Genomic DNA, 58,751 nt, shown 5'->3' with positions numbered 1-58,751 from the left:
CGAAATCAAGAGTCGCATGCTTTCCTGACCTGAGATAGCCAGGTACCCCATTAAGAGGTCCTTTTAAAAAGGATATTTAGGGGTGCCTAAGCGGCTCAGTTGGTCGAGCTCTCTCCCTCTCTCCCACTGCCCCTCTTCCTCATGCTCTCTATAAATAAATTAAATAAATAAATACAAACATACATAAAAAGGACATTTGGACATTTAAAATCCACAAATGTCCTAAAGAGTCTAAAATACCTTACAGTTCAATGTGGGAGGGAGACAGATCAAAAGGAAAAGAGAGTGACCAACCCAGGAACTTAGTCAAGCATACAGGTGATAACTAATTACCAAGAAGAGAGAATCAATGAGGAGACAGAATTAGATAGAATTCGGTTTTCTAAAAGAGCAAGCAACCTTGTACCATGAAGTAATGTAGACCCGGAGGTATTCTAATTTGATAATCACATTTATTATCACACGCTTGTCTCCTAACATATTAGTGCTTTCAAGAATTAAAGTCAAATTGGGGCGCCTGGGTGACGCAGTCGGTTGGGCGTCCGACTTCAGCCAGGTCACGATCTCGCGGGTCCGTGAGTTCGAGCCCCGCGTCGGGCTCTGGGCTGATGGCTCAGAGCCTGGAGCCTGTTTCCGATTCTGTGTCTCCCTCTCTCTCTGCCCCTCCCCTGTTCATGCTCTGTCTCTCTCTGTCCCAAAAATAAATAAACGTTGAAAAAAAAAAAAGAAAGTCAAACTGAAAAAAAAAAAAAAGGAATTAGAGTCAAAGTAATTTGGGGGAGGGTTGATAAGAACTCTGGATCATTTTCTTAGTTTTCCAGTTTACACTGCATGACAAATGCACTATGAGACTATTGTAAACGGAAGACAGGTAAGTTTGTAGTCTCAAATCTCGCACCTGTAATGAAAAAGGAGTAATTTTGTGTCCTGCGTTGATTCCATGCCCACATCACTGCCTGGTATTTGCTGACCAAATGAATAATCTAGTCATTGGAACATTTGTTTACTTTCTTTCTGTCTTTGGTAGTCACAGAATTTTAGAACAGAAGGGTTCTCAGGCATCATTCCAACTCCCTTGTTATATCCTGTGAAGACAGAGTTTCCAGGGGTTTAGGGATTCTCTCATGGTTAGACACAACAGCTAAGCTGAACCAGAGCAAGGGCACAGGCCCCATTGGACTTTCTGCAATGCCACTGGTCCTCAAACCTCAGTGTGCATCAGAATCACCTGGAAAGCTTGGTGAGAAATAAAGATTTCTGGGCCTCCCTCCCATAGTTTCTGATTCTGTGGGTCTAGAGTATGTCCAGAGAATTGCATTTACAGCAGGTCCTCAGGTGATGCTGGTGGTCTGAGGCACCACACTTGAGAATCAATACCCTATACCAACTGGAGGAGGGGAGGTAGTAGGGGGTTCGCCATTCTTTGTAGGGATTCCAGCCATCTGGCGTTGTTATTTGCATTCAACTTTACAGAGATGAGCCACAATAGCTTCACTAGTTTACAGTTATGTATTGAGGACTTCTATTTTTTAAATTTTTTTTTCAACGTTTTTTATATTTATTTTTGGGACAGAGAGAGACAGAGCATGAACGGGGGAGGGGCAGAGAGAGAGGGAGACACAGAATCGAAACAGGCTCCAGGCTCTGAGCCATCAGCCCAGAGCCCGACGCGGGGCTCGAACTCATGGACCGCGAGATCGTGACCTGGTGAAGTCGGACGCTTAACCGACTGCGCCACCCAGGCGCCCCTGTATTGAGGACTTCTAGATGCTAGGCACCCTACCACACCCTAGAAATAAAGTTAACAAGAGGCACCTGGGTGGTTCAGTCGGTTGAGCAACCAACTTTCGACTTTGGCTCAGGTCATGATCCCAGGGTTGTGGGATCGAGCCCTGCATTGGGCTCTATGCTGAGCATGGAGCCTGGTTGAGATGCTCTCTCTCTTCCCCACTGTCCCTCTCCCCTGCTCATGCTCACTTGCACTCTCTCTCAAAAAAATGACAGGAGGTAATCTCTGCCCTCAAGAACCTCACAATCTCTCTTTTTTAATGTTTTTATTTATTTTTGAGACAGAGAGAGACAGAGCATGAGCAGGGGAGGGGCAGAGAGAGAGGGAGACACAGAATCTGAAGCAGGCTCCAGGCTCTGAGTTGACAGCGGGGTTCGAACTCACAAACCGCAAGATCATGACCTGAGCTGAAGTCAGAAGCCCAACCGACTGAGTGACCCAGGTGCCCCTCAAAGCTGCAAGTCATTTCTAAGGCAGCATTTGCAAAAGTGAAATGCAGCTATTTTTGAGCTCATAGATCCTGCATTCTTTCTATTGTTCTATCCAACATACTTGTTACATCAGGTATTACATATATTTTAATTAAGTAGCACTCTCACAGGTTGTTTATAAATCCATGCACATTGGGAAAAATTGACTTTTTTGCTCTTTTTTAAAAAATAAAAAGGAAATACTTGGAGTTGCCTCTAGAATGTAGAGAAAATCAGATCGTAGCAATGGCTTGTCACTTTTCCTCTTAATTATTATTTTTTAATTGTACAAGTAATATCTGATGGGTTTAGGGAAAAGAGAAGATTCAAAAAATAACATCACTTAAAAATTTCTTCAATTAGAGAAAATCGTGTTAACATTCTAATACCTTACAAATTAAAAAAAATTTTTTTTTTCTTTTGTTTGAGAGAGATAGAGAGCGATCGAAAGAGGAGCAGAGAGAGAGGAAGACAAAATCTCAAGCAGGCTCCGAGATGTCAGCACAGAGCTGGATATGGGGATCAAACTCACTAAACATGAGATTATGACCTGAGCTAAAATTAAGAGTCAGACACTATTTACCTCTTTCCTTCCTTCCTTCCTTCCTTCCTTCCTTCCTTCCTTCCTTCCTTCCTTCCTTCCTTCTTTTTCTGAGGCATTTGCTGCTTTACTAGATGGCTTGTTTCTTTCTTGAGTTACAAGAAGAATGAGACCAAATAAGAACTCCTACATTTTAGGCGTACCTGGGTGGCTCAGTCGGTTGAACGTCCAACTTTGGCTCAGGTCATGATCTCACAGTTTGTGAGTTTGAGCCCCGCATCGGGCTCTGTGCTGACAGCTCAAAGCCTGGAGCCTGCTTCAGATTCTGTGTCTCCCTCTCTCTCTGCCCCTCCCATGCACATGCTCTGTCTCTCTTTGTCTCAAAAATAAATAAAAATGTAAAAAAAATTTTTTAAATAAAAAAAAGAACTCCTACATTTTAAATTATTGAACACATATAAAACCCAGCATATATTTATATTCACTAGAGCCTCAAAGTATTATGACTATCAGAAAATTCTCTAATTACAATTTAGATTCACTTCTCCCCTACTAATCTTATATTTATCAATATTCTAACTAAGCAGAATATAGTGACCTCACATTTGTTTCTAGAGATACTCTAAGCACCAGATATAGTTGGATATTCTGATAGTGAAATGTTTATACTTCCCAAGGAACCCAGTCAGATAAAGAAGTTCACTAGAAGCTCCCTCTCCCCTTCCCTGTCATCAATTTATTTTTTTTCAATATATGAAATTTATTGTCAAATTGGTTTCCATACAACACCCAGTGCTCATCCCAAAAGGTGCCCTCCTCAATGCCCATCACCCACCTTCCCCTCCCTCCCCCCCCACCCCCCCCACCCCCGTCATCAATTTAAACAGCATAGTATTGTCTGTATAGAATTGTATAGAAATAGTATTGTATAGAAATAACCTAATATATTTAACCAACCCTCTGCCTTGGGACTGTTAGGTTCCCCGCCCCCCCCAGTTTTTATCTGTAACAGTACTTCAATGAGAATATCCTCGTTCATACGCATTTACACATTGTCCAATTGTTTCCTAGAATTGCAAGATGGCCGATGCTTTTTTTAAAAACTTTTTATTTTGAAAAAGTTCAAACTCAACCCTTTAGTAAAAGTTAGGTTTATGGAGCTATAACTCACATACATAATTCTTGTTAGTGTAGAGTTCTATGTGTTTTGACCAATTCATACAGTCATGTAACCGTCATTTAGTCAAGATACAGAAGTTTATCACCCCCACCTCACCATAATTCTCTTGTGTCCTTTGTAGTCAGCTTCTCCTCCCACACTTATCCTTTGGTAACTACTGATCTGTTTTCTGATCCTGTAATTTTGCCTTTCCCTCCAGAATGTCTTATGTATTAAATTATACAGTATGTAGCCTTTGGAGTCTGGCTTCTTTCACTTAGCATTCATTCATGTTGTTGCATATCAGAAATTTGTTGCATTTTATTGCTGAGTTTTTCTACTTTGTTTACCCACTTACCAGTTGAAGACCATGTAGTCTGTTTCTAGTTTTTCACAGCCACAAATCAAACCACTATAAACATTTGAGTACACGTTTTTGAATGAACATATTTTTTCTTATTCTTCAGTGGGAGTAGTAGTGGGAATGAACACCCAGTGCTTGGTTGAATGGTAAGTGTATGTTCAACTTCGTGAGAAAAGGCCAAACTGTCTGTCTTGGTGCTTATTCTGTTTTTCATTCCTACCAGCAATGTGTGAAAACTCCACTTGCTCGTTTTATATGTATATATAAATTATATATATATTTATGTATATGTATATAATTTTTGTAAGTTTATTTATTTATTTGAGAGAGAAATAGAGAGGAGATAGAGAGAGAGCGGGGAGGGGCAGAGAGAGAGAGGAGAGAGAGAATTCCAAGCAGGTTCTATGCTTGTCAGCGCTGAGCCTAATGTGGGTCTCGAACTCATGAACTGTGAGATCATGACCTGAGCTGAAATCAAGAGTCGGATGGCTAACAGACAGCCACCCACACGCCCTGTGATATTTCATTTTAATTTGGGGTGTGTACCTTTAAAAATTTTTTTTAAAAATGTTTTAATGTTTATCTTTGAGAGAGAGAGAGAGAGACAGAGAGAGAGAGAGAGACAGAGTGCCAGTAGGGGAGGGGCAGAGAGGGAGACCAAATCTGAAGCAGGCTCCAGGCTTTGAGCTGTCAGCACAGAGCCCCACGCAGGGCTGGAACCCACAAACCGTGAGATCATGACCTGAGCCAAAGTCGGGCACTCAACTGACTGAGCCACCAGGCGCCCTGGGTTTTGTGTACCTTTTTAGTTTTTTTGCTATATTTATTGTAATATTGCCCTCCATAAAGGTCATACTCCTGCCATGGTATATACACGAGTTGCAGTATTTTTCTCTCCTTCAGGACCTTTTAACTATTACACAGATAAAATTAACTTGTATCATGGTTAAATTTTTGTACAATGAATCCCATCTTTTCGTGGATTTTCAGTATAAAGTGAGAAATATGTTCAATTGGAGCAAATTTTGGTTTAAAGGCTAGTAAAGTCTACATTAGTAGCAAGCTCTTCAAAGACGCACCAAAACAATGAATAAGAAACAAAAAAGGAATAAAAAAAGCAAAACAACAACAAAAAAAGACACATATTGAAAGTAAACCCATCATTTTGTTAGAAATCATGGCACCAAAATAATTTATAGTAATGCAAAATACTACTTTCAAAACAGCTCAAATAACCAAGCAGGAGAAAACCTGAATTAAATGGACCACGTTGTACCAGTCACCGAGCTTCTATCAAATTTCAATATATTTCAGTAGGATTGCATTAAACTTTTGGGTTACTAAGACTTTGCTTTTGGCATTTTGTGGAAGCTATTTATGTGATTGAACTAAAGTTAAATGGAAACACAAACACAGCCTTGGCAAAAATCTAAACTGTATTAAGAAATAAGTAGGGGGACACACTTATTAAAACATGAGGCAGAAGAGTATACCAAAATCCTGTCAACAGGCATTGGGCATTGAATAAGTAAGTTCTCTATCTTGTAACTGTACGTTTGGATTTGGCATGCTAAACTTCTCTGTAACAAAATATACCTACATTCTAATCTTTTACCACAGAATAAGAAAAGCATACGTTGGCTTAAAGATAGCTAAAACACTGAATACATTTTATTATCTTTGTAGGAGGTCCCCAAGTCAGTTGTTAGCTACTTCACATTATTTTTTAAACATTTATCTATTTCGAGAGAGAGACAGAGAATGAGAGAGAGAGCAGTGGAGGGGCAGAGAGAGAAGGAGAGGATCTCAAGCAGACTCTGCACTGTCAGGGCAGAGTCTCATGTGGGACTCGGAAGTCACAAACTGTGAGATCACGACCTGAACGGAAATCAAGAGTCACTGACTCAAGAGTTAACTGACTGAGTCACCCAGACGCCCCTACTTCATATTATTATTTTTTACTTCATATTATTTTTAAATTTAATTTTTTAATTGTATCAAAGTAGTACAGGTACATAGTTTAAAAAGTCAAATAGAGTGATAAAAGTCATAATATAACACTCTATTCTCCCCCCTCCCCCAACTTGTATTTCCTAAGACGATCACTGCAACTTTTTAGTGGTTTCTTTGAGGGTAAAACACCAAATTTTCAAAAACATGTTTTATACTGCTATTTCTTGATTTTTCAGTTACAGATATTATTATCTATTAACTTGCAACTACAAAAGAGGAGGATTTACCTCTTTGACACAGTATCCCTCCCCAACACATATTTCTACCCTTTCCTCCCAATAGTTATTATCTCATACTCTTTATTGATGTATAAATAACATACAGCATCACACACTAGTTGCAGGTGTACAATATAATGATTCAACAATTTTCTACATTACTCAGCGCTTGTCAAGGTAAGTGTGCTTCTCATTCCCCTCACCTATTTCACTCACCCCTCCACCCACCTCCCCTCTGGAAACCACCCGTTTGTCCTCTGTATTTAAAACTCTGGTTTTTTGGTGGGCTTTTTGCCTCTGCATAGTAGGCCTACCTCCCTTTCTGCCTCCTGCCACCTCGGTGCCTGTGGAAAAGCTTCCAGTGAAGGGGGACAAAAAAAAAAAAAAGCAAGTTCTGAAGTTTACCCTTGACGGCAACTACCCTGTAGAAGATGGAATCGGGGATGCTGCCAATTGTGAGAAGTTTCTTTAAGAGAGAATCAAAGTGGGGGTGCCTGGGTGGCTCAGTCTGTTAAACTCCAACCTCAGCTCAGGTCATGATCTCATGGCTCGTGAGCTCAAGCCCCGCATTGGGCTCTGTGCTGACAGCTCAGAGCCTGGAGCCTGTTTCAGATTCTGTGTCTCCTTCTCTCTTGCCTCTCCCCTGCTCACGCTCTCTCTCTCTCTCAAAAATAAACATTAAAAAAAATGTTTTAAAAATGAATTAAAGTATAAGGAGAAGGAAAAGAGGAGGAGTGTGAGGAGAGGAAAAGCTGTGAATCTCGGGTAGGGGTTATAACCATTGAAGGGAGCAAGAGCAAGATTACGATAATTTTTTTTATTAAAAAATTTTTTTAATGTTTATTTATTTTTGACAGAGAGAGAGAGAGAGAGAGAGACAGAGGAAGCATGAGTGGGGGAGGGGCAGAGAGAGAGGGAGACACAGAATCTGAAGCAGGCTCCAGGCTGCAAGCTGTCAGCACAGAGCACGATGTGGGACTTGAACTAGCGAACTGTGAGATCATGACCTGAGCAGAATCGGACGTTCAACCGACTGAGTCAACCAGGCACCCCATGTTCATTTGTTTTCTTAAATTCCTCATATGAATGAAATAAAATGGTGTTTATCCTTCTCTGACATTTCATTCAGCACTGTACCTTCCAGGTCCACCCATGTTGCTGTAGACGGCAAAATCTTATTCTTTTTTATGGATGAGTGTCATTCCATTGTGTTGTATGCCACATGTATGACATCTTCTTTATCCATGGATGGACACTTCGGTTCTTCCATATCTTGGCTGTTGCAAATAATGCTGCAGTAAACACACAGGTACATGTATCTTTTTGAATTAGTATTTTTGTTTTTTGGGTGGGGGGTGGGGGTAGACACCCAGTAGCGGCATTACTAGATAATATGGTAATTCGTGTTTTTATTTTTTGAGAAACCTCCACACTGTTTCCACAGTGTCTGCGCCAATTTGCATTCCCACCCACAGTGCATGAGGGTTCCTTTTCCTCCACATCCTCCCCAACACTTGTTATTTCTTGTCTTTTTGATTCTAGCCATCTAATAGGTATGAGGTGATATCTCATTGTGGTTTCGATTTGCATTTCCTTGGTGATTAGTTACTGAATCATAATTTTAGCTAAAGCAGCATTTAGATTATCATCAATATTTATTCACAGCTGAGCCAAGCAGTGTATATTTTCTTTCTTATACAACTTTTAACTTCCCTTGAATTGATAATAGCCTCCCCACCTTTTGCTTTAGTTTTCTACTTGCTTTATTTTTGTTTTTGGAAAAATTTTAACGTTTACTTATTTTTTACAGAGCATGAGTGGGGGAGGGGCAGACAGAGCGGGAGACAGAGAATCCGAAGCAGGATCCAGGCTCTGAGCTGTCAGGGCAGAGCCTGACGTGAGGTTCAAACCCATGAACCACAAGATCATGACCTGAGCCGAAACCAAGAGTTGGATGATTAACTGACTGAGCCACCCAGGTACCCTATAAACTTTTTTTTTTTTTAAAGAAATATTCCTCTTGGAACTCTCAGTTCTCCAGTTCTGAAGTTAGACTGACTTCTCTCTAGAAGCTTTTTAGTATATGTCCTTTACCTTAGATGTTCTATAATTTCATGATAATATATCTTGGTTTAGGTCTTTTTTATTTCTTGGAAGAGCATTCAGTGAGCTCATTTGCTTAAAAATTTATTTCCTTCAACTGTGGGATGTTTTCTCATATTTTTTCTTTGATAATTTTTTTTATATGTTCCCTTTTTCTGAAATTCCAGTTAATTTTATGTTGAAACTTCTGGAATGTTCTCTAATCCCAACTTTTTAGTTTTATTTTCCATCTTTTTGCTTGCTTGCTCGTTTGTGTGTTTATTTGTTTATTTATTTATTTATGTATATAATTTCTGCACCTAATGTGGGGCTCAAACTCATGACCCCAAGATCAAGAGTTGTATGCTCTACTAAGCCAGCCAGGCACCTCCATCTTTTTGCTTCTTATTCTTTCAGGGAGATTTCCTTAACTTTAACTATTGAATTATTAATTTCTGCATTCATATTTTTAATTTTCATAAGCTCTTTCTTCCATGAATGTTCTTTTTATAGCACTATTTTATTTTCACAAATACATTATCTTTTATAATGTTAACTTAGGCTTTCTTCTAAAAATTATCTTCTGCTTCTTGTTTCTGTTTCCTCTGAATTATTTTTCTTCAGTTAGGTTTTTGTTGTTGTTCTTTTTTGGTCTCTGCTTTTGTGTGAAAGGATTTTCTGAAATATTTGGCTATCTTTACCTATCCATTTACACTTAAGAGTGAGGCATTTAGGGGCACCTGGATGGCTCAGCCTGTTGAGCCTCTGACTCTTGATTCCAGTTCAGATCATGATCCCAGCGTTGTGGGATCAAACCCTGTGTCAAGCTCTGCACTGTGCATGGAGCCTGCTTAAGACTCTCTCCTTCTCCCTCTGCCCCTCCCCCACTCACACACTTGTGTGTGCTGGTGCTCTTTCTCTCTCTCTCAGGAAGAAAAAAGAGCAAGGCACTTAAAAGGTGTGTGTAACCATGTATGGAAGCTTGTTGACTGGTAGACTGTACAATGAGGGGGTGGGACAGGTATCTGGACATTTCCTACTGTTTTGTCAGTATCTCTGGACTTGTCTCTTCTGGTTAGTTTCTCCAGAGAGGAAACCTCTAACTTTTTACCTGAAGGTATACCCAATTGTATGATGAATGGAGGAGAGAAAGGGTTGGTTTGTTGGGGGAGAGTTCTCACTATTTGAAATATAGATTTTTCACTTTTCCTGCCAATTTTCATTACATTTAACTTGGTCTTAGTTATACCAGGTGTTTCTGAGTTTAGAATACCTTATTTTGACCTCTGTGATTCAGAGTTGGGAAGGAATTCAGTTGCTTTTAACATGAACTTCAAAAACAAAACCAAACAAACAAAAAACCGTGAACTTCAACCAAATCTGTTTTAGCCACACCCTTCCCCTCATCTTCAGGGGTTCTTAGTGCTTCCAAATTCAGAATTTTTGTGTGGTTCTAATGTAAATCAGTTTGTCTCTCAATCTCCTGCAAGCAGTTAAGTTTCAACTTCCCCCTCTCTTCTAAGATGATTGCCTCTAGTCTATAGGGATCTCTGAAGGGGATCCCAATAATGGCATTCATTCTTGGTGGAGGGGATCCCAATAATGGCATTCCTTCTTGGTGGAGTGGTCCTGAACAAGTTAAGAAATAAAGCAACAGGCAGATATGGAGGCAAACATATCACTTGTATTACTAAGTGATGGAGGCCAGATAGGAGATGTACTTTTTAGGATGAGAGTTAATGGGCCTGCTGCTAACTGTGCCCAGAACCAGGCAGTCTGGACTGAGGTGGACTTTGGTATGGACAAACCAAGCAGAATTATGTGCTTTGATGAACAGGCTCCCTCTCCCAAGAGCAAGGAGCAGAGTGGAACACTCCACTTAGGTTGGATGAACAAAGGGCTGAGAGAGGCCCAGTTATACTAACCAAGCTTTTTTCACAAGAGGTCAGACATCAGGAGTAAGGAAGCATTTCTGAAATAAATGGTACATCACTTTGCAGATGCTAAGATTTTGTTGAGCTCTCTCATCAGCTCTCTTCTCTTTGCTCAATCTCTGTCCTTTTGGGTTTAGGTCTTTAAAATTTCTTTTTATTGAGCTATATAATTGACATGTAACATTATAGTAATTTTAGGTTCCCAGCATAATGGTTGGATATTTGTATATATGGTGAAATGCTCACTGTATGTCTAGTTAACATCCATCACCACACAGAGTTACAAATTTGGGTTTAGATCTTATTCTTTTAAAGTTATTTTAGTAAGGTTTGGGAAGAAATGGAAGTAAATATGTATATTAAATTATCTTCCTTTTTTTTCTTTTTCCTTTTTTTTTTTTTAATGTTTATTTTTGAGAGACAGAGTGTGAGCAGGGAAGGGGCAGAGAGAGAGACACACACAGAGAGAATCAGAAGCAGGCTCCAGGCTGTTAGTACAGAACCTGACGCGGGGTTTGAACTCACAAACTGTGCTATCATGACCTGAGCTGAAGTCAGGTACCCAACCAACCGAGCCTCCCAGGCGCCCCTAAATTATCTTCCTTTTAACCAGAAGTTTGTTAGTCTTTTGAAAGTAATTTTAAAAAGCTTTTTAATGTTTATATTTATTTTTGAGACAGAGAGAGACAGAGCATGAGCAAGGGAGAGGCAGAGAGAGAAGGAAACAAAAGAATTCGAAGCAGGCTCCAGGCTCTGAGCTGTCAGCACAGAGCCCAACGTGGGGCTCAAACCCACTAACCATGAGATCATGACCTGAGCCGAATTCAGCTGCTCAACCGACTGAGCCACCCAAGGGCCCCAGAAAGTAATTTCGCTACCAAGGTTACAAATTTCTTTTAAGAAAACTATTGGGTCCCCTGGGTGGCTCAGTCGGTTGAGCATCTGACTTCGGCTCAGGTCATGATCTCACAGTTTGTGGGTTCGAGCCCTGCATCAGGCTTACCGCTTACCGCTTGCTCAGAGCCTGGAGCCTGCTTCAGATTCTGTGTCTCCTTCTCTCTCTGCCCCTCCCCCGCTCATGCTTTGTCTCACTCTGTTTCTCAAAAATAAATAAATGCAAAAAAAAAAAATTAAAAAAAGAAAACTATTTATTATTTATGCTACTGGGAGAATGCAATGATGCAATAATTCCTAGGTTACAGTCTCTCAATCATTTGTATTTCCCATTGCAATACGGATTTATTTGGGAGACTTACTCTTCTAATTTTGTTTGACTTTGGCTAATGTTAAAACCAGGTTGCACAATGTTAACATATAAAGAGGTGACTCAGACTGGAAAATCTCGGCCATGAATTAAAAATTTTTGCAGATATTCCACCAAATTTGGTTTTCACACAACAGTAATAAAAATTTTACCACAACAATGTGTATGCTTCCCACTTCAGTGTTTACTAACAACCCCTAAGGTGAAAAGGATCCCGAATTAAAGAAAGAATGGAATTGGAAAACACCTGGAAAATGCAGGGTAGTTCAATTATTTTATAATATTCATGGTGCCAATCAAACCCTTTTCTTAAAAAAAAAATCTAATAAATATCTTCAACTAAGTTTTAATAGAATAATCAAGTTTATTTATTAGTTCTCCTAGAGTTTTTGTATCTCAACAGGGGTCATAATATCGAATATCTATTTGTAGCATTCTGGGCATCAGTAGAGAGTAAGAATGATATTTCAGGGAGAAGAACATTTTGTGCATCTCAGAATTAAACAGGATTATAGGGGCGCCTGGTGGCTCAGTTGGTTAAGTGTCTGACTGGCTCAGGTCACGATCTCACTGTCAGTGAATTCGGGCTCCCGCATTCAAGCCCGCTTCGGATCCTCTGTCTCCCTCTCTCTGCCTCTCCCCCTCCTCTCAAATATAAAATAAATATTAAAAAAAGTAAACAGGATTATAATGGCCACCTTTGGAAAAATATCTTAATTTTGATCACAGGAATTGGATTTGAGATTCATCTTCACAATTTACTAAGCACAGGACCTTGGGTATATACCCTTGCTTAGTTATCCACTGTAACAAATCACCTCAAAACTGAATAGTTTAAAAGAACAACCATGCTTTATTTACTCAAGATTCAGGGGGAATAAGTCGCTCATTCCTGAGGGAAACTAATCGCTTCTCGGCCTTTTGGCTAAGATCAAGTGTAGTATCTGAAGGAAAATCTGGATGGTACATCACAGTGGTCACCACAGTTCTAACAGGATCTGTGGGTTTTGGTAAATAGACTCAGCTCTCTTATAACCTGCCACCGAGGAAGTTGAGGAATAAATACTCCAACCTCACAGTCCTCCAGACTTCCGATCTTCTGCCAGTGCCCTCTCCCATGTACCAAACTCAGGAAGTCACAGGACTCTGTGGGTTTTGAGTTACAGAGCAGGGTGGAGAAGGGTGAAGAGTGGATCTAGAGGGGCAACAGAAGATATTCGGCAGCAGAAGGTGAGTTTAGTTTTTGAACATTAAAGGCATGTTGAGCTAAATAATATCCTGATGTGTCCATCTTATTGGTGGATTAGAGGAGTGGTCCCAACCACCCTCTCATTCATTCAATTCCTTGCTCCTTTGCTTTCCTCCACCTTCTGATAACTTAACCTCATTTTTCATTCTGCCATTTAAAATAAACTCTGCTGTATTACTTCAGCTTAAAACGTGTCCTAGTTCATCAGTTTGGCTCTTCTCCTGACCCTATTTTATTTTTTCATCCTTCATTTAGCTCCATATACCCATCTACTAGCCTGGTAATGTTCTTCATCCAACCTCTTCCTGACACCTTTCCTTCTGTGCACCAATCCTCTGGAGATTCTTTCTTCGCCCAATTTCTTATCCTGGCTTCTTGATTAAGACTAGAAAGAGGTGAGGTAAGGCACATGAGAGATGACAGGTGGATGGGAATTATGGGATGGTGGGGGGGAAGGGAAGGCTCACTTTGGTGGATCCCTGTCTATGCTTACTACAGTGTATTTTCTGAAGCTATTATCCAATGGCAAAACGAATTCATGGCCTTTCCCCACATTGATTATTTCCAACATACTCTCCCATTCTGTGTTCTGATATAAAAGTCCTACCATTTAACCTCAATAATCATCTCTTCTTTGAAACGCTTTGGCTTCCATATATCGCCTGCCCTCAAATTCAACCTCATTTTTTTTTTAATGTTTATTTTTGAGAGAGAGAGACAAAGCGCAAGTGGGGGAAGAGCAGAGAGAGAGGGTGACACAGAATCCAAAGCAGGCTCCAGACTCTGAGCTGTCAGCACAGAGCCCGACAGGGGGCTCAAACCCACAGACCATGAGATCATGACCTGAGTGGAAGTCGGAGGCTCAACTGACTAAGCCACCCAGGTGCCCCTCAACTCATTCTTTTCTGCCTGTTCCTTAGTTTCTTTGATTATTTTGGTAGACAGTCCCTCTCTCCTTCCCCTCAATCATATTTTGCTCCCCTTTGCCGGATAGCCTTCCTCTTAAATATATTTTCTGTGGGCATCTTATTATTTTTTTCTCATAGTCTCAACTATTATTCATATGTGTATGGCTCCTAGATCTGAATCGCCTTCCCTGAACTCTTTGGGATGCCATTCCAGAGTTCCAAACCCTACTGTGGCTGGTGGGATGAGACCAACCATAGGTCTTCTACTCAAGCTGGTACTAAAATGTACTTTCAGGTTTCTTTTTAGCCCTTTTGTTCCACCACTCCTGCCCCCCACCCCCACTCCTTTTAAAACTCTTCCTTTAACTGTTCCTCAATCCATTTGGTTGTTTTCATATCATCCTGGCTTCCTTTAGCCTGTGTGAAAACAAAACAAGCTTAACTAACGCTGAATTGACTGCCCCACACCCCAAGTCATTTATACCAAAAGCTCTCCCTTTCCCTGTTTTCGTCTTCACAAAATTTCCTTTTCAAGATTTCAAAGGAAACACTGATTGAGAAGATAATCACTATTTTCTTTCCCCTTAAAGTACTTAACATGCAAAATACTAAATATTTACATTTAAAATGTAAGCCTAATTGAGGAGCGGTGTGTCTCTGCGTGGGAGAAGCAGAGGTGGTGGCAAAGTGGCGAGGAGTCTGTTTGAAACCCTTAAAGGTCTCTAACCCGAGAAACTGAAAAAATAGCCAACAAGCACTCCGCTGAGAGGAATTGGGACTAATTCATCCACTTTCTTCTCCAAATCATCTGGAATTTCTTTGGGTGTTTATCCTGAGAACGGTGTAAGGGAATAAGGACAACATTTAAGCAAGAACTGAGAAAAGTTAGACTGCTCAAGACAAAATTAAACAAACAAACAAACAAACAAACAAACAAACAAACAAAACTCATCCCGCTGGTTTATACTCGCATTCAGACTTTTAAAGGCACATTTTACCTACAGATATCCATTGAAACCAACCGAGGGGAAATTAGAAAGGAGAGGCATTGGGGTACCATTTCTATGCGAATCGACGTCTGATTTTCATTAGTCCAGCACTGTTTTTCCTTCAAGGACTTAGTGTTTATTACAGCAACAATTACCCCAGTAACAATTCCTTCAGGGTAGTTTTGTTTAAAGGTGCCTAACTTACATACTTCACCCAACTTCTTTCAAAATCGTTCAGTCCTTCAGGGTGGAAGTTAAAATACTATCTTTATCCCGGCTCTGGTTCTGCACCAGAAGACTGTCCCCAGTAGGGCAGTACCATGAAGGCACGCTTTTTAGATCATGTGCACGTTGCGGCGCACCTTGGCTGCAAGGTGCTTTAAAAAGGCCAAGAGCTCGTGCGTGCTGTGTACCAAATTATCAGTCCTGCAACCTGGGCACGTAAGATGCTTTCTCCCTCCCTTTCACACTAAAAACAAAAAACCCCAAACAAATCCAGCGGGCATCAAAACCGTCCGAAAGCCTAGGGAAAGCGCGCCAACCACACAAAGAAAAGGAGGGGGGCTACAGGGATTCAAAATCATTTCCCCAGGACGAACACCCTCCTGGACCTATCGGAGTTAACTGCGCGCTTGGTCGTAGCCAATAGACGCAGTACTTCTGGTTCAGGTCCACCCTGAAGACTGACGGACATTTGTGCAGTCCAATGAAACAGTGCGATGCTGAAGACTTGACCAATACATTCGGGAGGTGGGTGGAGTGTAGGCCAGGGGGTTGGCGGTGCCGTGTCATGGAGGCTCAGTCTCAGAGCAGCCATTGAAGGGGAAGGAACTGCGGGTGTGTGTGTGTGTGTGTGTGTATGTGTGTGTGTATGTGTGTGTGCGCGCGTGTGTGTGTGTGCGTGTGAGTGCGCGCGAGTGTGTGGACAAGGAGGTGGGGGCAGTCGAGTTAGAGTCCCAACTCCTTGGACTCCATTTGCTATTCTCTTCTTTCTTCCCCACACCTATCTGGTGGTGGTGGGCGTTTATATTTGCTTTTCTTTTCATTCATTTACAAATCTTTTAAAATTAAGGGTTGGGGGTAGTGGGAAAGGCAGGAAAGGGTGAGGGAAGGGAGTAGCCGCAGAAGAGCAGGAGGAGGACATGGAGATGAAGAAGAGGATTAACCTGGAGTTAAGGAACAGAGCCCCGGAGGAGGTGAGATGACTCAGCCCCCTCCCCTTCCCCACCGGACCTGTATTGGGAAGATCGGCTTTGTAGGGATCCGGGTGGGTGTCTGAGGAGGGGTATTGAGTTAACCCCGTAACCCTGAGGTTACGGTTTGGGGGAAATATTTAATTTTAAGTGTTAAATAATTAAAATCTTCTACTTAAAAATGGCGAAGGTTTAAGTTTCTAGGGGCGTTTTTGTGTGTACCCGGGGGCTTAGCCTCCTTCAGCCCTCTTCGAGTCGGGAGTCCTGTCCTGGTGGGGGCAGGAAGCGGAGTGTTGGGGGCCGCTCCGCCGCCTCGTTCCCTCCTCCTCCTTCTCCTGGGGGCCGGTGGCGTGGGGGCGACCCACCGGTCCCACTTGCCCCTGCTGCAGCCATCGTCGCCTGAGAAGTTAGTCCAACTTTTCTGCAACGCTGCCAACTCTTTTTTTCTTTTTTTCGGGGGATGCCCGCGGCCTCGAGGCCCTTGGGTGTCTGACGTCGCGCCGGGCGCGGGCTGGGGTCCCTGGCGGAGTCCGCGTACCGTCTGCCGCCGGCTGCGCCCACTCCCCCGGGAAGCGGCGCGCGCCGCCCGCCGCCCGCCGCCGGGCGGAATCTGGGTCAGCGGTCGGTTCCGCGGCCGCGGGTAAGTTTTGGGAGTCGTCGCCGAGACCGGAGGTGGGGAGGGGACGCGAGGCGTAATCCCCTCGGTCTCCCCGCGGTGTAATGCTACTCGGCGTGTCGTGTCGTAGTGGCCGTCACTCCGAATTTGATCCCGGGAGAAGGTTTCACAGAACTCAACAAATGGGCCGTAGTAGTTTTGTGCGTTAAAGCTGGGCTCGGCGAAACTAAATGATGCGCTCTTGCTGCCGTCGCCTCAGTTAAAGAGACGGGGTTGGGAGGGGCCACGTGAGGCGGGTCGCGGCCAACTTTTCGGGGGTCGGGCGGGAGGCGTTTCCGCCTCCTGTTTGAAGGCGCTTCCTCGGCTGCACCCAGCCCTCTCCGCCCGGGGCGGAGGTGCCGGACACGCGGGCGGGGAGGCGACCCCCTTTCCCTCGAGGAGTCCCCGCCCCGTCTGGGGTTCCGTGGGTCGGAGCTGCGGGTCGCGAGAGCGGGGCCCGTGGTCCGTGAGGAACCTCTCACTCCAGAACGCCGAGGAAAGCGTCGAGTCTTGTTAATTGCGGCCCTCTGAAATAAACACGAGAGGTGGAACATGAGGATACAGTTGTTTTCTGCAGGGGTGGGTGGGGGTGGTGCCTGCGCACACCAGCACAGGGGAGGAGTGGGCTCTGTTCGGTGGGCTGTGGTGGCGTGCAGAATGGGAACCCAAGGTCTTAGTGTGTGTGTGTGTGTGTGTGTGTGTGTATGTGTTTTAAGTCCTTTTTTCTCTGAAATTGGCAAAGGGCGGGGAGGAGGAAACAGTCGCTGCTATCACCCCAGAGAGAGATGGGAGTTTTCTAGGGCCTACTCTTTGGGGGCTTCAGGAAAAAAAAAAGCTACCTTACAGAAGCATGTCTTAGTTTGGAAAAGTGAATGTATGTCTTAGTTTGGAAAAGTGAATTTGCTCCTCCATACCCCCCTTTCATTTACCTACCCTGTCCGTAGTAATTTCCTTGCTAGTTTTGGGGAGTGCCGGATGTTGCTTTTTTGCAGTCTCTCCTTCCTCCCCTGTGGTGTAATAACGGTCTCTTGTATTTGTATAGCTATTTACTGTTTACAAAACCTGTTTGTGTTTGTTTTTTACCTTTCTCCTTGGAGGGACTTGTAAGGTGGATTGTATTGTTCTAGAACCCAAATTAGCAAATGGAGTCCCCTCGGGGGCAGTGAAGTTACTTAAGTGGAAGAACTGGCTTTCTGACACCAAATCTTGTGGCTCTCTCTCCTCCCGCTCAGCTGGACCAGGAGTCAGAAGATTTAGAGTAAGGCACGGCTCTGTCATACAAACTGCTGTGTGACCTTAGCCAAGTCATTCTTACCCTTTGGGCCTTGGCTTCCTTACCTCTAAACAGATCATATACCTTCTCTGGTCTCTAAAATAATTGTCAAAGTCATACTCAACTAGAGAACGTGGCATCATTCCTCCTTGCTAATTTTTAGCCCTCAAAATACCTCAAACATATTTTTGCATTGGGAATAGACTGCCAGAGTCTCCTGTCTCCCCCTTAAGATTAAGTCCTTCCAGGTCCACACAGCGGCAAGTTTTGTTCTACAACTGTGACCTAATAGAGGATGCAGCCCCTCCCCCTCCCCCACTGTGGGAGAAACAAAAATGCTAGGAGGGTGTTACAGAGAAATAACATTTTGTCAAGGATGTATCGTTCTGGGTGACATTGTTAGGCCCTTCTAAAAGCCAGCTTTCTCAGCATGAGCTTTCTAACATTTCTTCACGAAGGCTAATAAGGTATTTGGGAGTTATGGTGGCATTTATCAACCAAAGATCAAGGAATTTAAACTGGAAACATGAATAAAATAGTCTCCTTTCTTCTCCCTTATGCTTTAGGGCAGCTCCCTGGAATCCTTTACCAGTAGCTCAGGCATCACCTCACTGTAAAGTATATGCTCTCATGTTGAGAGTCCTTCTCATCAGGGGCAGAAGCAAGTTTCACATGGGACCTTTTTCAAAGTTTTTTTCCCCTGCATCAGTGATTTCAACAGGCATTGAACTAATTGGTCTAAGTTTAAATTTAAAAGGTTAACTTAGAATGATGACTTTAGATTGTATTTCAGGTTTTGGTGGGGGAGGAGAGAATGAAAAGGATCTGGATAAGGGGATTGATGTCTGTATTCTTTTTTTAAAGTTTATTTATTTTGTGAGAGAGAAAGCAGGAGTGGGGGAGAGGCAGTGAGAGAAGAAGAGAGAGAATCCCAAGCAGGCTCTGAGCTGTCAGCACAGAGCCCAAGGTGGGGCTCAAACCCACAAACCACGAGATCATGACCTGAGCCAAAGTCTGATGCTTAACTGACTGAGCCACCCAGGCGCCCCAGGACCGATGGTTTTATCTTCATGTTTCCAGTGTGTCAAGACTCAGATCTTTTGCTAAACAGATTGCAAAGTAAAGACTCATTCATTTTCTGTCTTACAGGTGACAGAATTAGTCCTTGATAATTGCCTATGTGTCAATGGGGAAATTGAGGGCCTGAATGATACTTTTAAAAAACTAGAGTTTCTGAGTATGGCTAATGTGGAACTAAGTTCACTGGCCCGGCTGCCCAGCTTAAATAAACTTCGAAAGGTAAGTTGGCATTAAGCTTGAAATCATCATAATTTTGAGGCCCAGGTTTTGGCCAAGTGAAACAACCATTCTGCCTTCTAATTAGAAGTTTCCAAACTTCTACAGATAAGAAAAAGGGTTATGTAGGATTTTGGAATCAGCTCTATTAATGCTTTTAGAAATTTACATTTAATAATGAAATTGCTTTATGACATGAATTTGGATTTAATATCTACCAAATATTTTTCTCTGAAACATAAAGATCCAACGACTGGAGCCAAACTAGGGTTATAAGCTTACTCTGTAGGGGTTCTAATATATTATTTGGCATTTGTAGGTGGGAATTTGGAAATTAATAATTTGTGACAGTTTCTTGAAGCTAGAGAGAATGACAATTGTTTTTCTTCTTCACATGGATATATTTTGAAAATCTGATCTGCCCTAAGCCTTCACCATGGTTTGTTTTCTCTCCATGTTGAATATTTAGTTGGAACTCAGTGACAATATAATTTCGGGAGGCTTGGAAGTCCTGGCAGAGAAATGTCCAAATCTTACCTACCTCAATCTGAGTGGAAACAAAATCAAAGATCTCAGTACAGTAGAAGCTCTGGTAAGTGGAAAGTCTCTGGACTTTCTCTTTTTTGGTTGATTTTCTGAGATTTGCTTCTGTTTTACTGATTTATATTTCATTATTGATTTATATTTCACTCTTTGAAACTTCTGAATTTCTTACATGTTTTGATCTAGATGGTTACTGCTTTTACTTCTTTTAAAGATTTTTTTAAATGTTTATTCATTTTTGAGAGAGAGAGAGAGGGAGACCAAGCACAAGCGGGGGGAGGGACAGAGAACGAGGGAGACACAGACTCTGAAGCAGGCTCCAGGTTCTGAGTTGTCAGCACAGAGCCCTGTGTGGGGCCTGAACCCACAAACCTTGAGATCATGACCTGAGCTGAAGTTGGATGCTTAACTGACTGAGCCACTCAGGGGCCCCTGCTGCTCTGATTTAAAGAAAAGCTTGGGAGGAGGTAAAAATTGTTGACAATAAGCTTGACTAGATTTAAGCTAACCACAATGTTGTTATTGTCTATTTATGCACATATTTTGTCAACAGAATCTATTAAGTGGCTACCATTATAAGGCACTAATCAGGTGCTGCAGTTACAGTGGTGAACAGAATAAAGCCCCTTCCCTCGTGATACTTGCATCCTGGGGCCTCATTAAGAGAATTGATACAATAACCCTTCGTTATAAAATGCGAAAGATCCAAAAATCATTCTGATTTCAAATATGTGTTTTCTGGTTCATGAATTACAAAGAAGTAATATAGTATTTAAAATCTTGAAATGTAAGCTTTAACTTTTTACTTTTCCAGCAAAATCTTAAAAATTTGAAAAGCCTTGACTTGTTTAATTGTGAGATCACAAACCTGGAGGATTACAGAGAAAGTATTTTTGAACTGCTGCAGCAAATCACTTACCTAGATGGATTTGACCAGGATGATAACGAGGCACCGGACTCAGAAGAAGAGGACGATGAGGGTAATCATTCTTAATGCCTATAAATACAGCCTCCAGTCTAGCCGTGCAATTTAGATTGGGCCTGGATATTTAGGTGTTGGGGGGAAAAAAAAGAGATTAGTAAGAAGAAAAATTTAAAAACCCAAAGCCCTAATCCTGTGTTTCTTCTTTAAGATTTCTGGTAGCTTGGGGAATTTAATGATTATTGTAGTACCAAGCTCCGTGAAAATTTTATATCTGTAAAAACTGTGTAACCACCACCTAGTAAAAGTGGTAACTTTTAAAATAGTACCTTTTTTTTTTTTTTTTTTTAAAAGGAACCATTCCTTGCGTGTTATCCATAATAGCCAAGAAATGGAAACAATCCAAATGGCCTATCAACTGATGGATAAACAAAATGTGATATGTCCATACAATGAAATATTATTCTGTCATAAGAATGAATGAGGCACTGATAAATGCTGTACCTTTGAGAACATTCTATGAAGTGAAAAAAGCCAGACACAAAAGGCCGCATTTTGTATGACTTCATTTGTATGGCATGTCCAGAATAGGCATATTCATAGAAGGTGGAGTAGTGGTCACCAGGGCTGGGGGAGAGGAGATTGGGGAGTGACTGTAAATGTGTATGGGTTTTTTTGAGGGGGGTGATGAAAATGTTCTAAAATTAGATACTGAATATACATGTTTGGATAAATGGGTGACTAACAGATGATGGAATGGATCTTGTTAGTTATGGGATACTGTTTATTATTCTTGGTTGAAAAGTTTTTTTTTTTTTAAGTTTATTTATTTTGAGAGAGTGCATCAGAGAGCGCAAGTGGGGGAGGGGCAGAGAGAATCCTGAGCAGGCTTTGTACTGTCAGCTGCAGAGCACAGCCCGGGGCTCCCCCTCTCATGAACCTTGAGATCATGACCTGCTCAAGTAAAAGACCCCATAAAAGTTTTTTACTGTAACGGGGTGCCTGGGTGGCTCAGTTGGTTAAGCATCTGACTTTGACTCAGGTCATGATCTTGAGGTTCCTGGGTTTGAGTTCCACATCAGGCTCTCTGCTGTCAGCAGGGAGCTTGCTTGGGATCCTTTGTCCCCCACCTCCACACCTCTCCCCCACTTGCACTCCCTCTCTCTCAAAAATAAATATTTAAAAAAAAAGTTTTTTACTCTAAAAAGAAATTTGAAGGATAAACAATGTTAGAAAATGATGGAATGGAATCATAGATAAAAGGGCTTTGAAGTGTCCACAAAATAAAATAAAGTTTAGTGCATGTAACATTTCATTTTTTATTTATTAAAGAATTTTTTTTTAATGTTTACTTATTTTTGAGAGAGAGAAACAGAGTGAGAGTGGGGAAGGGATAGAGAGACAAGGAGACACAGCATCCGAAGGAGGCTCCAAAGCTCTGAGCTGTCAGCACAGAGCCCAACGTGGGGCTCCAACTCACAAACTGCGAGATCATGACCTGAGCTGAAGTGGGACGCTTAATGGACTGAGCCCCCCAGGCGCCCCTAGTGCATGCAACGTTTTGATGACAATCTATTTGTTGGAAACAGTTCAGTATTTAGAAGCCATGTTTCTCAAATAGTAAAGGAGGATGTTACAAAAGGGAAGTCTTAAAAAAAAGAAAATCACCCTGGGATACTTTCCACCCACCCGTTGGCTTAAGAGTTTGAGGTGATTGGGACAAGGGAAAATAGGATCGACATACTAGCAAGAAACATTTTTCCCAGCCATTTGTTCATCTTTCAAAATATTTTTAAAGACGGAGATGAAGATGACGAAGATGAAGAGGAAGATGAAGCTGGTCCACCAGAAGGCTATGAGGAGGAGGAGGAGGACGAGGAGGAGGAGGAAGAGGAGGAGGAGGAGGAGGAGGCAGGCTCAGAACTGGGAGAGGGAGAAGAGGAAGTGGGCCTCTCCTACTTAATGAAAGAAGAAATCCAGGTGAATAGGCACTTTTTACCTGCACTGAAAGCCATTTAGGCCTAAGGTCAAGTCCTAAAGTAGGAAGTTGAGTGGAAAGCTGAAAGCTGTTCCTGACTTGTGGGTCTGCATGTATCTGTCTGCCTGCCCTTTTTCCCACTGTCCGTCAGCTCACAGTGTATCCAGATAATCGCAAACCCCCATTAATTTTACCACCCAGCTATCGTTCAAAACCGCTCAGCCCTCAGTGGTGTGGGACGGCGGAGAACATTTTACAAAAGTTTCTGAGCCTCAGCTTCTGCATTTATAAAACGGAGATTATACCAACCTCTTAGGATTATTTTAAGGAACTGACAGGATAATACACTTAAAGTGTCTAGTCCCCGGCACATCGTAGGCACTCAAGAAGACTTTCCTTTCCCCTAATTATGTCTTGCTAATGGTTTTGTAGTAGCTTTCCAAATGGTCTCTGAATACAGTGTCACCACAAAGGTGTATCATCCACAGTATGTGCTTGGCTACTCTGAATGCAAATGAGATCATGTCACCAGGCTGCATGAATCACTTTGTTTCCCTGTTGCCACCAAGACATACAAGGCCCATCATTATTAGCCCCTGCTTCCTCCTCTAGCCTCTTCTCCCTCAGTACCAAATTAAATTGTCACACCGAGCTATTTCTTGCCTTTCTGACTGTAGCTACATTGTGTATTCTATCTGTAGTGACTTTCTACCCATGCTCTCTGGTGAACTTTATTTTCTGTTCTTACTGAGGTAAACCTAAGTATAGTAAAGCTTGTAAAGTACACTGGTTTTATGTACAAGTCCATGACCAAGCCACTTATGTATATATACTCCTGTGACTACTATGCAAATCATGCATTGCAGACTCTTTAAAAACTGTTTTGGAGTTGCTTCATTATTGAAGCTTTCTGTAAGTTTTCATAGATAACTACTCCTTCCTGTGTTACCTTTGAACCTTGATTAGGCTTTATTGCCTGTAGACACTTTTGTAAAAACTTGTTTATTTGGCCACTTTCTACTCGAGGGTGAGCTCCTTGAGGGAAGGGCCACTTATCTTTGTATCTCAGCATCTAGTGCGTTGACAGGAACATAGTAAGCTCACAGAAAACATCAGTTGACTTGAACAAATGATCTTCAGCCCCTGGGAATTATTATTTTCTCCTAATGTTGTTAAATTATTGTTTTATGTTAATAATTCAAAGTTTTTTATTATTAAAAATAATATCTCTTGATTTGGACTAGGAATTGTTAGCATTATTTGTTTTCCTAATGACCTTTACATTGGTTAGATAGGTAATATCACTGATGATAATTTTTCTCTGATATAATTTTATTATTTATTTATTTATTTATTTATTTATAAGGAGGGGGAGGAGTGTAGAGAGGGAGAGAGAGAATCTCAAGTAGACTCTGTACTACCCACTCAGAGTCTGTCCTGGGGCTTGATTTCATGAACCATGAGATCACAACCTGAGCCAAAATCAAAAGTCAGATGCGTAACTGATTGAGCCATCCAGGCACCCCTAGTATTAAGTAGTTTAAAACTTTAAAAAGTTTTTTTTTAATGTTTATTTACTTATTTATTTATTTATTCATTTTTTCCCCAAAATTTTTTAACGTTTATTTATTTTTGAGAGAGGGGAGGGGGGGCGGAGGTGCAGAGAGAGGGAGACACAGAATGCGAAGCAGGCTCTAGTCTGTGAGCTGTCAGCACAGAGCCTGATGTGGGGCTTAAACTCCCGAACTGGGAGATCATGACCTGAGCCAAAGTCAGATGCTTAACCAACTTGGGCCACCCAGTCACCCCATAATGTTTGTTTATTTTTGAGATGGAGACAGAGGCAAGCAGAGGAGGGGAAGAGAGAGGGAGACACAGATTCTGAAGCATATTCTAGGATTCACGCTGTCAGCACAGAGCCTGATGAGGGGCTTGAATTCACAAACTGCGAGATCATGACCTGAGCTGAAGTCGGATGCTCAACTGACTGAGCCATCCAGGTACCTGCCCCTAAAAATGACTTTCAACTGGGGCGCCTTGGCAGCTCAGTGTGTTAAGCGTCTGAGTCTAGGTTTTGGCTCAAGTCATAATCTTGTGGTTCGTGAGTTTAAGCCCTCTGTTGGGCTCTGGTGGCGTGGAGCCACATACTGTCTCCCAAAAGAAATAAACATTAAAATGATTTTCAACTGACTGCTGATGTTTGTGTTTATCATTCCACTGAATATTGGGAAATGTTAAAAGTGACACAGTCCAGTATAGAGCAAAAATCTCTGAGGTAATTCCCACGATGTTAAGTCAGTGTAGTACCTGCATGGTTTGAGTAATATTTTTATTTCATCTGCTCTTTAGAGGTAAGGAATTAATATGGATAAAGAGGGTCTTGATGTATCTGTAGGACATTTTGTTAAAAATGGGGATGGGGGCTGTAGAAGAATTGGGAATTGTGGTGCCCCTGTACTGTCATAGTACAATGAGGAAACATGTTATTTCCCATTAATTGGGAAAAGATCATGGTTTCTACTGAATAAGTCACTGATGAAAGCTGAGTTTTTATTGAGGGGTATCATCTAATAGATGACATTAAAAACTAAAGGCTTAGATGATAGCTATACTTGTGGTGAGTGTAACATAAGATATAGACTTGCTGAATCACCATATTGTACACCTGAAACTAATGTAACATGGTGTGTCAAGTCTACTTCAATTTAAAAAAAGGCTTAGAGATGCCTGGGTGGCTCAGTTGGTTAAGCGTCTGACTCTTGATTTTGGCTCAGGTCATGATCTCACAAGGTTAGTGAGATTGAGCCCCACACTGGGTTCTGTGCTGACAGTGCAGAACCTGCTTGGGATTCTCTCTCTCTCCTCTCTCTGCCCCTCCCCTGCTCCCTCTCTCTCTCTCTCAATAAACATTAAAAAAATAATAAAAAATAAAAAAGGCTTAAAAACATGAATCAACTTTTTAAAGTTTTATTTATTTATTTTTGAGGGAGAGAGAGAAAGAAAGAGAATCCCAAGCAGGCTCTGCACTGACAGCACGGAGCCTGATGTGGGGTTCGAACTCCCAAACTGTGAGATCATGACCTGAGCCAAAATCAAGAATCAGATACTTGGCACATCTGGGTGGCTCAGTTGGTTTAGCACCCAGCTTCAGCTCAGGTCATGATCTCACAGTTGGTGGGTTCCAGCCCCTGCTGGGCTCTGTGCTGACAGCTCAGAGCCTGGAGCCTGCTTGGGATTCTATGTCTCCCTCGCTCTCTGCCCCTCCCCCACTCACACTCTGTCTCTGAAAAATAAATAAAATGTTAATTAAAAAAAAAAAAAGGTCAGATATTTAACTGACTGAGCCACTCCATGAATCAATTAGTTGAACCATATTTTGTTTAAAGCAAAATCCAGAGAAGTAATTAGCTTTTGAGACTTGGGCTTTTCTAAATTAAGGAATAAATGTGATTAGTGTCTCCACTGTTTTTTAAAAAATTGCAAATATTTAAATATCCTCACTTATCATTTGCAGATAGGAGATGTTTAAAATGTGTCCCTTGTTTTTCTTCTTATTTCTTTCCCTTTCCTTCCTCTTCCTGTCCCCTCTCTCCTCTACCCTTCTCTCTTCCTTTCTTTTCCTCTTTAGTTTAAGGCTTTAGGTTCTCCTGATTTTTACTGTGGTTCCTTTTTATACTATTGGCTACCCCATCTATTCCTTCTGCTCCTTGTAGCTTGATGATGTTCTGGTATAGAATGCTTTTCAGTATTTGAATTGATTGTATAAGACTGATTTCTGATATGAGTGTTGTGCAGTTGAGTTTCTCAGGGGATCCTAGCTACGTGCTGGGAAATTAAGTTCTGTTTAGTATTTCTAGACACAAATGGGGCTATGGATACTGTGAAAGGGATGGGTTGTACAAATTTTCCTTCAATACCCAGCAATTCTTGACATTTGCCAATTAAAGTGTTTCTTTTATGTTTATTTTTGAAAGAGATAAAGAGTGAGTGGGAGAGGGGCAGAAAGAGAGGGAGACACAGAATCCAAAGCAGGCTCTGCACTGTTAGCACAGAGCCTGATATGGGGCTCGAGCCCACGAACCATGAAATTATGAACTCAGCTGAAGTCAGACACTTAACCGATGGAGCCACCCACGTGCCCTGCCAATTAAAATATTTTTAAGGAGCAGTAAACTTTTGTGGGGTTGGAGGGGAGACCCTAGATTGGTTTCATTTTTTTCAAACATATAGTAGAACTCAACTATTTGGCAGTAAGTGTAAAAGGCCTCTGAATAGCCAACATAAAGTAACCAAAGACATTTTCTTTGTAGGACAGTGTTTCAGCTGTTATTCTAAACCTATTTTCTCTTTTATATTCAAATCTCTAATAAGCTTATTGATCTATTTTCTGAATCCATAGCAGATTAAAATTGAAGTAGTAACCTACTGTAAAAGAGAAGGCACGAAAACTAGGAAAAGGTACAATTAAAAGTAGAGGTGAGGGTCATTTTTAAAAGGAGAAAACCATCCTACATATATTAATAGGCTCTGAGGGAATAGCATACACTAATGAGTATAATGTTCATGGTCAAAATGATGACTGATTATGCAAGGGAAAGGTTTGTTAGCATAAAATGGTAGTGCACTTTAGAGATTTGTATCCCAATTGGTTAAAGTAAAAAAAAAAAAAAGTTATGATGTTTCAAGGCTATGTTTACATCTTAGCTATCCTGAACAGCTCTTTCACAAGAGTTGTAGATCAAGTTTTGTGACTTTTTTGTGTGATTTTTTTTGCTGTTTTGATGTGTAGATTTTTAGATATAGAAGGAACTTGTAGAATTTCTAGATGAATACTTTCTTTTATTGATTAGGAAACTGAGGTCCAGGGGCACCTAGGTGGCTTAGTCGGTTAAGTGTCCAACTTCGGCTCAGGTCATGAACTCACCGTTTGTGAGTTCGAGTCCCACGTCGGGCTCTGTGCTGACAGCTCAGAGCCTGGAGTCTGCTTCAGATTCTGTGTCTCCTTCTGTCTGCCCCTCCCCGACTCATGCTCTGTCTCTTTGAAAAATAAACATTAAAAAAAAAAAAAAAAGGAAAACTGAGGTCTAGAGAGATTAAATGACATATTTAGTGCATATTACTATGTTGGGGCAAGAATTCAGGTAATTACTTTCTCAGTCTATAAAATAGAAGACCTTTCTTTGAAATAGTCTAAAGGTACTCTGTCCATTATAGTAGCCACTGGACATATTTCGTTATTTAAATTAAAATAAAATGAAAAATTTAGTTCCTTGTTTGTACTGGTCACATTTTATTTTTTTATTTTTATTTATTTCATTTATTTTTTAAGATTTTTTTTATTTTTAAGTAATCTCTACACCCAACATGGGGCTCCAACTCACAACTGCAAGATCAAGAGTTGCACACTTTGGGGCACCTGGGTGGCTCAGTCAGTTAGGCGTCTAACTCTTGATTTCGGCTCAGGTCACGATCTCTCACGGTTTGTGGGTTTGAGTCCCACATTGGGCTCCATGATGACAGTGCAGAGCCTGCTTGGGATTCTCTCTCCCCCTCTCTCTGTTCCTATCCCACTTGCACACACCCGTACACACACAAACACACACACACACTCTCTCTCTCTCTCTCTCTCTCTCCCCCCACCCCCCCCCCGCCCCTCTCCCTCTCTCTCTCTCTCTCTCTCTCTCAATGGATAAATAAACTTAAAAAAAAAAAGTTGCATGTTCTGCTGACTGAGCCAGCCAGGCACCCCTGTACTGGTCACATTTTAAATGCTCAGTAGCCACATGTGGACAGCATAGATACAGAACATTTCCATTGTTGCAGAAAGTTCTTTTGAACAGTGCTGGTCCAAAACATAAATTACTTTCATAAAGAATATAGATTTAGTTGGGTTCCTAGAAAACACCTATGTAAGTTAGACACAGGTTGTCAGAATGTAGAATGACCATAGTTTTTTGCTCTTGTTGGAATGTATTATTACCAAACAGTGAAAAATATGCGTCATGGCTTTTTATTCTCAAATCGAATATTTGATTTTCAAGGATGAAGAAGATGATGATGACTATGTTGAAGAAGGGGAAGAAGAGGAAGAAGATGGTGAGTTACATTAGCCATTAAAGAAATCCTAACATTCAAGTTACAGCTATTCATATACTTTAACAAATGAGTCTATAATTCAAATTGTAATTGATTTTGGTAACATAGAGCACCTTGAGAAGTATGAAACCTTTTTCTTTTAAAATTGATTTAAGGGGCGCCTGGGTGGCGCAGTCGGTTAAGCGTCCGACTTCAGCCAGGTCACGATCTCGCGGTCCGTGAGTTCGAGCCCCGCGTCAGGCTCTGGGCTGATGGCTCAGAGCCTGGAGCCTGTTTCCGATTCTGTGTCTCCCTCTCTCTCTGCCCCTCCCCTGTTCATGCTCTGTCTCTCTCTGTCCCAAAAATAAATAAACGTTGGAAAAAAAAAAATAAAATAAAATTGACTTAAGTAGGGGCGCCTGGGTGGTTCAGTCGGTTAAGCGTCTGACTTTGGCTCAGGTCATGATCTCACGGTCCATGAGTTCGAGCCCCGCGTCGGGCTCTGTGCTGACCGCTCAGAGCCTGGAGCCTGTTTCAGATTCTGTCTCCCTGTCTCTCTGACCCTCCCCCGTTCATGCTCTGTCTCTCTCTGTCTCAAAAATAAATAAACGTTAAAAAAATAAAAAAAATAAAATAAAATAAAATAAAATTGATTTTAATCAATCTCTACACTCAACGTGGGGCAACGTGAAAGTAATCTGTACACTAAACGTGGGGCTCGAACTCATGACCTTGGTTGGGATCAAGAGTCTTATGCTCCTTGTAACAAGCCAGCCAGGCACCCCTAAAACCTTTTTAAAAGAGTAATGTTCTCAGGGCATTCAATAATTTCATTAAAAAACAAACAAAAAACCAGCCTCTAACATTTATTTTTATTAAAAAAAAAATTTTTTTAACGTTTATTTATTTTTGAGAGACAGAGCACGAGCAGGGGAAGAGCAGAGAGGGAGACAGAGAATCCCAAAGCAGGCTCCAGGCTTAGCTGTCAGCACAGAGCCCTATGCGGGGCTAGAACCCACGAACTGTGAGATCATGACCTGAGCCAAAGTCGGACACTTAACCGACTGAGCCACCCAGGCACCACTCTAACATTTATTTTTAAAATGGTATGAAGAGATCATGGAACCTTGAGCCTTAATTTATTACTTTCTTAGGTCTTTCATTTTGAAGAGGGTGAAGCCTTATCTCTCAAGAGAAGAGCAGTGGAATTCTCAAATAATGCTCTCTAGTCCTCTTTACCTAGGTCTTTCAAAATAAATTTAAAAATTCGCTAATAATTCTTGTAATGACAAGCCCCTAGTTTCTTGATCTGTACTTCATGATTTGGCCACAAGGGTGCACAGCAAGCTGTCATTATTTATGGATTTCTGTGTATTAAGCCTTTACAATACACTAAAATTGAAAAATTTTCAGAGAGGAAACTTAAACTTATAATTAAAAAAAAATTTTTTTTAATGTTTATTTATTTTTGAGAGAGAGAGACAGAGCATGAACAGGGGAGAAGCAGAGAGATAGGGAGACGCTGAATCCAAAGCAGGCTCCAGGCCCCAGGCTCTGAGCTATCAACACAGAGCCCATCGCAGGGCTCGAACCCACTAACCATGAGATCATGACCTGAGCTGAAGTCGGATGCTTAACCAACTGAGCCACCCAGGTGCCCCAAACCTGTAATTTTTTTTATGCCATTAAGTTTTCACTAAGATAGATTCAAAACTTTGTAATTTAACAGGTACTCATTTGTTAAAATTGAGTACTTTACAATTTTTCTTTCACTCTTCCTTCAGAAGAAGAAGGTCTTCGAGGGGAAAAAAGGAAACGAGATGCTGAAGACGATGGAGATGAAGAAGACGACTAGATCATTCTAAGACCAGATTCCCTAAAGTTCCTGGGTGTGCAATAGAGTGATCACATCTTCTTTGTTTCTTCATGTACCATAGTGAACCCTACGGAAAATAACCTGTAACTTTTTATAGGAAAAGTGTGGTTTTACTATTTTTGCCTTATCATTCCAAATAAGATTTACTAGTCTGTTAATGATCATACTGTATGTAGAGAAAACATTTTCATTGACCCCGTTGTGAAATTCCCTAGCAATTTATTTAGAATCTTCATTTTTCTCATTCAAGCTCATTGTATTAGTTATTTTTAGCCCATAATTAAAACATGATCACTTTTACACAGGCGTAGTTTGGTGCATTTCATTCATAAGGTTTTAAAGTTATTTATAGTTAATGGAAATCACGATCAGCTGGAATATGAAATGAAGTCTCTTGAATGAGAAGTTGGTTATTTTTTTAGAGGTGACCCAGAGATCTTTAGTTTGAAGGCAATGACTTTTTTTTTTTTTTTTGGCTAAGGGTATTTGGATGCTTTTTTGTCACTTGAGTAGCTTGGAAAGTAGGAGCAGAATAGTAAAGGTTCTACTCAACAATATAGTTCATAGCTTTTGTGGAGGCTTCTGAAAACTTTTAAAGTCAGGTGACTAATACGATTTTCTTTTTGAAGTTCAGAGAGATGTGTTCAGAGACATGCAGGTGAGCCCTTTCTTTTTCAGGCTGAAGATTACAACATACTAGTAGGTTGGTTATTTTGTTTTTAAATGTGCATTCTTTATTTTCCTCCCAGCAATTCCTTTATAATCACTTTCATTTCTCTTTTCACTCCTCTCCCTCTATCTCAAAAAAAAGTTGGGAAACTCATGTGATACCCAGGAAAACTTTTAGTCTTTTATACCTCAACCACCTTTTCAGACTGTCTCAGTTTTAAACAAGCTAAGTGAAAGAAATTGAGTATTTTCTGAGATACGAATATTATTACCAGTACATTTGTATGCAACAGATTCTGCTTACTGTAAATCATTTTTGATTGACAAGATGTACAGACCGTATTATTAGGATGCAGAAAGAAAAGTAGAGGAGGCTTTCAGAAGCAGAATTAATATTCCTCAAAAGTCAGAACTATTGCCTGTTGATAATTAATGAGACATTCAAGTCAAATTTTCAAGTTAGCTTCCCAAAAGATTTAGATACCACACTGCAAAGTATTTCTAATTTTTCTGAGTAGAACCTTTCATTATTCTTATAGTTTTAAGGTATTACCAGATATAGCTTTTAATTGGAATATACTGGGCAGTTGGAAACATATTTGAAACTAAATCAGTATTCAAGATTAAGATTTATTTTCAAGTGGATGTCCATTAAAAATATTTCAGGACAAATGTGTGTTTCTATATATGGCTACTAAATATAATAACAATAGAAAAGTACATCCCCTTTTTGTTGTGGAGGCTCCACGGTCAAGGCAATTGCTTTTGAAATTCTTGGCTATCTAAATGTTTTTCTGCTTTGTTTTGGATATCTGTAAGTTTTTGTAAAGTTAGCATTCAGCAAATTAATTGAAGTTACTGGGACACATTTAAATTACTGAGTAAAGAACTTCTTTTTTAGCTTCAAATGTATGACTTTGGGTTTTAGAGTAAAAACTAAGAAGTTATTTGTGGGTAAACTAAAAACGTTGCACAAGTGACTGAAATAAAACTCTTGGAATAAGTTTTGAGGGGGGGATTGGAATCTCCAAAAGGCTAACATTTTACTCCTTTTTAACATTTGAAATGCCCTGTTGTAGTCCCTAAGAATTCTCATCACAGAGTATATGCCAGACTATAAAATACTTATTTTTAAAATGAAATCTATATACTGACTTTATCAATCGTCTTATTGTGCAATCAAAATTAGAGTTCTTTGGTTTGAAAACAACATTTAGAGCCTCCAAATGACTTTTTTAAGACTTATTTAGCTTTGTGGGTGGTATTTTCATGCAAATAAGTAAGGGTGGGTTTTATATTTTGTAGAAGTTTTTGGTCCTATTTTAATGCTCTTTGTATGGCAGTATGTATATAGTGTGTTAAATTCCTCAAAACTGTCCTTAAAAAACTTTGAAGTTAATACTTTTGTGCAACTGTGTTTTAAATAAAGCCATGACAGTGTTAAAAACAAAAAAATGCAGCACTCCGATTATTTTGTTTCTGTTCCCTGTTTTTTTTTCTTCTGTGACTGCTGTAACTTAAAAGTTTTTGAAATTGAATTGCTTCAAATAAATGGAAGATTTGTTAATAGTTTCAGTGTATGACATTCACTTTTTGAACCCTCCACTGGGGCTTTGAATGTCTTTTTAAAAACAGAAACAGGGGCGCCTGGGTGGCGCAGTCGGTTAAGCGTCCGACTTCAGCCAGGACACGATCTCGCGGTCCGTGAGTTCGAGCCCCGCGTCGGGCTCTGGGCTGATGGCTCAGAGCCTGGAGCCTGTTTCCGATTCTGTGTCTCCCTCTCACTCTGCCCCTCCCCCGTTCATGCTCTGTCTCTCTCTGTCCCAAAAATAAATAAACGTTGAAAAAAAAAAATTAAAAAAAATAAATAAGTAAAATAAAAAAATAAAAACAGAAACAGCCCGAAAGTTCTCAAACACTTGGATGTCATGTGAGACATTACAATTTAATAGTTTAACTCATCATCTGCCTTATTTATTCACTTTTGTCCAAGAAGCAGAAAAAATTCTGGGTTCCTTTAACTTTCCTTTTGGAGTTGCAAATTGAGCCAGTACGGTTTTGTATTTTGATTTGAAGTCATAACTTTGTTTCCGACAGTTGATGTAACCTATCCATAGTTAACTAACGTGATTATAAACCTGTCATACACCAGTAGTTTTTAAAAATGAATCCAAAGTCTTCATTTATACTGTATAGTGTTTATTTTCAGAATCCTTAAGATAATATGATACAAACCTAATTCGTGTTTACCTTGAGTAAATCAAACCTGAACCAATATTTTTTTCTGCTCTCTGGGTTATCCAGTGAGAAGTGATTTTTAACATGTTTCATTTGTAGACAGCTTTGGCATGTGTCTATTTATAAAGTCAAGGCACAAGCATGTGAAGTAATGTTTTTGTGATTACTTACAGTTTAATATTGGAAAAGTATTTTAATTACAGAACTCTGCTCCCTGAGAGGTGGAAAATATTGGAGTGTATCTCAACTACAGAAACTGTTTATTGAAATTGTGTGTGTGTTGTACCTCTTTAAAAAATTCGGGGGTGCCTGGGTGGCTCAGTTAAATGCATAACTTTTGATTTTGGCTCAGGTCATTATTTCCTGGTTCGTGGGATCGAACCCCGCATGGGATTCTCTCTCTCCCGCTCTCTCTGCCCCTCCCCCACTTGTGCGCGAGAGCGCACACGCGCGCTCTCTCTCTCTCTCAAAATAAGTAAACTTAAAAAAAAATTCAAAACGTTTTACCCCTTGGTTGAAGAAAATGGTATAACTACACTAAAAGTTTTTGATGAAGGTATTAGGTAATGAAACAATTCTGTGTGACATGGTGATTCAAAACACAAGTATTGTTTGTTTATTCCTTCTATATTTTAAAGAGAGGCTTTGGAACAAGGGACATTCTCCCAGTTGCTGAAAATTTCGCCTCTGTTCCTCGTACTAGCAATGATACTCTGCAGCTGGTGCTTAATAATAGCATTCTACTACTGCATTCCTTTTTCATGTACTAATGAGCCTAAGATTTGAAAACAAGGCTTGGGTAATTTGGCCTGAGGCAGCTACTTGTGTTAATCTGTTGATCAGCCCTAACTTGAAGGAGAACAGGTTATACCACAAAATGGAAATTACAAAATGGGTTGATCTCCAGGAAAATCTTTATAAAAAGACTTTATATACTGGTAAAATAGTTTCATTTCATACAGAGCTAGTCACTTTTTTGGGGGTGGTAAGATCCAAGCAGGGTTACCTCATAATAGCAATTCTGACTAACAATCAGAAGCAACAATTATTTCTTCAAATTTATGAACATTTACAAGTAAATTTTTGCAAAGGCATCATTTGGACCCAGTTACCCATAAAATGCACACACCCACATTACTGGTCTATTGACACAGGCCATCAAATAGGCACACAACACTGATGGAAAAAATCCCATTCTAGCTGTCAGGATGGAACGTCGCCACCGAATACGTCCCTATTTTGTCATCCTCCTATTAAACATTCGGATGACACCATCTTGCAGATGAAGGCCATGATCTGTGCCTCTACTTTAGTGTGATAAACTCACTCCCCAGCCCCAGAATTAGCTCACTGAAGCTACTGGATTTCTCTACTTGTTGGCCTTTTCTCCCAAGTCTGCTGGCACAGAGACGCCAGCAACGGTGTGCTCGGGGGAGCTGTCACTTATCTAAACAGCTGTGACTAAGGAAGATTGGGGTTGGTAGAAGAATCTTTAAGTGTAACGGAAAGAACTACAGCTGAAGCAACTTTACTTCTTAAGAACCAAAGACAGCAGCACCAGAGGAAACTAGCATCTGCAAGGGAAGCAGCAATTAACTATCACTCTGCAGCTCTGGCAGAGAAGTCCGTGCAAGTCCGGTCCTTTTAGCTATGCATCACCCCCCCCCCCTTCCTTTTATGAGAGTATTCTAAGTTAAGAACAAATTCATTTCTGCTGGGCTGAGGATTTGTAATTTGTAGGAAATTAGTGAAATTTTCTGACTAGGATCCCAGGTGAGATGTCTTATTTTTACCAAGGTATCTATAATAGGATGTGTGGAGGGCAATATCCCTTTGTATCGTTTTGACACATCTGACATTTTATCTTTTTGCAGTTTGATTTCCCACTGCCAAGGTTCCTGGAATATAGCTGAAGCTGTCAGCCCTCCCTTCTCATTTCAAGGACTTCAGCCTTAAGATTGAGTTTCTCTAAAGCCTCTTTGCTTGTCACACTCCTCTGGGGCGACTGATTACCTACCACACCCTGAGGTAATCTTATCCCAGCATCATTGGTTTAGATTCCTGATAGAAGGTTTGAATAAACAGAGCGAGAGATTTTTACCTAAATGATTACACTGAAATAAAATCTTCTAGGGGTACGTTTTTGAGGTGTTACCTATCGTAGTCCTATGGGAGACTTGGCTCCTTAAATTTTTACTTATTTCCCCAATCCTCAACCCCTGAAATACGGATAAACCAGTTTTTGTTTTTTGAGAGTACCATTTTTACAACAAGACGCCCTTTAGGGCATCCAGAGTCTCCACCAGCAGAAATCGGATTTGAGCGTCTTGGGGAGAGAACACCAGGCCTTGAAATTAGAGAAATGAAACTCTAATTAGGGAGAACAAGAAATAAAAAGCGCCAATCACTCCAGACCGTGACCCTGACTTGATTCGCGGGACGCGCAACAAAAAGTTCCCCCAAACCAGATCCTCAGATCCAAAAGCCGGAGTCCAGAAACCAGTGGATCGAAAAGAGGAACGGCCTATGCTCGAACCGGAGGTACCCGAACGGGTCTGCAAGGGCGCTTTCCGAAACGCTTTCGATTGGACCAGAAATGTCGCAATCCTGGTCACGTGCTCTCGCGCCCCACCTCCCCTCACCTCCCCGCCAAGATAAAAGAGGGCGGCCGCTCGCTCTTAACGTTCTGTGATGAGCTGCGCACGCGCTGTGCGAGCGGCGGCGTCGCGCTGGGAGTCCTGCCGCCAACGGTCGGCACAAAAGCGCCCTTGGTCCTTCTCCCGCTTCCTTCCTCCTGCCCGGTCCGCTCCGCTGACACCCAGGGACACTCGCCGGTCAGGTCCTTAGGACCTTAACTTTATTCATTCTTTTACACTTTCCAGCTCTCGCTTAACGATGTACAGAGCTGTTGTTTTCAAAATTTGAATTAGTCTCAGGTTCATGAATATCACCCACGTTGGTGTTGTATGTACGTTTTCGTGATTTCTAAGCTGGAAATGCGGCTGGAGCTGAGGACACTTTGCTTCTGCTTCTTGTTTGTGCATGTTCAAGTTTGCATTCGAGTGACGTTTGTTCGTGAACTTTGCTCCTTGTCTCTAGGAGCTAGCTTGCTATCCTGTGGTTTTCCTATTTTCATTTTCTGTATTAAAGTTCAGTCAGGTTGGTACCTAAGGACGAATCAGTTGTGGAAAATATTAGAGCAAGCAACTGCTTATAGGCAAAGCACTGGAAAATGATACTTAGACCACAAGTAAAATGACAAAAGAAATATAACATAGATTGAGTTTTTTCCCTTTCTCCTAAAAGGAAAGAATGGTTCCATTGGAGAAGTTTTGTAAAGGTCAACAAGCTGAGCATTTAAGGTTTTCTTTTAGGTAGGGCAGCTAAATTGCAGTTTGTTAGAAGTGTCTCAAAACTATTGAGAAACTGTCATGAAATTATACTTTTTATTGAAATTAGTAAGTCACCTTTCATTTCAGATAGTATTTGTGTGTATGCAATTAAAAAAAATTTTTTTTAATGTTTTTTTTTTTTTTTTTTTTTGAGAGAGAGAGACAGAGTTTGAGCAGGGGAGGGGCAGAGAGAGAGGGAGACACAATCCGAAGCAGGCTCCAGGCTCTGAGCTGTCAGCACAGAGCCTGACGCGGGGCAGGAACCCACGAACTGTGAGATCATGACCTGAGCTGAAGTCCGACACTTAACTGACAGCCACTCAGACGCCCCTGTATGTAATTTTTTAAAAATGTTTTTATTTTTGAGAGAGAGAGAGCATGTGCACAAGCATGGGAGGGGCAGAGAGAGATAGAGAGGGAGACACAGAATCCCAAGCAGGCTCAAAGCTCCACACTGTCAGCAGAAAGTTCAGGGTAGGCCTCAACTCTATAAACAGAGATCATGACCTGAGCCAAAGTTGGACGCTCAACCAACTGAGCCACCCAGGCACCCCTGTGTGTACAGTTTTTATAAAAATATTAAAGGATGCTGGGGTGCTTGGCTGGCTCAGTTGGTAGAGCATGGGACTCTTGGTTTCTAGGTGGTGAGCTCAAGCCCCACTTGGGTTGTAGCGATTACTTAAAAATAAAATCTTAAAATTAAAGAATGGGTTTATGTGTCTATAGAATTAGCAAGTGTACATTTTTTTTTTTTAAGAAAAAAAGGTTGGGTTTATGTTTCTATAGAATTAGCAACTACATTTTTTGGTAAGATTTTATTTTTACTTATTTTTTAAAGTTTATTGTGAGAGAGACAGTGCAAGCCGGGGAGGGGCAGAGAGAGAGGGAACAGGATCTCAAGCAGACTCTGCACTGACAGCAAAGAACTCAACGCAGGGCTCGAACTCACGAACTGTGAGATCATGATCTGAGCCAAGAGCCACGCGGGCACCACATAAGATTTTATTTTTAAGTAATCTCTACACCCCACGTGGGGCTCAAACTTACAACCCAGAACTTCAGGCGTATACTCTACCAACTGAGCCAGCCAAGCACCCCTATAAATGTTTAACTCTAGTAAATCTAATGCCAATAATGTCTCAGGCTTTTTCTTTTTTTTCCTTCCTTCCTTCCTTCTTTCTTCGTCTTCTTCTTCTTCTTCTTCTTCTTCTTCTTCTTCTTCTTCTTCTTCTTCTTCTTTTCAAGACTTCATTTTTTTAAAAGTAATTTTTACACACGACATGGGACTCAAACTCACAACCCTGAGATCAAGAGTCACAGGCTCCACCAACTGAGCCAGCAAGGTACCCCTTCTCAGGCTTTTTCAATGGCTTTTACAAAACAGTCACAAAATTGGGTTAAATGAAGACCAACTACTTTGTTTAAAATAAGAGATGAGAACATACCCGGATTTTAAGAAACCAAGATTTTCTGTTGGGTAACAGCATTTCTCAGAAAAGGATTTTCCTTTTGACAAGGTAAATATTTAGGAGTAAGTTCTCCTCCCCTCCCCCTTATATTGAGAAATTGTATTTTTAGCATTGTTTTGATGTTGCCACAGCACTCAAAAATAATTATTGGAGTGCCTGGGTGGCTCAGTTGGCTAAGTGTCCCACTCTTGATTTCAGCTCAGGTCATGATCACATGGTTTGTGAGTTCAAGACCTGCATTGGGCTCTGTGCTGATGGTGCAGAGCCTGCTTGGGATTCTCTCTCTCCCTCTCTCTACCCCTTTCCCTCTTGTGCACTCTCTCTCTCTCTCTCAAAATAAATAAACATTAAAAAAAATCTTCTCTAAAAAAATTATTAACAGGGGAAGTTGGCAATGAAGTTTTTTTTTTTTTTTTTTTTTTTTTTTTACAACCAGTAGAACACTGAGAAACTACTTGCTGAGAAAGAGGTTATAGCCATCTGGTCTATACTAAGAGGCCAAAGCATTACACCGATGTGATGATAAATCTTTTCTTTTTGTGTCCTTTATTTTTCCCTTCCACCACTATTCTGTATCAGCCATGAGGTTGCTGTTGGAGTTCAGGGACAAATAAGAGGTCATATAATGTAGGTCATTGCATAATGATGAAATGTCAATTCTGTGGTCTGTCTGTAAGGCTCTGTCCTTCATAGTAAGATACACTGTGCTGTGATGGTTGTGAAGCTATCACTCCATGTTAGAGATTCATTATTTTTAGTTCACATGCTTGTGATTTACTTTCTTTCAGGTTGTTATGTGTTCAATCTTCACAAGTCATTTCCAATTTACCTGGTGAGGAAAAAACCAATGGAGAGGTTATGTCCACATGTTTTTTTAAGGTAAGGAGGTCTAGAGCTATGATCAAAGGCATAAGATGTGGAAAATTGTTCATTTAACAAACGTTTTAAAGATTTTATTTATTTATTCATTATTATTTTTTAGAGAGGGAGGGGCAGAGAGAGACTGTGAGAGAGGATCTTAAGCAGCCTCCACACTCAGCCTGACTTAGGGCTTTATCTTAGGACCCTGAGATCATGACCTGAGCTGAAATCAGAGGAGTTGGACGCTTCATGGACTAAGCCAGCCAGATGCCACCTAAAGATTTTATTTTTAAGTAATCTCTACCCCCAACTTGGGGCTTGAACTCATAACCCAGAGGTCAAGAGTTGTGTGCTCTACTGACTGAGGCAGCCAGGTGTCCCTAATGAACTTTTTAATACCTTTGTTTAAGGCATTGAAGTGCTAGGAAAACAAAGATGAATAATATACAACCCTATCCCTTGAAGAACACAGTCTTTTTTTTAATATAATTTATTGTCAAATTGGCTTCCATACAATACCCAGTGCTCATCCCAACAAGTGCCCTCCTCAATGCCCATCACCCACTTTCCCCTCTCCCTCACCCCCCATCAACCCTCAGTTTGAAGAACACAGACTTAACACAAGATTATGAGCCAAGAGAGAAATGATAGAAGGTAGACAAATAGCAGAGCTGACAACTTGTGCCCAGGAAGCACGGAGGCTGCCAGAACCTTGTTTTACTCACCTCAGTGAAGATCTGATTTTGTCAATGCAGATGTGAGGGATAGACTCGTGAGGGATAGACCTGTGCCATGAAAGCTCACAGAGACTGATGCCTAAACCTGAGGGTCAACATAATTGGTTTTCAGGGATATTGTACATTTATATTAACTGCAGTATTCTTGTTCAATGCTCTAGATAAGTGTTCTCCAATAAAAATATAATACTATCCACAAATGTGGGCCACAGAAGTAATTTAAAATTTCCTAGTATCCATATTAAAAAAGTAAAAAGAAACAGATAACATTAATTTTAATAATATATTTTATTTAACCCAGTATATCTAAAATGTTATTGTTTTAACATATAATCAATATATACTTATTGCTGAGATATTTTACATTCTTTTTTTCATACTAAGCCTTTGCAAGCTGGGGTGGATTTTACACTTAAGCACAACTCAGTTAGGAGTAGCAACATTTCAAGTACTCATGTGCCCCGTGGAGGTCTAAGATATCCCCTTCCTAGAAAAAGAAAAACTGGGAGGCCAGTTAATTACAGCATGGAATTAGAACTGAAGGTGCTAGATGGTTGGGGGATAAGTTGTTGGTCTGGCAAGCTGAATGAACTTACTTTGATCCCCATTAGAATATACCTTTTTCATTGTTTTAGTATTTATTCAAAAATTTTAAAGATTTTATTTATTTTTGAGAGAGCGAGACAGATCAGAGTTGGGGAGGGGGAGAGAGTGGGGAGTACACAGAATACAAAGTAGGCTCCAGGCCCTGAGCTGTCAGCACAGAGGCCGACGCGGGGCTTGAACCCATGGACTGCAAGACCACGACCTGAGCTAAAGTTGGCTGCTTAACCAACTGAGCCACCCAGGCGCCCCCATTGGTTTAGTATTTATTGTATTAAGCATGTCTTGCCTCAGGAGTATGAGACTACTATGGCCAAATTCTTCTGATTTTATGTAAACTGCTTTCTTCTATTAACATACTTTGTATTCAAACAGGTTTTTAAATTTCTTTACCTCTTTTATATTTGGCCATGTTTGAGTACAGAGAAGTTAATCTGATTTATATGTATCTAATCTCTTCACCCACGCAGTTATTTTCTTTCATGGGGGTTAATACCACAATTGGCTAACTTTATCCATGATGTATTTTTAAAAATAAATATTTTTAATTAGAAATGTATTTTAAGAATGTAAATTATAATCATATTACTAAAATTTTGGAAAATAGAGAAAAACAAATAAAAGCTACCATAATACAATAATTGTTTATTATAGTGCATATTTTTATTTAGTTGGAATCATAGACTATAAATTCATATTGTTAATTTTATCCCTTAATATAATAAGACATAAAAACTTTCCCCCATATTATTAGAATTTCAAGTGAAATGGTTTTTGAAACAAATGGAATTTCAAATGAAATAGAATTTTACTCTGTGCATATGCCTAATTTATCCAATGTTTTTTTTCTATTTCTCTCTCTTTGTCTCTCCTCTCTCTTTGTATAAAAAACACTGTAGTGAACAGCTTAATACTGTGATTGCATTCCCATATTTTAGGATATTTCCTTAGAATGAATTCCAAGACGTAGAATTTCTAGATTAAAGGGCATTAATATTTTTATGATTCTTAATTGCCTATTTTCCCAAAGAACTTTTTTTTGGGTAATGTTTATTTATATTAGAGAGAGAAAGTGAAGGAGGGGCAGAGAGAGGAGACAGAATCTGAAGCAGGTTCTGAGCTGTCAGTGCAGAGCCCGATGCCAGGCTCCAACTCACGAACCTTGAGATCATGACCTGAGCCAAAGTCAGATGTTCAACCAACTGAGCCACCCAGGCACTGCCTCCCCCCCCCCCCCAACAAAGGACTTCTAACAAGCTATCATTGATTATGAGAGTAACAGTTTTACTTCACTCATAATGGTTATTATCTGTCGTAAAACATTTACTTATTTAATAGGCTTATACATTCATTTATTCATTAAATATTTATTGAATACTTATTATGTTCCAGGCAATGTCCTCCCAACACAGCAGTGAATAAAACAGACAAAAGTTCCTGCCCTCACAGATCCTCTTGGGAGAAAAAAATCACCTGGATAAATAAATAAAACATATGTGCTAACAGATAAAAATAAAGCATGAAGGAGAATTGGGTGTCATTGGGGTGAGCATTTTAGTTAGAGTGGCTTTTAAAGGTCTCATTGAGTAACTGACAAAATTTGAAAATATATTTTAAATCACAGGCCAAAGAAAACTTGCAAGTATAGAAGCAAGAACTTTTTTTTCCTGAACATTTGAGAATTACTCATGTAATGTTCTACCTCCCCAAATACTTTGATGTGTTTTTACTGCAGAAATATTTCTCCTACACAACCAAAATGTAACCATCAAAATAAGAGTATTAACACTGAGACATTAATACTATCTTACTCTCATACCCCAGTCAGATTTTGCCAATTGTCTCAATAATGCCTTTTATAGAAAAAGGATCCAATTTTGCATCAAATTGTTGCTTTTAGTTATCATGTCTCTTTAGTATCCTTCAGGCTGAAACAGTTTCTCAGTGTTTCTTCAACTCTTGTGACCTTGATACTTTTGAAAATTCCAGGCCACTTATTTTGTAGAACATCCCCTAATTTAGATTTGTCTGCTGTTTCCTCGTGATCAGACTTAGGGTTATTCATTTCTGGTGGGACTATGACAGAGACAATGCTATGTTCTTATTGTATCTTATCAGGTGACACATAATATCCATTTGCTCCATTAGGGATAATGTTTACTTTGATCACTACAATTGTAGTATCAAAGATAGTATCTTTCAATCTTGTCCACTGTGTTTTATTTTATTTTTTTTAACGTTTATTTTTGACAGAGAACGCAAGTGGGGGAGGGGCAGAGAGAGCGGGAGCCTGATGATCCCAGGTGCGCCCTGTGCTGTCAGAATTGAGCCGGATGTGGGGCTTGATCTCATTTACTGTGAGATCAGGACCTGAGTTGAAATCAGAAGTTGGACACTTAAACTGACTGAGCCACCCAGGTGCCCCTCAATCTTGTCCACTGTAAAATCGTTCCTCTTCTCTTTGTAATTAAGTGTTTTGTGGGGAAAAACTTAATCACATTCCTCATCAGACTTTCAGTTTGTTTGTTTCTGTGTATGTGAGCTCATAGTTTCCTATTTTAGTCAGTGAGTGAGTGTCATTTCTTCGGTGTTTTGTTTTTAGATTTTCCCATTGGAACCCCTTCAAGCCTAGCTTCTGTGTCCTTTTGACATGCCCCCATCATTCTTTGAGCACTTCCTTGTTTTCAGGCATGCCAGCAAGTTCCAGGCTTATCTTGTACTTTCCTGGCCCAGCCCTGGAATCAGCTGTTTCTCTGAGGAGCCCTTAAGAATGCTGTTTTGAAGCCATTCCCTGGGGACTAGGTGTGCTCATTGCTACAGGGATTGAATGGAGTTGCTCCTCCCAGGCCCTTTTTTTTTTTTTTTTTTTTTTTTTTTAAGAGAGGGAGAGCGCAAGTGAACCAAGTGAGAGAGAGAGAGAGAGAGAGGGGGCAGGTGAGTGCAGCTCACCTGAAGTGAGGCACGAGTTTACCCAAAGCGGGACTTGGGCTCACCTGAAGCAGGACTTGAACTCATGAACCATGAGATCATGACCTAAGCTGAAGTCAGATGCTTAACTGACTGAGCCACCCGGGTGCCCCTCCCAGGCCCTCTTAACGGACAGTGAATATATGTGTATGTGTTTGTCACTTTTGCATGTATACACACACAATATATATACATATCTATCTATCTCTGTATATCTATATTGAAAACCATGGTTCACTCCCAATTTCAATCCAACACCTCAGTGTTCACTCTAGTTTTATCCCCTTTGCATCTTTATACCTCTATAATCTAACAGAAATTAGCTCCCCTTATCCTCAATTTATTTACTTACTTGATCAAACCCTCTGTGTATTATCAATCTCTTCCTCTGCTGCCACACCTTTCCCTGACTCAATGCCTTTTTTAAAAAAAGTTTTTTCAATGTTTATTTTTCAGAGAGAGAGAGCACGAGGGAGGGAGGGGCAGAGAGAGAGGGAGACACAGAATCCAAAGCAGGCTCCAAGGTCTGAGCTGTCAGCACAGAGCCTGACGTGGGGCTCGAACTGGTGAACTGTGAGATCATGACCTGAGCCAAAGTTGGACGCTTAACCAACTGAGCCACCCACGTGCCCCTCCATGCCTTTTCTAACCTCATTCAGCATGCCCCCACCTCGCTCAGGTCTGACATCGCATGCCAGGCCATCCCTCTGCAAGGGTGCCCTCCTTACCCTTCTTGACTCTGACACACCACTGTGGGCTAGTCTACCTTGTTCTGCCCCATCCTAATGTCTTTAAGACTGAATTGCTTAGGAAAGGAAGGGAATGGGAGGAGGAAAAGTGAAGGAAAATTTTTAGTGAAGACCCAAAGGAAATAGAAAAGCTAACTCTTTGATTCCTTGGTAAGACCACTCCAGATAAGGAATAGCAGGTGTAAAGTCTGGGTAATAGGAGCATGGCTGGTGTGGTGGAGGGATACCAAGGCCATGCGGCTGGAACAGTGTAAACAAGAAGGATGGAAACATTAGATAAGCTTATGGAGATAAGGGGTAGAGAAGGGTAAGAAGGGGATAGATCAGGTAGGGCTCCTAAGGTCTTTGGATTGTACCCTCAATGAGAATGAGAAGTTATGGGAGAGCTGAGCAAAGGAGTGAGGCATCTATCTTAGGTTTTAAGAGGTTCACTCTGGCTATTCTGAAAACAGGAAGAGGGGCAAGGACAGAAGCCAGAACACCAGTTAGGAGGCTATGGCAATAATCCAAGAGAAAGATGATGGTGGCTTGCGTCCTGGTGGTGATGGGGGAGGTCAATTGAATTCTGAATGCGTTTTGGAGATGGAGCTGACAGGAATTGCCGACCGATGAGATGTGGGATATGAAGGAAAAAGTGGAGTCAGGGTGGTACCAATATTTTTGGTCTGGGCGACGGGAAGAATGGAATTGCCATTACTTGAGAAGGGGAAAACTGCAGGAGAAACTGGTTTGGGAGAGAGAGGGGGGCTCAATAGTTCAGACTGAGAAACATTTTCATTAAGCTTGAGTCACTTGTTAAAAATCCGAGGAGAGATGTTAAGTGGGCAGCTGGCATTCCAGTCCAAGCTGGAGATATAAATTTGGGGAATCATTGATAAATAGATGCTATTTATTATTTATCTTTTTTAATTTTTTCAACGTTTTATTTATTTTTGGGACAGAGAGAGACAGAGCATGAACGGGGGAGGGGCAGAGAGAGAGGGAGACACAGAATCGGAAACAGGCTCCAGGCTCTGAGCCATCAGCCCAGAGCCCGACGCGGGGCTCGAACTCACGGACGGCGAGATCGTGACCTGGCTGAAGTCGGACGCTTAGCCGACTGCGCCACCCAGGCGCCCCTAATAGATGCTATTTAAAACCATGAGACTGGATGAGATCATTAGGGAATGAGTAGAGATTGAAAAAAAGAGAAGTCTCAGTACTGAGTTCTGGGAGCACTTCAACACACAGAAGTTGGGGAGACAGGAGCAAACGAGACTAAGAAGAACCTACCAGGAAAGTAGGAGGAAAAGTAGGTAAATAGGTTACCTCATTGTTGCTTTCATTTACATTTCTTTCACGACTGGTTGCAAGTTCCATTGTAGATTATTATAACATTTATCAGGTGGGCTTTTACCGTTTGATTTAAAATAAAATTGTATTAATTTGTTCACGTAATAGGGACTTTAATCCTTTGTCATACTACATAAAAGTATTTCTTCCATTCTTTTCTTTTCTTTTTCAACGTTTATTTATTTTTGGGACAGAGAGAGACAGAGCATGAACGGGGGAGGGGCAGAGAGAGAGGGAGACACAGAATCGGAAACAGGCTTCAGGCTCTGAGCCATCAGCCCAGAGCCCGACGCGGGGCTCGAACTCACGGACCGCGAGATCGTGACCTGGCTGAAGTCGGACACTTAACCGACTGCGCCACCCAGGCACCCCTATAGTTATGCTCTTAATGAAGAGTGTGTTTGATCTATATAATCCAAATTATCAAATTATTACCAGAGAAGAAAACATTGGAAACACCCTCTAATAGAAACACCCTTAATTTTTCAAAATGCTAAGTTTTGGATGCAAAGCCTAAACATTGTAAAAATTTCAGGCTATCTTAAATCAGCTTAAAAATTTAATACAGTTTCCATTTAAATTCTCACTGGAATGTTTTGAGGGGCAACTGAAATTATTTCTAAAGTTGATCTAAAAGAATAAACAAAAAGTAAGACACATTTATTCATTCAATAGGTATTTATTGATTTCTGTGTTCCAAGCTCTAGGGATACATTAGTCAGTAATAAGATGTAAGTAAAATGTGGTATCGTCTTTTCTTATGGGTTGTTATCATTAACAAATTTCATTTTATGAGGAAGATGTAGACCTGATGTAAAAATATTAGTTATAAAATTTGTTTAAACAAATCAAATAAAAATGTGTTACATTTTTTTCTCACTAAATTCTTGTTCTAAGCATCACCAAAGGGAAAACTCCTGGAGGACAGGTATTTGCATTTTCTACCTTTTGTAGCAGTATCTTGTTTATAATGCTTGTTTATAATCCTTGTTTATGATGCTAGGTTAAAAATGGCTAGAATTTACTTTTCTTGAAATATTTCCCCATAACCTCACACTGTTCTTATTGTTTAGACATAAAGCATAAAGTTGTCTAGAGACATTTTTCCATATCAGAGGAGAAAAAATAAGTTGTATAAAGAGAGAAATACAGTTAAATCCCTAAAGTACTATACATATTTAATTGATATATTGACAATTCAGGTTAAATTGCTTAGTACAAGGAGCATCTTGATGTTTGCATTGATGCCAGCTGAAAATAAAGAAATGTTCTGTAATGAATTAATTTACTCTGTGGACACTAAGAAGCAATGAACCCATGTTCTAATTGAAAGGCCAGGTGATATTCAAACAGGACAAGAGAAGATGAAGCAAGATAATTTCTGAAGCTTACTTTCTTAAACTGCAAGTGCTAAGCTAAACTAATTTCTTACATTTCAAATCACGGAAGAACACATTTTGGCCAATTTAGGAAACAGCATCTGGATTAAATATTCTTGTTTTTCATAAGTACTTTGGAAAAGATGTGTACAGAATTTTCTTCGCAAAGTTTCAAAAGTCAAAATCATAAGCAATAATGAACATTATGTTTGGAGTTGGATCTTTTTAAATTTGCCAGTGGGTGGCAAAGGAAGGAAAGTTTTCTTTAGGGAGTATATGCCATTATTTTAATTGTTTGAAGGTAGATTTTAATTATAATTCCATAAAGCGTGTCTGAATACCTCTAGTTGAGAAGGAGTGTTGTATGGATGCTTCCCATTGGAAGGACTCTCCGGAGCTGCATCACAATGAGGCCCCGAGGCACCGTGGAGGGAGCCTTCATAATGGCTGCTTTCACCATGAAAATACCAGTGAAATGAGATGAGAATACATTGACAGCCAGTTCCCTCTGTCCACATGAAGGGGGTAGGCCTATTTTTCACAAGTTATCAAGCTTAGTTCTCTCCTACAGTAACCTAACATGTTTCTAACATCTACTGAAAAGGTCAGCTTTCTGCTAAAGGGTCACACCAAAGTAGCATTGTTGACTCTGTCATTTTGTCTTCTGAAGTCAGCTTCTATTTTCTGAATCAAATTTCAACTTTTTTGGCTGTGCTACTGGATTTACTTTATCTCTTGAGATTTCATGGGTAGCTACTGCCACGTGTTTAAATTTTTTTTTTTTTCAACGTTTATTTATTTTTGGGACAGAGAGAGACAGACCATGAACGGGGGAGGGGCAGAGACACAGGGAGACACAGAATCAGAAACAGGCTCCAGGCTCTGAGCCATCAGCCCAGAGCCCGACGTGGGGCTCGAACTCACGGACGGCGAGATCGTGACCTGGCTGAAGTGGGACGCTTAACCGACTGCGCCACCCAGGCGCCTCAGCTGCCACGTGTTTAAATGCACGTGTCATGTCCACTAAATTTGTCTTGCGGTGGTTAGTATGGGTGCTCCTCATTGAATGTGTTTGTCTCCAGGTTTGGCTCTTGGGAATGTTATTTAACTTAAGGTAGATAGCAAGTATATTTTAGTGAAAACATAGTTACTAGCAACCAGCGAAAGAGAACACACATTTTAAAAACACAAACATGATGAAATGTAATTGTTCAAATGGTGAAATGCCAACTTAATGGGATATTAAAAATACTAAAATGTTCATGAAATGTTTCTGTATTCGTTTCCTATTGCTGCTATATATAACAAATGACCATAAACTTAGTCATATTATACAAATTAATTTTCTTACAGTCCTGGAGGTCAGAAGTCTGAAATGGGTCTAATGGGGCTAAATCAAGGTGTCGGCAAAGCTGTAGTAGAGAACCCCATCCTTGTCTTTTCCAGCCCCCATTCCTAAGCTCATGTCCCTTTCATCTTCACAGGTGGCCACTGCACCACTCTGACCTCTGTTTCCGTGATCATATCTCCTCTGACTTTCCTGTCCCCTTCTTTCATAAGGACACTTGTGATGATACTCTGGTTTCTCTTCGGATTGAAGATGGAGACTTGTGATTGCCTTGGGCCCAGCCAGATAATCCAGCCTAATGTCCCTGTCTCAAAATCCTTAGCTTAAGCATACCTGCAAAACCTCATTTGCCATGTTAGGTAATACATTCACAGGTTCTGGGAATCAGGACATGGACTTCTGGGGGGCAGTGGGTGATTATCCTGTTCCTTTAAATAAAAACCTAAGGAAATATTTCCTTCACGGGGTTTAGAGTGCTGTGAAATTAGCAATGAATACATAAACTAATTTCTGGAATAATTTGCTTAAAAAATGTTTATTTATTTTGAAAGAGGGGAGCGAGGGGCAGAGAGAGAGAGGGAGAGAGAGAATTTCGAGCAGGCTCCAAGCTGTCAGTGCAGAGCCAGGCGTGGGGTTCAATCTCAAAGTGTAAGATCATGACCTGAGCCAAAATCAAGAGTCCAGGCACCCCTGTGTTATCATTTTAAATACACATTCTAAGCCATTTGGCTGTCCTTTAAAAAGATCAAAGGCTAAAATCTATCTTACCTTGCTTTATTATACGACTAGAAGACTTTCTAGGGGTGCCTGGGTTGAGGCTTTCTAGGGGTGCCTAGGGGAGCCCCGTGTTGGGCTCTGCACTGAGCGTGGAGTCTGCTTGGGATTTTCTCTCTCCCTTACTACCCCTCCTTCACACATATACACACCCTCTCTCTCTCTCTCAAAGAAAAATAAATATATTTTTTTTAAAAAGGTGAATTTCTGTTTTGAAAAAAATTTTAATATTTATTTTTGAGATAGAGACAGAGCACAAATGGGGGAGGGCAGAGACAGACACACACACAGAATCTGAAGCAGGCTCCAGGTTCTGAGCTGTCAGCACAGAGCCTGATGTCTGGCTCAAGCTCATGGACTGTAAGATCATGACCTGAGCTGAAGTCAGACGCTTAACTGACTGAGACACCCAGGTGTCCCAAAAGTGATAAATTCTTTTTTTTTTTTTTTTTTAACGTTTATTCATTTTTGAGAGAGAGAGAGAGCATGAGTGGGGAAGGGGCAGAGAGAGAGGCAGACACAGAATCTGAAGCAGGTTCCAGGCTCTGAGCTGTCAACACAGAGCCCGACGTGAGGCTTGAACTCACGAACTGCGAGATCATGACCTAAACGGAAGTTGGACGCTCAACCAACTGAGCCACCCAGGCGCCCTTTAAAAGTGATATATTCTTAACCAAATAATAATTATTTATTGATTCTTATTTCTTTATTTCTTTATTTTCTTTAGTAAAACCAATTTAAGTCAGTGAGAAATTTGATGAAGGGGGTAAGTTACATTCAGGGCCAGTCCAAACTCCTTTTTCATTTTTAAAGTATCTAGTTTGTAGGTTTTAAAATTCATTTGTAGTCATTTGTAGGTTTTAAAATTCACAGAATCAGGATTTATAAGCATAATGTACTTACATGAGGAATAATCATTCACAGCAGGCAGATCTGAATAAACCCTCACTGTAACTTTCTAAAATCCAGATTTAAAATTTTGATAATTTATAAGAATTTTCATGTTATGTGTACAATTATTATGTTTCATATTATGTTAGAACACAGAACAGACCATACCTCCCCCTACCCTTTTCCCTGCCATCTTCCCTACATTCATCTAGAAGTGCAAGCTTTGTTTTCTAAGCACTTTGAAAGGAAGTGAAAAGATCTAAGAAGTAAAACTGGGGTATAAAGTTAAAGGTGTAAAGAATTTCCCACTAGCCAGAACTTAAGGGGGTAGGGAGGGAGACCTGATAACCTTAATTCTCTATTTTTTTTGTTTTTATTTAATGCAGAAATGAAATTCTCCTTTATCTCACTTAGAGTAATTAGAGGAGACCCTTTTCTGCTTATAATTTTCAGGACTAATGTGAACATTTTGGACAACTTTTTAGTATAATACAGTGGTTTTCAACCAGAGGTGATTTTGCTCCCCAGGTGACATTTAGCAAAGTCTGGAGACCTTTTTGTTTGTCACAACTGGGGTTGGGGATGCTACTGCATCTGGTGGTCAGAGGCCAGGGATGCTGCTAACACCCAGGATACGCCAGGACAAAGACTTATTGATCCAAAATGTCAACAGTGTGAAGTTGAAAAATCCTGGGTTAATAGGATGTTATTTAAGTTTTGACAGACTTTTTTGTGGTATGATGTTAGTGTTTAATTTTATTATACATTTTATTATAAAATTTTATTATAAAAGTATAAGCACTAGAGGGCAGTACCCGCCCAACAGTTGCGGCTAATGTCACTTTACTCTGGAGGGGTGGGTAAAAGTGGAAGGAAAAAAGGAGCTTGTGATTGAGGTAACTTGAAGATAAGGGACTGTAAAAGAACCTTAAAGAACTACTTAAGTCATTCTAGATCAAAAGACAGTTTTAACGATTACTGTTTCTGAAGTCAGTAAAAGCAGAGCAAGAGGGTTTTTTTCTTCTTTTTATAATACCTTGTGAACTGTTGCCAGAGAAAGGGGAAAATTCACACTAGGTTTTCACACACTGAAACACTAACGTCATTGCCACTTACACTTCTATTTGCTCTCTTGAAGCAGATTGATGCCAGATTGATTCCTAGGGCATGTGGATCTGTCATGCTGTTGAAGCTGTGTCTTGGGCAAGGGACTTAGAAAGGCAAAGCTGATTGAACCTATTAGACACCTCAGAGTCTGACTCAACTCTGATTCTGTGAAACAGAAAAATAATTCCCAGTTTGTTGCTGGAAGATTTACATAAGCTATCTATGCGAGAATGCGATACAATTTTCTATTTTTTTCCCTAAGGGTCAGTCTAGTTTTTAAAAATGAAACAACTTTTTTCTTTTTAGTATGAGACATTCAGGCTTAAACCTGAGTTTTCAAGGATTTTAATAAAGATTGACCCCACTTCCCCAAAACAGGGTATACACCATTTGGTAAACTCATGTTAAACTCACATTTTTATTTATTATTAAACATTCAAGGTATACAACTTGATATAAAGAATGGACATCCATGAACCAACCATTCAACTTAAAAAAAAAAAAGTAATAATCCAATTTAAACCCACTGTGCACCCTTCTCCAGTTATGTCCTTCTCTCCCTGCCTCCTGCCTGCCCTCAGGCCCTGGTAGAGGAGTTTGATGTTTACCATTCCCCTATATTTCTTTGTACTTTTATTCTGTGTGTTAAATATACACAGTAATACATAGCTTTTGCATATTTAAAAACTTGATATACCTGGCGTGTTAAGTGTTCTGTAATTTGTGTTTTTCCTTCAACAGTCTGTCCATGTTGATACAAATAGCTCTAGTTATATCAACATTTATTCATCATCTTTACCATTATAGATTTTTTATTGTTTCCAGATATTTGCTACTACAAATAATGACGTTGTGTATGATCTCATATATAGTCGTTTTGGTGCACATACTTCGTGTTTTGCTATCTTATCAATTAAATCTAATGTTGAAAAATGCAAAACCCTATAATCTGTTGCATCAGATTGCACATTTTCTGAAAGTCTTGAACAAATATGAAGAGAATTCTCTGAATCTTATGCTTTCATTTGGTTTAAGTAATGAGTTTAAACACATCTTTGTTGTTGCCTCTGGGGCTAAGGAGAAGGTACTAATTAGTGCTATAGAATACTGAATAGATTAATCTTTCTTTTGAGAGGGTGCTAGGAATGGATAAAAGACTAGGAAAATAATGGGCTCATGTAATTTTTGAACTTACTTTTTTTTAAGTAAATTTTTTTAATGTTTATTTATTTTTGAGAGAGACAGCACGAGTGGAGGAGGGGGAGAGAGAGAGGCAGACACAGAATCTGAAGCAGGCTCCAGGCTCTGAGCTATCAGCACAAAGCCAGAGGCTGGGCTCAAACTCATGAACTGTGAGGTCATGACCTGAGCCAAAGTTGGATGCTTACCAACTGAGCCACCCAGGTGCCCTTTATTTATTTATTTATTTATTTATTTTAAATTTTTTTTTCAACGTTTATTTATTTTTGGGACAGAGAGAGACAGAGTATGAACGGGGGAGGGGCAGAGAGAGAGGGAGACACAGAATCGGAAACAGGCTCCAGGCTCTGAGCCATCAGCCCAGAGCCTACGCGGGGCTCGAACTCACGGACCGCGAGATCGTGACCTGGCTGAAGTCGGACGCTTAACCGACTGCGCCACCCAGGCGCCCCTATTTTTTTTGTTTTTAATGTTTATTTATTTTTGAGAGAGAGAGAGTGAGAGTGAGGGAGGGGCACAGAGAATGGGAGACACAGAATCCAAAGCAGGCTCCAGGCTCTGAGCCACCCAGGCACCTCTTGAGCTTACTTTTAAGATCTCTTTTAAATATCCAAGAATAAGTCATATTAAAAGATGGAAATACTTCAGATTGACTTTATTCATCTGGACAGGCTTTATTACCTTCTACTAGAATATAAACTCCACGAAGACAGCAATTTTTGTGTTTTTGTTTATACTTGTAAAAATGCCTAGCTTGTAGTAAATGTTCAAGGAATATTTAATCATTGAATGAATGAATATATAGAACACAATGAATGAAAGCTTGAAATTCATTGAACCACTTGGATAGTTATAATACAGCATTTAATACTAAGCAACACTGTTTGGAATTATCAAGATATTTCTTGTTTTTCATCTAGGTATTTTACACAGTAAAGACATAGTTGTGACTTTGCTCTCCACGGTGAATAATAATGATAATGGAAATAGCCAACCCTGGTGAGTAAGTGCTAGGCACAGTACATACTCATGTACATGTACATACTCCTGTAACAACTCTATGAAGTAGGTATAATTATCATCATCTCTATTTTTATCAATGAAGAAACTAAACACAAAGCTAGTAAGTGGCAGAGCAGAGATTTGAAATCAAACAGTTTGGAAGAATTTTACTGTTTAAACCTGGGAGTAGGGATCTTTTTTTAAATTAAATTTTATTATTATTGTTATTACTTTTAAAGTTTGTTTATTTGCTTTGAGAGAGAGCGAGTGAGCTGGGGAGAGGCAGACAGAGAGAATCCCAAGTAGGTTGCCAAGGCAGAGCCTGATGTGGGGCTCAAACTCAGGAACTGCAAGACCATGACCTGAGCCAAAATCCAGAGTTGAATGCTTAACTGACTGAGCCACCCAGGTGTCCCTGGGAGTAGGGATCTTTGAAGTCCTGGAGTCCAATCCTTTTAAGTCAAGCTTTATATAGAAAGATAACACAAGCCACTTATTTTAAATTAACATTTTTCTAGTTAGCACATTAAAAAAAGTAAAAAAAAAATTGGTGAAATTCATGTTTTTTTGGAATCAAAATCTTTATTACCAGTACCCTCCAAGAGCACAGGAATATAACTGCATATAAAAAGGTCCTTCTGGGGTGCCTGGGTGACTCAGTCAGTTAAGTGTCCGACTTTGGCTCAGGTCATGATCTCCAGTTCATGAATTCGAGCCCCGCGTTGGGCTCTGTGCTGACAGCTCAGAGCCTGGAGCCTGCTTCAGATTCTGTGTGTGTGTCTCTCTCTCTGCCCCTCTCCCACTCGTGCACGCACACACACTCTCTCTCTCTTTCTCTCTCTCAAAAATAAATAAATGTTAAATAAAGTTTTAAAAGTCCTCCGAGCAGTTCATCATTCATCTATGAGGATACAGATTGTAAGAGATTTTTGAAGAACGTTCAACAGAGAAATAAGGCATAAATTTTCCTGTAAATATATCAGTGAATGTATACAAATATGACCTGCTAGTCAAATTATAAAATGAATCCTCTCCCAACTTATAGTCCAGAAAGATACCATTTCACTTGACTTGTACTGTATGCCATGGTCCACGTATGTTAGTGGACTGTTGATATTGCCAGCAGCTGTTATTGTTTGGAGATGGTGATATAAGAGCGCTTCTGGGGAAAGATGCCTTATACACATCTGAGAACCATGGTGAAGTTAAATTTTTTTTAAGTTAATTTAATTTTATTTATTTATTAAAAAAAAATTTTTTTAACATTTATTTATTTTTGGGACAGAGCATGAACAGGGGAGGGACAGAGAGAGAGGAAGACACAGAATCTGAAACAGGGTCCAGGCTCTGAGCTGTCGGCACAGAGCCCGATGCGGGGCTCGAACTCACGGACCGTGAGATCATGACCTGAGCCGAAGTCGGACGCCCAACCGACCAAGCCACCCAGGCGCCCAAAGTTAATTTTAATAGTATATTTTCTTGGGGCGCCTGGGTGGCTCAGTCAGTTAAGCATTGGACTTCAACTCAGGTCATGATCTCGTGGTTTGTGAGTTAGAGCCCTGTGATCCTGGAGCGAGATCCTGACAGCTCAGATCCTGGAGCCCACTTCAGATTCCGTGTCTCCCTCTCTCTCTACCCCTCTCCCACTCATGCTCTGTCTGTCTCTCAAAAATAAACTTAAAAAATAATCAATTTTAACCTAATATAATCAAATTTAACCTAATATATCAAAATATTATCATTTAAAAATGTAATCAATATAAAAATTATTAAGATGTCTTACATTAGTTTTTATATTAAGTATTTTTATTTTATTAAAAATTTTTTAATGTTTATTCATTTATTTTGTGAGAAATAGATCACAAATGCACGTGTGAATGGGGGAGGGGCAGTGGGCAAGGGAGAGAGAGAATCCCAAGCAGGCTCCCAGCTGTCAGTGCAGGGCCCAATGAGGGGCTCAATCCCACAAACCTGTGAGATCGTGACTTGAACCAAAATCAAGAGTCGGACGCTTAACCAACTGAGCCACCCAGCTGCCCCTATACTAAGTCTTTTTTTAAATATTTATTTATTTATTTATTTAAAAAAAATTTTTTTTTTTCAACGTTTATTTATTTTTGGGACAGAGAGAGACAGAGCATGAACGGGGAGGGGCAGAGAGAGAGGGAGACACAGAATCGGAAACAGGCTCCAGGCTCTGAGCCATCAGCCCAGAGCCTGACGCAGGGCTCGAACTCACGGACCGCGAGATCGTGACCTGGCTGAAGTCGGACGCTTAACCGACTGTGCCACCCAGGCGCCCCCTATACTAAGTCTTTAAAATGCAGTGTGTATTTGACACTTGCAGCATATCTGAATTTGCAGAAGGCACATTTCCAGGGCTCAAAAGGCACCTGTGGCCGGTAGCTACTGTGACTGAATGGGATGGCTATAAATTATAGGGAAAGCACATAAACTGTCCAAAGTCATGCAATTAGTTGGGTGATTCACAGGTATAGGTAAAAATCTTACCATTTTTAGAGGTGGGGGGAGTGGTGCCAGGTGATGGCAGACGAGGGTTTCTAAAACTCTGAGAGAGACTGGGACCAGGACAGACCCTTGGAAATACAGGAGTAATATGGAGTCCCCTGGAACCACTAGGTAGGTATAAAATGGATTGATTTAAATGGCTAAAAACTTGTTCCCATTCTGAATTGAGGTTCATTTAGTTATTGGGCATTTAGCTGCCAAATGCAGCAAGAATAGTTATGTAATTATTACATACAGTAAATACAGTGTATCTTTGTCACATATCCCAGGGCATTAAAAGATCCTGGGATCCATTATGTCTGATTATTTCACCAGCTCTACTTAGTGACTTAGCTCTTTATCAATGAGAGAAACAGTCATTGAGAAGTTCTGATTATATGCAGAAGGGATGGGGGATGGGGAGGTAGTTTTACTACAAAAAAACCCCAAATGATCTTGTTTCTCAGTAAGCTTGAAATCTACTGGGAAAGTTAGTATAGAGATTTAGTATAAACTTTATAATCCTAAAATGTTATGCTGTCAAAGTACTAAATTCGTAGTTCCAGAAATGCAGAAGGAGGGAGAGAGAGTTCATGGATCCCAACTTAAAATGAAATATCTAATTATTTCAGAAACAACTTGTTAATCATAGCTGTCATACTGTCATTTGTTATTGAGACAGTAGGTTTTTAATTTAAGTTTAATCTGTTTTTTTTCCCATTGTGAAAAGCACCCTTTGAAAATTTGGAAAGTAAGAAAAAAAAAATTAATGCATAATGTTCAACACAGCAGTTTCTGTATATTTCCTTCCAAGTCTTTTAAATGTATTTTAAAAATATTTGGGATCATGAAATATAATTGCTTCTTTTGCTTTTTTCTTAAAATTATGAGCATTTTTTAAAAAGATTTTTTATTTTTAAGCAATCTCTACACCCAATGTGGGGCTTGAACTTAAAACCCTGGGCTCAAGAGTCTCATGCTCTATTGACTGAGTCAGCCAGGCAAACCCCAAATTATGAACATTAAAAAAAATGTTCACAAATATAATTTAAAATGCCTACAGGCCAGTAGTCTAATATATCATAATTTGTTCAGCCTTCCTCCATTGCTAGACATTTATTCTACTTTTCCATACAGGTATCATTTGGAGGTATTGTGGGTTTGATTCCAGATCACCACAATAAAGCAAGTCAAATGAATTTTTTGGTTTGCCAGTGCATATAAATGTTTATAATATACTGTCGTCTAATCAGTATGCAATAGCATTATCTCTAAAAAAACAATGTACGTACCTTAATTAAAAAATACTTTATTGCTCAGAAATGCTAACTATCATCTGAGCTTTTAGTAAGTCAACTTTTTTTTCTGGTGGAGGGTCTTGCTGCAGTGTTGACAGCCACTGACCGATCAGGGTGGTGGTTGCTGAAGCCTGGGGTGGCTGAGGCAATTTTTAAAAATAAGACAGCAGGGGCACCTGGGTGGCTCAGTTGGTTATGCGTCTGACTTCGGCTCAGGTCATGATCTCGTGGTTCGTGCGTTCGAGCCCCACATTGGACTCTGCACTGTGATGTCTCTCCTCTCTGTCTCTCCTCACTGGATTCTGTGTCTCCTCTCTGCCCCTCACCTGCTTGTGCTCTATCTCAAAATACATAAAGCGAAGCACAATAAAATGAGGTCTGCCTGGGTTCGATGCTTCAGTGACCATCTTTGTAAGCAAACTCTTCTTCATATTCAGCATTAATGTCTTTAGGTCCATTTCCTGGAAATGGAACTGCCATTCTGAAGAATGTAAACATTTGTAAGGTTCCTGATGTATCTTGACAACTTACGTGCTAGAAGGGTTGTCCTGTTTGCACTCATTGTGGGTGAAAGGGCCCATTTCATGGCAGTCACCAGCGCTGAGGTAGTCTCATTTGCGTTTTAGTTGCTAACTTGGGAGACAAAAAAATGTTATTTTGGTGCTTTAATATCAATTGCTTGGTCGCTATTGTTCACTATGAACAGTTCCTATATTGATGGAGATTTTCTATTTATATTATAATTTACTTTGCCATTTTTCTCAGATTTTTCTTATCAGTTCATTTGAGTTCTTGATGTATTAAGACCTTGTTAGTTTTTTAAGTGAATAGTGTTGATTGTTCTTTTAAGTTAATATTTCTTTAAACAGCAATTTCCAACATGTAGGGTTTTTGCTTTTTAAAATATTATTTGAAGAAAACACTCAGTTTCTGTTCTTTTTAGGTGCTCTTTTGAACTGGTTTCTTATACTGTCAATGGATGTGGCCTCAACTGGTATAATACCTATACTTAAGCCATATTTTAAGAAAAAGAAAATTACAAATTTTCTGTAAAATGTACACAAGGTATATATACTAAAGCGTAGAAGAAAATGCTTTTGGAGAAAAGTGTCTTTGGCAATGTTTACTTTGGATTATCTTCACCAGCTCTTCTATCATAGTGCCAACAGAATTGGTTGATTGCACACGAAGATCTTTAAAAAACTAATTTATTTAAAGGCAATTCAGCATGAAAAAGTTTTTACATTCAAATTTTGGAAAGCTGTATGGTTTGATTTGGAAAGGATGGATGGGCTCTGCATTTGTTTTGTTTTGTCTTGTTTTGTTTTGTTTTGTTTTTTGGGGTTTTTTTTGCTATTGCAAAACCTGAAGAGTGTCTCCTTGTTGATTCCTGGTGCTCAGGACTGACTTTCTTTTCTTTTCTTTTTTCTTTAATT

The 58,751-nt window shown here is 40.2% G+C and overlaps 1 protein-coding gene, 2 long non-coding RNA genes and 1 other non-coding gene across 6 annotated transcripts; all 4 read left to right on the top strand.

Moving 5' to 3' along the window:
- The first annotated feature begins 12,739 nt into the window (after positions 1–12,739).
- Positions 12,740–12,926, top strand: LOC123600061. The gene has a single exon (XR_006713460.1). It is a non-coding gene; the product is annotated as a U2 spliceosomal RNA (small nuclear RNA).
- A 2,804-nt stretch (positions 12,927–15,730) lies between these two features.
- ANP32E (acidic nuclear phosphoprotein 32 family member E) lies at positions 15,731–32,915 on the top strand. Of its 3 annotated transcripts, XM_045479010.1 has the most exons (7): positions 15,737–16,176; positions 19,251–19,400; positions 19,867–19,989; positions 20,755–20,920; positions 22,661–22,842; positions 28,882–28,936; positions 30,700–32,915. In XM_045479010.1, exons 1-7 carry the CDS (start codon positions 16,123–16,125, stop codon positions 30,768–30,770), a joined length of 801 nt encoding a protein of 266 aa, XP_045334966.1. In that variant the 5' UTR covers positions 15,737–16,122; the 3' UTR covers positions 30,771–32,915. The 3 variants fall into 3 exon arrangements, 2 of the variants coding, with proteins under 2 accessions (XP_045334967.1, XP_045334966.1); XR_006712733.1 differs by lacking the exon at positions 22,661–22,842; XM_045479011.1 differs by lacking the exons at positions 20,755–20,920; positions 28,882–28,936; positions 30,700–32,915 and having other exon boundaries at positions 15,731–16,176; positions 22,661–22,825.
- A 1,756-nt stretch (positions 32,916–34,671) lies between these two features.
- LOC123596692 lies at positions 34,672–36,212 on the top strand. The gene is made up of 2 exons (XR_006711809.1): positions 34,672–35,471; positions 35,573–36,212. It is a non-coding gene; the product is annotated as an uncharacterized LOC123596692 (long non-coding RNA).
- A 157-nt stretch (positions 36,213–36,369) lies between these two features.
- On the top strand, positions 36,370–43,271 carry LOC123598642. Its single transcript, XR_006712732.1, has 3 exons — positions 36,370–36,448; positions 39,348–39,438; positions 43,014–43,271. It is a non-coding gene; the product is annotated as an uncharacterized LOC123598642 (long non-coding RNA).
- The last annotated feature ends 15,480 nt before the right edge of the window (positions 43,272–58,751 follow it).

This window comes from Leopardus geoffroyi, chromosome C1, assembly GCF_018350155.1.
Source record: "Leopardus geoffroyi isolate Oge1 chromosome C1, O.geoffroyi_Oge1_pat1.0, whole genome shotgun sequence".
NCBI classification, from domain to species: Eukaryota; Metazoa; Chordata; class Mammalia; order Carnivora; family Felidae; genus Leopardus; species Leopardus geoffroyi.
This window is presented reverse-complemented; position numbering and strand designations above follow the sequence as displayed.

What these genes read in the sequence shown, in the direction of transcription:
- ANP32E (XM_045479010.1), top strand. Translation starts at nt 16,123, where the DNA reads ATGGAGATGAAGAAGAGGATTAACCTGGAGTTAAGGAACAGAGCCCCG. An exon ending in GGAACAGAGCCCCGGAGGAG is followed by an intron (nt 16,177 to 19,250) that starts GTGAGATGACTC and finishes TCTGTCTTACAG; the next exon opens with GTGACAGAATTAGTCCTTGA. An exon ending in TAATGAAAGAAGAAATCCAG is followed by an intron (nt 22,843 to 28,881) that starts GTGAATAGGCAC and finishes TTGATTTTCAAG; the next exon opens with GATGAAGAAGATGATGATGA.